At 42.8% G+C, this 70,783-nt stretch overlaps 5 protein-coding genes, 1 long non-coding RNA gene and 1 pseudogene across 10 annotated transcripts; 3 read left to right on the forward strand and 4 right to left on the reverse strand.

Moving 5' to 3' along the window:
• Positions 1–3,029: 3,029 nt before the first annotated feature.
• Positions 3,030–4,493, forward strand: LOC311143144 (ubiquinol-cytochrome-c reductase complex assembly factor 3-like; the record flags this gene model as incomplete). The annotated part of the gene is made up of 2 exons (XM_084178940.1): positions 3,030–3,133; positions 4,364–4,493. 2 exons carry the CDS (start codon positions 3,030–3,032, stop codon positions 4,491–4,493), a joined length of 234 nt encoding a protein of 77 aa, XP_084035066.1.
• Positions 4,494–14,921: 10,428 nt separating this feature from the next.
• On the forward strand, positions 14,922–17,059 carry mrpl49 (mitochondrial ribosomal protein L49). Its single transcript, XM_084177915.1, has 4 exons — positions 14,922–15,051; positions 15,309–15,459; positions 16,215–16,339; positions 16,550–17,059. The coding sequence occupies exons 1-4, from the start codon at positions 14,941–14,943 to the stop codon at positions 16,694–16,696; spliced, it is 534 nt and encodes a 177-aa protein (XP_084034041.1). The 5' UTR covers positions 14,922–14,940; the 3' UTR covers positions 16,697–17,059.
• A 2,446-nt stretch (positions 17,060–19,505) lies between these two features.
• On the forward strand, positions 19,506–20,378 carry LOC311143057 (zinc finger HIT domain-containing protein 2-like; annotated as a pseudogene). The gene has a single exon. The product of its transcript is annotated as a zinc finger HIT domain-containing protein 2-like (transcript).
• Positions 20,366–26,135, reverse strand: LOC311143056 (delta(14)-sterol reductase TM7SF2-like). 3 transcript variants are annotated; one of them, XM_084178862.1, is made up of 11 exons: positions 26,091–26,135; positions 25,639–25,706; positions 25,257–25,453; positions 25,095–25,149; positions 22,978–23,172; positions 22,762–22,865; positions 22,542–22,661; positions 22,150–22,318; positions 21,953–22,033; positions 21,498–21,620; positions 20,366–21,352 (listed from the first exon to the last, which is right to left on the reverse strand). In XM_084178862.1, exons 2-11 carry the CDS (start codon positions 25,694–25,696, stop codon positions 21,192–21,194), a joined length of 1,263 nt encoding a protein of 420 aa, XP_084034988.1. In that variant the 5' UTR covers positions 25,697–25,706; positions 26,091–26,135; the 3' UTR covers positions 20,366–21,191. The 3 variants fall into 3 exon arrangements, with proteins under 3 accessions (XP_084034988.1, XP_084034990.1, XP_084034989.1); XM_084178864.1 differs by having other exon boundaries at positions 25,882–26,115; XM_084178863.1 differs by lacking the exon at positions 26,091–26,135 and adding an exon at positions 25,849–25,891.
• A 360-nt stretch (positions 26,136–26,495) lies between these two features.
• Positions 26,496–33,228, reverse strand: LOC311143055 (vacuolar protein sorting-associated protein 51 homolog). Of its 2 annotated transcripts, none has more exons than XM_084178860.1 (11): positions 32,885–33,228; positions 32,519–32,648; positions 32,239–32,385; positions 31,882–32,101; positions 30,494–31,415; positions 30,133–30,348; positions 29,892–29,975; positions 28,741–28,875; positions 28,459–28,580; positions 28,211–28,298; positions 26,496–27,229 (listed from the first exon to the last, which is right to left on the reverse strand). In XM_084178860.1, exons 1-11 carry the CDS (start codon positions 33,080–33,082, stop codon positions 26,969–26,971), a joined length of 2,523 nt encoding a protein of 840 aa, XP_084034986.1. In that variant the 5' UTR covers positions 33,083–33,228; the 3' UTR covers positions 26,496–26,968. The 2 variants fall into 2 exon arrangements, with proteins under 2 accessions (XP_084034986.1, XP_084034987.1); XM_084178861.1 differs by having other exon boundaries at positions 33,004–33,200.
• Positions 33,229–33,290: 62 nt separating this feature from the next.
• On the reverse strand, positions 33,291–52,404 carry frmd8 (FERM domain containing 8). The gene is made up of 11 exons (XM_084179038.1): positions 52,282–52,404; positions 51,499–51,583; positions 51,112–51,279; positions 50,468–50,569; positions 50,119–50,177; positions 37,869–38,035; positions 37,516–37,731; positions 37,286–37,409; positions 36,929–37,078; positions 36,570–36,798; positions 33,291–36,284 (listed from the first exon to the last, which is right to left on the reverse strand). The coding sequence occupies exons 2-11, from the start codon at positions 51,581–51,583 to the stop codon at positions 36,172–36,174; spliced, it is 1,413 nt and encodes a 470-aa protein (XP_084035164.1). The 5' UTR covers positions 52,282–52,404; the 3' UTR covers positions 33,291–36,171.
• Positions 52,405–64,418: 12,014 nt separating this feature from the next.
• LOC311142838 lies at positions 64,419–64,895 on the reverse strand. The gene is made up of 3 exons (XR_014614389.1): positions 64,740–64,895; positions 64,584–64,660; positions 64,419–64,460 (listed from the first exon to the last, which is right to left on the reverse strand). It is a non-coding gene; the product is annotated as an uncharacterized lncRNA (long non-coding RNA).
• Between the last annotated feature and the right edge of the window lie 5,888 nt (positions 64,896–70,783).

Below are 70,783 nucleotides of genomic sequence, written 5' to 3' on the forward strand. Positions count from 1 at the left end.
ACTCTACCCACATGTACATATTACCTTAATTACCTGGACTAGCCGGTGCTACTATAGCCTCCCTACTGTTATTTTATTTTACTGCTGCTCTTTAGTTATTTGCTTTATTGTTTTACTTAACACTTTTTCTTATTTTTTCAAACTGCATTGTTGGTTAAGGGCATGTAAGTAAGCATTTCACTGTAATATCTACACCTGTTGTATTCGGCGCATGTGGCAAATAAAAATTGATTAGATTAGATTTGATTTTAGGGACAGTGAAACAGAGACTAGGCTTTTGGGGACTTCGACAGCTGACTTTTAAGGGTAAGGTTTTAATCATTAAGGCTGTGATTTTACCTGTGCTTTTATTAATCAGTTCTGTTTTTATCCCACCACGAGCTACGCTTTTAGCCCTGGACCGGATGGTGTTTTACTTCCTGTGGGGAAGCAAGAGGGAGAGACTGAGTAGGGAGGTGGTGAAGAGGCCCAGGTTCAAGGGGGGGAAGGCTTGCCTGACCTCTACTTCTTCCTGGGCAGCCATTACACAGCGTTACACCTCACTCTTGCCACCTCCCCGGTCAACAACAAGACCCAGGCCCTCACAAGGTTCTGGCTGGGGTCCTACCTCAGGACCCTGAAGCTGATCCGAGTCGACCTGCGAACCCCAGTCTCTTTCCAGCTCCCCACACACTATGCCCAGCTCATAAATTAAGATATTTTCAACTGGAAGAATGGTTTTAACTAAACACCGCTCTCTTCTCTCTCTTGTGCAGGAACGGGAACCAGTGTGTCCAGTGCACGGGCTTGCTATAGGTGAGCCCACAACGGTTTGGCGCAACGTGGCCCATCCTGCTCTGCTGAATCAGCACCGGGACCTGTCCTGGATGGTCGCCCATGAGATCCTCCCGGTCAGGGCTGTTATGCACTCCCGGGGCATGGTGAGGCCATCTGCGTGCCCCTGACCAGGCTATGGCCAGGACGAGTCGGTGAGGCACTTGCTTTGGGAGTGCAGAGCCGCCAGGGACCTGTGGAAGGAAGCAGGCCCCCTGATCTCCCAGTGTCTGCCAGCAGGGGAGGACCCAACACCTCAGCTCGTGCTGTATGGGGTGGGCCGAAGGCCTTCACCAAGCTCTGGCTCACGCTCACGTGTCTGAAGGATGCACTGTGGTCCTCCCGCAACCTGCTGGTAGGGAAATGAGTGGAGACGCCCCAGGCAGTGGCTTTAATAGCCACGGAAGCCCAGGGGTGGTATGGACAAAAGGGGACCTCGACCCCAAACGAAGGGTCACCCACAACATCTAAGGTCCCGGCGGCTACGGCCTGACAGAGGCTGTTGCGCCTAGGGCGATATGCCAAGGGGAGGGATCTCCTCTGGGCCCCGACGGATGGGAACAGAGTTGATTCAGAAGAGCAGGAGGAGGCGAGTTTGATAAGGACTCACCCCGTTCCTGCACAAAGGACCGAAGACAGCTTTTTTAACAAAGTTACTTTCTAACATGATTTCATGTCTTAAAAATGTTTACTCTTGTTTTAATCATATGTGCATATGGCTTTTACAGATTGGATATTTTCTAAATAAGTACTTTTGTCTTAGGTTGTTTTTATTGTTTTAATAAACAACACATACTTTTAAACTGGTAAAAGTAATATTCAATGCTGTTTTTAATGCATATTAAGTGTACAAATGCTGATGTAAGAAATATGAGCTGTTCAAATGAAATTGTGTCAATAAAATGTTACCAAAAAAAAAAAAAAGAAGTGGTTTCAGGGTGGGTGAAAATGGAGTTAGGGGCTGTGGAATAGGTGAAGGTAACCCGAAGTGGTCTTGTAATAATTGTTTGTGTTTCTGTTGGTCAGCGGGAGCAGGCGCTCTGCGTCAAACGACTGGGGACAAGAGATGTGAATTGTTTTGCTCTCAAGAAAAGAGAGCTATTGAAAGGAGTGATTACTGGGGTAGCGCTGGAAAATGTGAAAGTGGATCAACTGAAGGGGAAGATTCCCATTGTTTGTGATGCTCGTCGTTTGGTGTGACGCAGACAGGGTGGTGTGAGTGGAGAAACAGAGTTGCTGTCTGTTCTTTTGAGTTTTGATGTTGTCTTTGCCTGACAAAGTGATGTTAGGATATATCAGTTATCCCGTACAAGTTTTTGTACCGAATACATTCCATTGTTACAGGTGTCAAACTTATGGGCATGTGGCAGCATTGTGTAGGAGGGAAGTTCCTAGGTGTGAGAAGTGTGCATAAGGGCATGAGACAAAGGTATGTGTAGCATTGGGGAAAGAAACGCTATGTGTTAATTGTAAGGGTGCCCATGGGGCTGGGGATCAGAAATGTCCGGTGAGAGAGGCAGGTTGAGGTTACCAGGGTTAGAGTAGTGCAGAAGTTGTCATGCTGAGGCAGTGAAGAAAGTAGAGGAAGATGGTTCAAGGGGGGGGGGGGATCCTGAGGGGAGTGGTGTGAGTAGAAGATCTGTACCAGTACGGAGGGATAGGCTACAAGTGATATACAGTATGCTTCAGTAAGATTGGATTTTTAGCGTTTATAGCAATGGTTATCAACTGTACTGCAAGGATGGAAAGTAAGTCACAGAAAATTTAGGTTGTGGTGGCAGCTGCAGAGAAGTACTTGGGTGTACGAGATTTTACGTCAGAGGAGTTACAGGGTGTGTTGAGTGGTGGTGTCCCGTCCTTTCAGGCTGTTGGCCTGAGGTACGACTAGATACATTTAGTGGAGTAGGGTGGTGGGTTTTTAATGAGTGTAGGGTTAGATGATAGGGTATTTGTTGATTTCTTTATGTTATTATTTTTTTCAAGCAAAGTATAAGGGAGTTATATTCCAGACTAGTTAGTGGCGGTAATGCAACATTTATTGGATGCCAACTGCCGTTAAACCTCATTGAAGAAGACAGAATGCCCCATAAGCGGACATTGGGCAGCGCTGAATGAATTTACTAGCTTACAGTCACAACCAAAACAAAACAGTGGATTGATAATCGAGAAAATACTCTTAAATCAGTCTATAGGAGGACACCAACTAACTTAACGTAATGAGCGGTCTACGCACTATCCTGATCTCTACTGGGCTTGTCGGTGTGGTAGGTATTGGATATGGAATGTGGTCAGTGATTCAACCAGGAGAAGAAAGGAAGAGGTAAATGCTTAAGTTAAGCTGCGATCAAATACTTAACTTCCACACAATACTGACTTTTTAAACCGATCAAAGGACTACGTGTCCTTTTTAATCATATGTTTATGATTTGGGCATTATATTTGTTTGTGCAAAAACCTATTAGACATGGGTATGGTTGTCTCTTTGCCTCTTTGTCCAGGAGTAGGTAGGGTATCTTACTACTGTTGCTTAATTCACCAGGCGGGCATAGAATGGTATAGTATGTCACTCACCAGAGACATTATAGAAAGTGCAGATAGAAATGTATCATGTGGATTGGAACATGGAATCATGTCCAGTCTAAATTACATTGCTATCTGCAACAATCTGAATTTGCCTCCTGCTGAAAAGGCCTCCTTGGTCTGATTTACACTATGAGACTAGCCCAATAATGTACTGAAAGGAGCCTAACGTTACTCCTTATAGTCCAAGGACCTTACATGTTCTGTTTAGAGGCGAATTTGCTCTCGCTGCCAAAACAGCCAAATACTCCATCTAAACGTCAATCGATTCTCAATTGTGGTACGTTTCTAAAAACTTAAAGCCCTCTACTTAAATATCACACCAAAATTATTTCACAAAGGCAAAATATACACTTACTGTACACTGTTTTAACACAGTTGTAGCCGACAGTATTTTTCAGTGACAAAACATCTGTCTTCTGTTTACACACAGGTATTTAGAGATGCAGATAGCTAATTAGCATAGGTAGTCAACGGTCTTCCGTCTGTTCTCTGTAAACAAGCGCTGTAAAATGCAAATATGGCCGTGTGGGAACCCTAACCCTATAAAAGCTGTGCAGTAATGTAATCTTTTTTTATAAATTTTTTCACTGATATGAAAGATGCCTTCCTTATGTTTCCAAAACCACACCGCAAGCGCTGCGTGTTAACGTTTAGAGCAAGCGTCGGGGCTCTTAACAAAACTCCCTCAGGTCAGAAGATACTATCGTCAATAGGCGCTAAAGGTAGTTAGCGTCTATGATGGGGTAACTACGAGACATGATGTGATGTGTAAATCTGTCAGCCAACTGATCAAAAAGGGAAATAATAAAATCCAGCAGCAGCATAGTTGACAGTCTCCAAGAACCTTATACCCTGCTTTGTTTTGGTGTCCGCTTCCATGAAATAATATTTGTTGCATTATCTGTGACAACTAACCCATGCAGCTTTACATTCACCTGCAATTTTTCATTTATTTTTTGACCATCAGAATTTACACGAAGCTGAGAATGGAAGAGTCAAGGAAGAGGAACGGCCTCATGATGCAGGTGCTGAAGGAAGCTGCAGAGACCAACGACAACATTGCCAGAGGATTGGGCCCTAGATCCCAGAAATGGTAATGCTCATCATGCTGTCTTCAAATTGATTTGCAAGTCAAAGTGAAGGGAAAATGACAGATGACACACCGGGAGACTGGCACCAGTGACTAGGAAAATCCTCCCCATGCCAGATTATAGTCTTGAGCGTTAATCCTGTTAAGATTATGTTCGCTAAATGTTTGTACTTAAAGTATGAATGTTAAGGGGCGGAAGTGGTTTGTTTCACCGAATAAGACATTGTGGAGAGAATAAGAAACAATGGTCCCCAAACCTCACAATGACTTGAACACACGCTGTGTTAAAATGGAACATAGCATATTTATTATACGAATGTTGTGTATATAATTCAGCCAAAACTTTGAATATCTGAAGCGCATATGGTCACAACACTGTATGGTTAATAAAATGTAAAACACAATCCTGGCTAGTTTATATTATTTATCTTGCATCTTTTTATAGTAATTAGACTGCATGGATAGAGGAACGTTTTCAAATGATGATCAAGCTTACATGTTAAAGGCCCAGTGCAGTCAGAAATGTGTGAAATAGTGGTCCTCTGTAGCTCAATTGGTAGAGCATGGCGCTTGTAACGCCAAGGTAGTGGGTTCGATCCCCGGGACCACCCATACGTAAAAATGTATGCACACATGACTGTAAGTCGCTTTGGATAAAAGCGTCTGCTAAATGGCATATTATTATAAATGTGATTTTTCTGTGTTTTATATATATTTCCAGACTATTGAGGTTGGAATAATACTGTGAAATGTAGAAAATGATGATAATGCCCTTTTAGTGTAAGAGCTGTTTGAAAAGACTGCCTGAAATTTCAGCCTGTTTTGGTGGGATGGAGTTTTGGCCTTCCATGGTGACATCACCATGCGATACATTTGTTAATAGACCAATAAGAAAGAGTTTCAAACCTCTCTGCCAATAACAGCACATTTTCCATTTTCCCCTCCCCACTCAGACCACTCCAAGACAGTCCTAGCAACATTTTTGCTTGAGAAATGCCCTTTGCTAAGAATTAATTTTTGTAATTTTTACCATTTTAATTGAAAACAATCACAGTAAGTTACTTAATTGTTACCCAGAAACTATTTGATATTGAAAAAAACTACTGCATTGGAATTCCTAAATTCTGATCACTTGAAGTGGACAAGTGGTGAACATGGAGACCATTTGATGACACGATGGTGGAAGCGGATATGGAGCTTAAATCTGATGGCGGTGGAAATAAGGATGAATGGACTTTTGTCTAAAAGAAGCCTTGGAAAGCCCAATTAGGGTGAAAGTGATTGAGGTTGCCAAAATCATGGCAGCTCAGTCTGTATCCTATGTGGAGGCTGTCAAAAGGGTAAAAAGGTTTGAAGGTCCAATGGTAGTGCAAATATGGTAGAATTACTGCAACAAACACCGCAGCCTGCATATCAACAGGACCCAGAAATTCTTAATGTCGTTTTTATAGCAATGGTGGTAAACATCACTGCGCAAGTTGAAAAAAAGTCAAGAAAGACCCAGAGCCTGAGAAGGGAATTTGAGGTTTTTAATGACTGAAGGAGCAGGAATATATAAACTCAGCAAAAAAAAGAAACGTCCCCTTTTCAGGATAATTTGTAAAAATCCAAATAACTTCCCAGATCTTCATTGTAAAGGGTTTAAACACTGTTTCCCATGCTTGTTCAATGAATCATAAACAATTAATGAGCATGCACCTGTGGAACGGTCGTTAAGACACTAACAGCTTACAGACGGTAGGCAATTAAGGTCACAGTTATGAAAACTTAGGACACTAAAAGAGGCCTTTCTACTGACTCTGAAAAACACCAAAAGAAAGATGCCCAGGGTCCCTGCTCATCTGCGTGAATGTGCCTTAGGCATGCTGCAAGGAGGCATGAGGACTGCAGATGTGGCCAGGGCAATAAATTGCAATGTCCGTACTGTGAGACGCCTAAGACAGCGCTACAGGGAGACAGGATGGACAGCTGATCGTCCTCGCAGTGGCAGACCACGTGTAACAACACCTGCACAGGATCGGTACATCCGAACATCACACCTGCGGGACAGGTACAGGATGGCAACAACAACTGCCCGAGTTACACCAGGAACGCACAATCCCTCCATCAGTGCTCAGACTGTCCGCAATAGGCTGAGAGAGGCTGGACTGATGGCTTGTAGGCCTGTTGTAAGGCAGGTCCACACCAGACATCACCAGCAACAACGTCGCCTATGAGCACAAACCCACCGTCACTGGACCAGACAGGACTGGCAAAAAGTGCTCTTCACTGACGAGTCGCGGTTTTGTCTCACCAGGGGTGATGGTCGGATTCGCGTTTATCATCGAAGGAATGAGCGTTACACCGAGGTCTGTACTCTGGAGCGGGATCGATTTGGAGGTGGAGGGTCCGTCATGGTCTGGGGCGGTGTGTCACAGCATCAAAGACTGAGCTTGTTGTCATTGCAGGCAATCTCAACGCTGTGCGTTACAGGGAAGACATCCTCCTCCCTCATGTGGTACCCTTCCTGCAGGCTCATCCTGACATGACCCTCCAGCATGACAATGCCACCAACCATGCTGCTCGTTTTGTGCGTGATTTCCTGCAAGACAGGAATGTCAGTGTTCTGCCATGGCCAGCGAAGAGCCTGGATCTCAATCCCATTAAGCTCGTCTGGGACCTGTTGGATCGGTTGGTGAGAGCTAGGGCCATTCCCCCCAGAAATGTCCAGGAACTTGCAGGTGCCTTGGTGGAAGAGTGGGGTAACATATCACAGCAAGAACTGGCAAATCTATGCAGCTGGTGGCCACACCAGATACTGAATGTTACTTTTGATTTTGACCCATTATTCAATTTCTGTTAGTCACGTCTGTGGAACTTGTTCAGTTTATGTCTCAGTTGTTAAATCTTCTTATGTTCATACAAATATTTACACATGTTAAGTTTGCTGAAAATAAACACAGTTGACAGTGAGAGGACGTTTCTTTTTTTGCTGAGTTTATATTATTTATTTATAAATTATTTTGTAGTTTGTGTGGATTAATGTACATTTTATCTTCCCCCTAGTGGAATGTACTTTTCCTTTGTAAAATGTTTCACCCCCGTCCAGTTGGTGGCAACAATACACATTTTTGCATGTAGTTCGCCATAAAACCTGAAGAAGAATGGGGACCCTTTTATCGGTTGCACCAATTTCTGGTTTGAGAAAAGTATATTTGTGTCAAAGAGGTTGGGTCATCATAAACCCTGCCTATTAAAAAAATTAACATTATAACACATACGTTTTTATGATATAAACAATTTTGACTTTGTGGCTGTGCAATCTAGTGGAAACCAAGAGGTTGCTGTCAGAGCTACTTGAATTTTTAAGCACAACACATGCAGTGCCTTAGAATAATGGGATCTAAGTTATAACTGTCGCAGGTATAATGTACGTTTTAGGAAAGAGCAAATATAGTTATTTGTCAAGTTAGCTGCTTGGTAGTAATCATAAAGCTAGCTAGCATATCGTTACGTCCATAGACTTTGGCAATGTCAACACCAGAGCCAGTACCCACTCCCACACCACCGGGCCCAGTATCACCGGCTGCGGGTCACCCAGTATCACCGGCTGCGGGTCAAATGTTTTGGAGCTGCTGGAGTTGTCGGATACTCTAGGGTGGAGGTTTGCTGTTAGGAGCTGGATATGTGTTCCTAGCCGCCCGAAAGGTGATGCGCCAAGGTGGGACAACCTCTATGGGAAATGTCACACAAAAAGTGAGTACTGATATTTGTAACTGTCAGTATTTCTAAACGTATTCGTCTTTCCTGTCTTTTAGTAGTAATAACTGATCCACCACAACTGCACAGGTGAAGCATGGCTAACGTTACCTTTCAGAGCTCGAGACATGATGACAGAGTATTAAGCTTAAGAACATGGCCTTTGTGTTGGAGGTGCAGTCATAACTCAATATTTTTGTTTCAGGTTTGGCTGCTTGGGGAATTGTTGTCATAACTGATCCAGTGGGGAAATCACACAGGAAGACGTGATGATGCCCTACTGTCAGAATGTTTTTTGAAGCTGCTGAAGTATAAGCCATCCTCCCTGTCTGATATAGAACCATGGTCATATCCAAGATCACTTTGGCAGATAAGAGTGATCTTGGCATACTGGATGAGAACATGCCAAAGACTATTCTCATATCATCTGTCAGTGTGACTTGTAAACATTGTCCAATACATTAAATCAATTGAGAATATGCACTTTAACTACCTTGTGTTCATGCCAGAGTCCATTTAATCTCTGGTTATTAACCAAGATCAGAAGGACAGCCTGTCATACAACTACTCAAATCACCCAATATAATAGAACCATCAGCTCTGGGAGTGTGGTGCCAGGAAAATAACCTCTCATTCAATATCAACAAAACAAAGGAGATGATCGTGGACTTCAGGAAACAGCAGACGGTGCACCCCCCTATCCACATCGACGGGACCGCAGTGGAGAAGGTGTAAAGCTTCAAGTTCCTTGGCGTACACATCACCGACAAACTGAAATGGTCCACCCATGCAGACAGTGTGGTGAAGAAGCCGCAACAGAGCCTCTTCAACCTCAGGAGGCTTAGCACCTAAAACCCTCACAAACGTTTACAGATGCACAACTGAGAGCATCCTGTTGGGCTGTATCACAGCCTGGTACGGCAACTAGACTAGAATCACCACTCTCGACGGGTCTGACCTAGAGTATGTGGACAACTACAAATACCTAGGTGTCTGGTTAGACTGTAAACTCAACTTCCAGACTCACATAAAGAATCTCCAATCCAAAGTTAAATCTAGAATCGGCTTCCTATTTCGCAATAAAGCCTCCTTCACTCATGCTGCCAAACATGCCCTCGTAAAACTGACTATCCTACCGATCCTTGACTTCGGCGATGTAATTTACAAAATAGCCTCCAACACTCTACTCAGCAAATTGGATGTAGTCTATCACAGTGCCATCCGTTTTGTCTCCAAAGCCCCATACACTACCCACCACTGTGACCTGTACGCTCTTGTTGGCTGGTCCTCACTACATGTTCGTCGTCAAACCCACTGGCTCCAGGCCATCTATAAATCACTGCTAGGCAAATCCCCGCCTTATCTTAGCTCATTGGTCACCATAGCAGCACCCACCCGTAGTCTGCGCTCCAGCAGGTATATCTCACTGGTCATTCCCAAAGCCAACACCTCCTTTGGCCGCCATTCCTTCCAGTTCTCTGCTGCCAATGACTGGAACGAATTGCAAAAATCTCTGAAGCTGGAGACTCTTATCTCCCTCAATAACTTTAAGCATCAGTTGTCAGAGCACCTTACCGATCACTGCACCTGTACACAGCCCATCTGAAATTAGCCCACCCAACTACCTCATCCCTATATTGTTATTTATTTTGCTCTTTTGCACCCCAGTATCTCTATTTGCACATAATCTCTTGCACATCTAGCATTCCAGTGTTAATACTATTGTAATTATTCTGCACTATAGCCTATTTATTGCCTTACCTCCATAACTTGCTACATTTGCACACACTGTATATATATTTTCTGTTGTATTTCTGACTTTATGTTTTTGACCCCATATGTAACTCTGTGTTGTTTTTATTGCACTACTTTGCTTTATCTTGGCCAGGTCGCAGTTGTAAATGAGAACCTGTTCTCAACTGGCTTACCTGGTTAAATAAAGGTTAAATAAAAAAAATAAAAATAAAAAACTGCACCGCCCGCAACCGCAGGGCTCTCCACAGGGTGGTGCGGTCTGCCGAAAGCATTACCGGGGACAAACTATCCGCCCTCCAAGACACATACAGCACCTGATGTCACAGGAAGGACAAAAAGATCATCAAGGACATCAACCACCCGAGCCACTGCCTGTTCACCTCGCTATCATCCAGAAGGCGAGGTCAGTACAGGTGCATCAAAGCTGGGACCGAGAGAATGAAAAACAGCTTCTATCTCAAGGCCATCAGACTGTTAAATAGCCATCACTAGCACATTAGAGGCTGCTGCTGTCTATTGAAATCACTGGCCACTTTAAGAAATGGAACACTAGTCACTTTAATAATGTTTACATATCTTGCACTACTCATCTCATATACTGCATTATATTCTATAATATTCTACTGTATCTTAGACCATGCCGCTCTGTCATTGCTTGTCCATATATGTATATATTCTTGAATCCCATTCCTTACTAGTTTTGTGTGTATTGGGTATATGTTGTGAAATTGTTAGATATTACTTGTTAGATATTACTGCACTGTCAGAGCTAGAAATACAAGCATTTCGCTACACCCGCTATAACATCTGCTAAACACGTGTATGTGACAAATAAAATTTGATTTGATCAAATCGGTGCAGAGTACCATTTTCTTTCCTCACTGAGTTTTATTGTATTTAATCACAGCGAATATCAGCCCAATTCCAAATGTAATTCCAAATGACAGAACTTGGTTCAAGTCCATTGCTCACACAGTGTGAATGGTCATGTCAATGTTCGACTGTGATGAGACACAGCAGATAGGCTATGAGGGAAATAGTTTTATGAGTTGGCGTTGGGACCACATTCACAAAGCGCCTGTTATATATGGATCTTTGTTTTAGCCTACCAGTCTTAATTACATTTACAATTAAGTCATTTAGCAGACGCTCTTATCCAGAGTGACTTACAGTTAGTGAATACATATATATATTTTTTTGTATTTTTTTTTTTTTTTCAAACTGGTCCCCCGTGGGAATCGAACCCACAACCCTGGCGTTGCAAACGCCATGCTCTATCAACTGAGCTACATCCCTGCCGGCCATTCCCTCCCCTACCCTGGACAACGCTAGGCCAATTGTGCGCCGCCCATGAGTCTCCCGGTCGCGGCTGGCTGCGACAGAGCCTGGATTCGAACCAGGATCTCTAGTGGCACAGCTAGCACTGCGATGCAGTGTCTTAGACCACTGCGCCACTCAGGAGACTGAGTGTTCTTCTTCTCCTGCTTGTGCACCTGTGAGCATGGTTATAAACAAAGGGTCAGAAGTGTGGCGTCTTCAAAGCAAACTTGCCAGAAGTGCAAGTCATGTTGAATATGCAACATTCATTTTAGCAGTTAATTTAATTTCTATTAAACACAAAAGCCCACCTTGGGAGTCTGTCCCCTGACATTTCACGCTCTGGCCAAGGAGCCATGGATTGGGATAGGAAATGGAAAAGATGAATCAAAGTAAACCCCTCCAAACAATATCATGAAATAATGGTACACAAACAAATGGCTCAGACCTGAATCATTTCACATACTTACTTTAATGTTCAATAATGTTTGAAGCTAGATCATTAGTTGCTACATCAATGTTTTTACTTTTAAATTAATGATATATACCCATTGATTCTGGAAAAATATAACTTATAAAATGCCCTGCCTGGTCTCATAGAAGTAACATAGTAAATGTAAATCTGGGACACTCAAATTAATATGATATGTTACATTTGGTATGGTTACATAAGACAGATGGTTACTTAAGGCAAAAACGAAAGTAGGGTGGTTATTCTGGGTGGATCGGTGGCCGAACCCTTTAACCTAACTCCTAAACTTAACCCTAACCCCTAGCCTAGCTAACGTTAGCCAGCTAGCTAACATTAGCCACTTAGCTAGAATTCATAACATATCATATGTTTTGCAAATTCATAACATATTGTACGTTTTGCAAATTCGTAACATCTAATACGATTTGTAATTTGTAACATATCATACGAAAAGGGTGATGGACATCCACAAATTCATGCGAAACGTAACATTTCATACTAAATGTAATGTCTCGGATTTACATACAGAATAATACGAAATGCTCTGAGACCAGGTTGCAGCGCTTCATGAGCTTAGTTCAACTGGTACCCCATCAGAACCCAAAATGTAAGCTTGTTTTAATCCAATGTTTGTAAACAATGTAAATGTAAACAAACACTGTATATCCTCAAAACATGGTTAAAACTATAATTTGTATATCATACTGTAGATGGTCAGTCCTTGCATCCATAGCTCTGTATGAATTTGAGAGTGGTTACATTTCTCCAGGCCCATCCCTCAGCTTTGAACCAAAACAGAGGTGGGGTGTCCATTTGGTTATTGTTTCAATTAAGGACTAGCTTTAATTATTGATCACTTGCCTCCCAACAGTCTGGTGGAAACCTCAAGTGTGCTGAACTCCAGTGCAGACTGCCTGATCACAGCATCGTCATGCAGAGGTACACCACCTGGTCATCACAGGACAGTCCTTCCAATGCCTCAATATTAGGGGAGAAGGGAAGAGAACAAAGAGCTAAATACTTTTCAATAACCAGTTTTCAATAACCAGTTTTCAATAACCAGTTTTCCATCCAACCATTTCATGCGGATGATTTACCTGATGCATGAAAAAAGTTGCTACCGGGCTGATGGAAACATGAAATGCCGACAGACAATTTGTTCGTTCGACATGGTGGGATCTTTTTGTGTCGGTAAAATGTATTATGCTAGAAATGGCGGTGGAAACGCCTTTATGCGCAAATATTGATATAATAACCATCACATCGAAGTAATAAGTTAAACTACATGACCATAAGTATGTGGACACCTGCTCGTCGAACATATCATTCCAAAATCATGGGAATTAATATGGAGTTGGTCCCCCCTTTATTGCTATAACAGCCTCCACTCTTCTAGGAAGGCCTTCCACTAGATGTTGGAACATTGCTGCGGGGACTTGCTTCCATTCAGCCACAAGAGCATTAGTGAGGCTGGGCACTGATGTTGGGCGATTAGGCCTGGCTCACAGTCGGTGTTCCAATTCATCCCAAAGGTGTTCGATGGGGTTGAGGTCAGGGCTCTGTGCAGGCCAGTCAAGTTCTTCCACACCAATCTCGACAAACCATTTCTGTATGGACCTCGCTTTGTTCATGGGGGGCATTGTCATGCTGAAACAGGGAAGGGCCTTCCCCAAACTGTTGCCACAAAGTTAGAAGCACAGAATCGTCTAGAATGTCATTGTATGCTGTAGCGTTAAGATTTCCTTTCACTGGAACTAAGGGGCCTAGCCTGAACCATGAAAAACAGCCCCAGACCATTATTCCTCCTCCAAACTTTACAGTTGGCACTATGCATTCGGGCAGGTAGCGTTCTCCTGGCATCTGCCAAACCCAGATTTGTCCGTCGGACTGCCAGATGGTGAAGCGTGATATATCACTCCAGAGAACGTGTTTCCACTGCTCCAGAGTCCAATAGCGGCGAGCTTTACACCACTCCAGCCAACGCTTGGCATTGCGCATGGTGATTTTAAGTTTGTGTGCGGCTGCTCGGCCATGGAAACCCATTTCATGAAGCTCCTGACAAACACTAACAGTTCTTGTGCTGACCTTGATTCCAGAGGCAGTTTGGACCTCGGTAGTGAGGGTTGCAAACGAGGACAGACGATTTTTACACGCTACGCGCTTTAACACTCGGCGGTCCCAGCTGAGCCGTTGTTGCTCCTAGACGTTTCCACTTCATAATAACAGCACTTACAGTTGACCGGGGCAGCTCTAGCAGGGCAGAAATTTGAAAACTGACTTGTTGGAAAGGTGGCATCCTATGACAGTGCCACGTTGAATGTCACTGAGCTCTTCAGTAAGGCCATTCTACTGCCAATGTGTGTCTATGGAGATTGCATGGCTGTGTGATCGATTTTACACACCTGGTCAGCAACGGTTTGGCTGAAATAGCCGAATCCACTAATTTGAAGGGGTTTCCACATACTTTTGTATAGTGTACTAGTAACAATGGAACTCGAAAGTTTCATTACATTTTAAATATTGCCTATTTAAAAAGTTGTCTTTGTTGACATTGAAGTTGACAGGAAATATAAAATGTTATTCTCCTGAGACTCTGGCTAGTCAAATAAAATAAAAGTTTATTTGTCACGTGCACAAGATACAAGAAGAGTGGAGGTTGTTATCAGCAAAGGGGGGACCAACTCCATATTAATGCCCATGATTTTGGAATGAGATGTTCCACGAGCAGGTGTCCACATACTTTTGGTCATGTAGTTTATGTTACAACACAGAACTTACATTTATTTTATATCTCACCAATGTCTCGCAGTCGCAGTGCAACAAGCGTGCCACCTTTCGTCTGGACCAAAAGGCCATATTAGAATGGGCAGCGCATTGAGAATTTCTATAATTTTAACAGATTTTAATGTAGTCAACTGGTGGGACTTCGAAATTCATTGGCTGATCCCTCCTGGTAACCCTGTTGGAGTCCTGTCCAACTGGGTCATCAGGAGGGATCAGGAGTCCTGTCCAACTGGGTCATCAGGAGGGATCAGCCAATCGTGAAGAAGAAAATGAACTACTTTAAAATGGACCTTGCTGTCACAGGTCTTGACTAAGAATGAAAAGGAAGTGCGCATACCTATGACGTAGTATTCTCTGATCCCTCCCACGTGTGGTGGTCGAAAGAAACATGTCGCTCTCCTTCATACACAGATCCGCAATGTTATGCAGAGGATTTAGGGCAAGTTTCAATCTGTACGACCACACAGCAAGGATTCCAAATACTACGATACGGTTACGAGTGAGTTGGCTATTTGATACCCATATCTTCATTCAAAAAATTATTTACATGGCCGAAATGTTGGTAAAATCATGTTCAAATCGAAGTAACAAACATTAGCTAGCTAGCATGCAATCAAAGATGCTAACTAGCTCGTGTCAAAGTCGAGCAATACGTAATGTGTGGAACTGGGATGGTTTATGTGTTTTTTTCCAAGAATGAGTTATCATGAGCATGCTATAATACATTTATCCCTGTCTCTTCCCCTTCAAAAACAGACATTGTGTAGCTCAGCTGGAGAAACAAATACTGGCATATTACAATCTACAGAAGAATACAAATTTGTGGAACGACTGATCCCACCTTCACGAGTGCCCATTCCCCCTAAACATGACGGTCCTTCCCCATCTGGCTGGACTCCTCCATCAGGTGAAGCTTGACACCTTATGTTTTCTTTGGTTTTTAAAGGCAAATGGAGAGCAATGGTTTGGTTTCTCACACTGATTTAACTTCTTCAAATACCTTTATTGCGTTTCAATTTGTTGTTGAGTTGTTTCACGCTACTGTACTAATGAACATGATTTGTCTACCAACACTTACAGTAGTTTATAGTCTCATAGACACAGGCTCTCATAGTTTCAGCAAACACACCTATCAGTAGCCCAAGATGTACTCTTAAGGAGCCTAGTGTTACCATCACTCCTTAAGGTCCAAGGACCTTGTTATTTTCAGAGGTGGACTGACTGACAGCCAAAACAGCCAAATACTCCAAAACGAGAATCGATTCTCAATTGCGATATGGTTCTAGAAACGTAAAGCACTTTACTTTCATAAAAATAATTTCACAAATGCAAAATACACACTTGCTATACACTGTTTTAACCGGCTTTATCACAGTTGCAGCCGACAGTATATTTTTCGGTGATATGAAAGATAAGGTCCTTATGCTTCCAAAACCATACCGCAAGCAATGCATGTTAATGTTCAGACCGAGCGTCAGGGCTCTTAACAAAACGCCCTTGTACAGAAGACACCTTTGTCCAATGACTCTTAAGTGTAATGTAATGGAACTGAGTCATGATCAATGACTAACCTATCAGGTGCTATTTACTTTATGGTTAATTAACCTCAATTAAATGTTTTTTCCATCTTTTCCTCACCCCCTTTAACCCAAAATGTTATAGAGGTGCCTCCTGCTTTGCCATACATGATCCGTCGCTCCCGAATGCACAATGTTCCTGTCTACACTGACCTCACCCATGGCAGCCGCAAGACAACCCTTGTACGCAAGGTTGAAGGGGACATCTGGGTGAGTGAGACATAATTTCTATGGTTCTTCTGTCAAAACATTTTTGAAACTTCTGCGGAATTGTAGATCAGTAAGGATGACTGACTGGAAACCAGAGTTGAAGTATAAGAGCTTTTGGATTTATCTAGCAAACCCTGGGTAGAATGTTATGTTTTCCTGTCAATGTGCAATTGTTTCCTCCTGATTAATGGTGCTACTTTCTCCTGTCAGGCTCTTGAGAAGGATGTTAAGGAGTACCTGCAACAGCTTACTGGCAAAGACCTGCCAACACAGGTCAATGAGGTGACCATGACACTTCGGGTCAAAGGTCACTTTGATACAGAGCTGAAGGAGTGGCTGGTGAAGAAGGGATTCTAACTGGACCGCTGGCGAGGGGGTAAACTGTCGCAGAAGTTGTCAGAGAAAAAGAGTGCATACTTTTCTACATGAAACCCAACAATTTGAAATGCATCCTGTATTGAAATAGAATGGATAATTAAGAGACTGTTGTTTATTTATGTAGATGTGCTCCATGTCAATTATATTTGTTTGTATGTAACAACTTAAGCTCAGCTGATAAGCATACTTGAAAATTGAATTATTAAATGGCCATTTCATATGGGGGGGGGGGTTCTGCTTTATTTACTCTATTTTTATTTGATATCCACAGGAACAATATCAGTTGTAAGTTTGATATTTGATTCACGCGTTTTATTGCTATAAAATAATACCACAATATGACCTGTTTTAGTGGTGTAGTTAATACTGACAAATTAATTTACGATTTGGTGTATTACATATTTTTCATTGCTGTTGGTGGCTTTTTTTTATATAGGAAATTATACTTGAGGGAAGTATTCCAAACGATACTGTGATGTTTATGTAGGCAGGTTTCCATTGGCCAGGGTATATTCGACGAAAGCAATGTCGCAAAATGGTCGCGGCAGATATTGGATAAATTTTCTGAAGATCGATAATATTTGTATCCGTTCGACGGGTGGAATTTTCTTATGTCCAACTTTCTTTATTGCGACAAATGATGATTGAAGGTGTTTTTCGACTAGTGATGATTGCCGAATACGTTTGAAGGTACGTGGAGCACGTGATGTCAACACGTAGCCTCACTATAAGCTCCACTTGACATTTAATTCCAAATACCTACTACTTGCACGACCAATCTTGAACTATAACTTGTTTTTTCAACTATACAAATAATATATCCAGACTTTCAAGAATGCCTGAATTGCTTGGCCTTGCTTTCCTGGTTGGCTGAAAAGTTTCACCATCCAAGGAGTGTAAGTTCTACCACAGCATGGACCCGTGGCGATCTTTGCCACATGAAAACTATTAGAATATGGCAAATATTAGTCAATTATTGCATTCTATCCATGCTGGCTACCCGAGACATAAAACAGATAGGTGGACGGGCATACAGGCTGTCGCCAATTTGTTAATGTGAAATTTTCCTAAATGGGTGATGGAAACACTTCAACCACTACATTTTAATTAAAACTAGGTTTTTCCGAAAAGTTTTTTTAAAATATATATATAGGTGTAACATTACGTCCAGCTGTTTTTATCAACCCAAGATAGTTAAATGGAAACGCACCCTAGCAGGCAATTGCCTCGTCTATTTTCTATGCGAACTTTGTAAATGTCGACAAAAAATCAATGGCCAAGTGAATGAAAACATAGCTTGTGACTTTGAAATGCACCCCATTTCGTAATGCATCTTCAATATCCGCTAGTTATTGGTTTTTGCGATCGTTTAACGATGGATATACGTCATCCAATTGCGACAAACAAACAATTTACGGTAGGAGTTTCTCCAAAGTTTAGTCTCACACGTTTAATTCTTTGACAGTTTGAGGTTGATAAAACGTCGATCAAATTAGAATTACTGTACCATATCGACGTATATGTCTGATGATATACTGAGAAGACATCGAAGGTACGGCCCTAGTGAACCAAGTTATGTCTGACATTGAATGCTGTGAGTATACTCGGATTCAAAAATCTGTCTTTCCTTTCAGGCAAATTGGACATTAATCTTTTCATTAAACATTATTACATCCGCATGCAATGAGAAGTAGAAACTAATTTGCCCACACAAAATAATGAATCCAATACTTAGAGAATCCTTCCATCTGTGAGGAAATTACTGACTGACATTGGACCAAGGGAAGAGCACCACTGCACCGAATGGACTGACACAGAGTCTGAGACTCACTAGAGATGGAATTGAGCTTCCTGCCAGAGGAACCAACAGTGAATTTCTGACACCAGCTGCTGGGAAAGAGAATGGAGGTGCTTATCATACAGATACCACAAAGTGTGCAGGCTGTGCTTATCCAACCACTCTTGCTATACCTGTCCACGATGCAATGAACCTAACTGTGGCCTGGAATGCTACCGGACTACAAATCATTCCGTGTGCTCAGTTGAATATTATAAGGAATCTCTTTTATAGGAGCTGAAAGACATGGGAGATGCGGAGGAAGAAGATACAGGATATTCTGTTTAGGCTGAAACATGGGGCAGAGGGAGGGATGGAGAGGAGGAAATGGGAGGTAGTGAGGAGACAAAGGAAAGAGCACAGGTTTTAGAGCTCCTCTCCAGGTTAGCAGAGATTCAGCCATCTGGGGAAGTGAGTGTGCAGGAGATAAAATACATTTTAACCGAACTCAGAGTTAGGAGACGAGGATGAATTAGCGGCGCAGGTGGTGGCTGCAAATATTGGAGACATGGATGAGGGGGTTGAAGACGGTGAGGAGCTGGGTTTGGCTGACAGGCTCTCTGGGCTGAATATCAATGCTTTCTCTGAGGTAGCACTGTGGGACCTGTTGAGCAGCCAGGAGAAGGAGGTTTAGGAATCTGGTAAAGGGTGGGGCTGTAGGAGCTCTGGTCCCCCTGTGGAGACCCTGGTGGGAGCAGCACGAGGAGGGGGAAAAAGCCCTGATGGTGCTACTGGAGGAGATGCAGCAGGACAGGAAGGGAGCAGTACAAGACAAGCAGTGAAGACAGATGATAAAGGACAGAAGGGGCATGCTCTTCCAGTTGTGAAGAAAGAGTCAAAGTCTAATTGTGGTCATCGCGGATATCGAAGTCAAGGATTCTGGGAAGGACTTGTGTGGCTAAATCAGTGAAAGAGCAGGGACAGAGAAAGGGTAACTGCAGAAAGGAGGTGAGCAAGGCCAAGGGGACAAAATCAACCTCTAATGTGCCTCCATTCAATGACAAAATCAACCTCTAATGTGCCTCCATTCAATGACAAAATCAACCTCTAATGTGCCTCCATTCAATGACAAAATCAACCTCTAATGTGCCTCCAGTCAATGACAAAATCCCACCTCTGAGCTCCTGGTCTTCCCATCCATCCATCCCCTCATTCGCTATGGCTTGGTCAATGCTCTGTTTGGCTACACCTTCGCCCTACGCCTGATCAATGGTGACATCGAGTCAGACCTAACTCAGGAGTTCTGCCAGATGGTTCTGACTGTGTCCGAGGTCCTGAGCTCAGGCAGGGTGTTCAGCTCCCTTCGGGAGGCACTTCAGGGAGGGGAGGCAGCCATTTTGTCCGGGGGTTACTTTGACCGAGAGGACCCCAGCGCCCCGGCCAGGGCTGTGGAATCCGTGGCTCATATTCTGACTTGGAGAAGTAAGCAGGATGTTGTTGGATACTGCTAGGCAGCTTTGAGCCAATGCCGTACGGCGCTATCCCAGGCCAGGGCAGCTCTTCCCAAAGGGGGAGATGAAGGGGATGTGAGAAAGAAGTATTTCCTGGCTGGGAAGAAATGTGACTTCTTTCAAGCTTGGGTGTCTGACAATACCCAGGAGGTGAGAAGACTGGCCGCTGGGTTATGGAGAGAGCACAGGAAGAGGGAGGATGCGAGGAGTGCTTTGGAGAAGAAGAAGAACGGAAGAAGAAAAGCAAAGGGTGTGTTGATTGAAGAAATAGATTGAGAATGTTTTGGTATTCTATAACATTTAATAAAGAGACTCATTTACCTATCTTATTTTCAATTCAAATTCAGGGCCAGACTGGTATTATTTGTTTGTATACCATTTTGTAAACATTTATTCTGACTGCAATGACTATTGAGACATGTTTTTTTTGGTAAAAATTCACAACAAAGTTATGCAATAAAGTTAATGTAAACTAAAGAAATAGGCTAACACTCATTCACTCTCAATGAAGTCTAACATGACCTTAATTTCAATACATGTAAATTGTCATGATGATAATTTGAATATCTTTCAGATCAGTGCTACTAATACATCACACAGTTACTGAAATGTGACTAATCTGTTCAGCACTGTTTCCAGACCTGCCACTGACTAATCATTTTAAATAAAGTATAGGGTTGGTTTCCTGGACACAGATTAAGCCTACTCCTGGGCTAAAAAGCACTTTTAATGGAGATTCCCAATTGAGCATGCTTTTTAGCCCAGGACTAGGTTCAATCTGTGTCTGGGAAACCGGCCCATAGTGTCCAATCTTGAGGAAGAAAGGAAAGATTAGTACGAAAGCTAATGCTCAAGATTGATCGTGTTTGAGACTCACTAGAAAGACATCACTACTGTGAACAACTGGTAAAGCTGCTGGGCCAAAGTGTCAGCTTGTCAGACCAGTTTATCCAGTCAGAAGTGCCATTTTCTCCACAGTAATCCCTTATAAAGTACATATTCTTTATGACAGAGAAAAGACAGCATTTCAGTCGTTTTTGTTCAGTGTAGTCTGAGGTTCAGAAAGTGCACTTTATACAACACAGCTGGCTATCATATGCAGTGCACATCCCTTGCATGCTCCCGGGCCCCGGCTATGCCCCGACTGGGCCCCGGCTATGCCCCGACTGCTTCTGTAGAGCTTAGCTCAGTAGATATAGGGTAAGATCCTGTAGGGCACGCGTCTGCAGTAGGTGTCCCATGCCAGGCCATACTTGGCCCTGCAGTGCCTTTCGTCACGTGCCTCTCGGTGAATCAGCAGGACAGTGAAGTACACAACATAAAAGTAAGGAAGAAGATGGTTGAATCCTGGAAAAAGACATACAGTACATGGGAATCTGAATACTGTCAGTAGCACTGACAAAATTATGTTGACTATTCAGGTACAGCCACTGGTTATGGACATGTGCCGGCTGGATGCAGAGAGGATCTTATGTATTTGATCTCTACTTACCACATGGCAGGGACCATGCCAGGGCCATGAGAAGGTCTCCTAGGTAGTTAGGATGGCGGACGAGGCCCCACCAGCCAGACACCAAAAGGCGCTTCCCAGTTGCTGTGGCAATAGTCTCCAGGTCTACAGGCACAGGGGAAGATTATACTTTTTTTCTTTAGTTTTGGCCGTCATTTGAGAGAGATCAGATTGCAAATTATTCACACTCCATCTGCTCTTTCTGTTGGGGCCAGATTGTACTCTGGTGCCTCCTACCGTCCACTGTATTCATTATGCACTTTGATCCATTATGGAAAACAGCCAGTAATAAAGATTGCGCCAGAGAGAGTGCCCAATTCTATCTATCCTCTCAAAACTGTTAAACTGATTTAAGTATATTAATTCAAAACTAAAAACATGTGGAAGTTGCCATGCCAGGAGACATCAGAAATCGAATCAAGAAGTTGAATACTGACTTGCAACACTGGGATGCGTAGGGTCCCGTCTGAATTGGTTCTTCTGGGAGTTCGATTTTCTGAAGATATAATACCCAGCACCTAATGACAGGAAGAGATAAAATACATTCCATTAATAAGGGTACATACAATATAACAATAGATTAAATGAAGAAGAATGCACACTTCCCCACCCCACATCTAGAAACTTGATTTACCATTCAATGTGACTATAGCCGTGGCTCCCAGAGGACTAAGGGACTGTGGGTGCACCACCAGGAAGGCAGCCTGCAGGCCGTAGGTAAAGGGAACCCAGGCCAGGTCCCCAAAGACTAACATAAACCCAAAGCCATCATGCACTATGTCCATGGTGGTCAGCACAGCCTCCTGCAACATCACAGAGAGAGCATCAGTCAAGAAAACATATTCCACTGTCAAATGAAACATACAACACTTCAGAAATGAATTTTAGGTCTCAATGATACATTCCGCAGAGTAACACCACAATAAATTAAATTGGCATCCTCATTAGAGGTCACTCTGTTACCGATGGTATACCACTGTTCCACCACTGTTATTTCCTAGCTATTCCTGTGGACTGTCCACTCACCTCATTCCACAGAGCATCTGCCACGTAGAGCAGCTGGAAGCTGTTGACCAGTATCATGGCCAGGGAAGCGGAGTCCCGTAGCTCCACCTCTTTCATCAGCATCCCAAGGTTAATCACCACCTAATTGGAAGAGAGTATGTTGGATCAGATTTTTTTATATATCAACACAATTATATTTTACTTTATATAATCTAGTCACCCTTGCTCCATTTCCACTCACCCAGCCAATCAGACCTGGTCTCAGCTCACAAAAATATTTCAGATCAAAGCTTCCAATCCGTGGGTTCAGCTCTCGTCCGATAAAGAAATCATACAGGGGGTTTCCTGTGTGAGATATAGCAGGCGTGAGCCTATACAGGAAAACCTCTAATGCATTTTTATGTATGTTGGTTACTTGATATTTTACGTTACTTCCCTAATCCTGCACCACCCTTACCTGTGTTTCCCCCCTGGGCAAGGGCATGGTGAGGGGCCCAGAAGGAGCATATGTAGAGGTAGAGGGAGAGGAGGAATGACACCCCAATAGCACACACTGCCAGGGGCAACAACAGTTCAAATAGATACCCCAGAGGCATCCCCAGCCATAGTGACAATGTCAACAGCACAGCTGTGACGCAAAGGGCATGAAAACCTGTAGAGGGAGAGCAAAACAGAGAAACATACAGTGAGGGGGAAAAAAGTATTTGATCCCCTGCTGATTTTGTACGTTTGCCCACTGACAAATAAATGATCAGTCTATCATTTTAATGGTAGGTTTATTTGAACAGTGAGAGACAGAATAACAACAACAAAATCCAGAAAAACGCATGTCAAAAATGTTATAAATTGATTTGCATTTTAATGAGGGAAATAAGTATTTGACCCCCTCTCAATCAGAAAGATTTCTGGCTCCCAGGTATCTTTTATACAGGTAACGAGCTGAGATTAGGGTGCTCCTAATCTCAGCTTGTTACCTGTATAAAAGACACCTGTCCACGGAAGCAATCAATCAATCAGATTCCAAACTCTCCACCATGGCCAAGACCAAAGAGCTCTCCAAGGATGTCAGGGACAAGATTGTAGACCTACACAAGGCTGGAATGGGCTACAAGACCATCGTCAAGCAGCTTGATGAGAAGGTGACCACAGTTGGTGCGATTATTTGCAAATGGAAGAAACACAAAATAACTGTCAATCTCCCTCGGCCTGGGGCTCCATGCAAGATCTCACCTCGTGGAGTTGCAATGATCATGAGAACGGTGAGGAATCAGCCCAGAACTACACAGGAGGATCTTGTCAATGATCTCAAGGCAGCTGGGACCATAGTCACCAAGAAAACAATTGGTAACACACTACGCCATGAAGGACTGAAATCCTGCAGCGCCCGCAAGGTCCCCCTGCTCAAGAAAGCACATATACAGGCCCGTCTGAAGTTTGCCAATGAACATCTGAATGATTCAGAGGAGAACTGGATGAAAGTGTTGTGGTCAGATGAGACCAAAATGGAGCTCTTTGGCATCAACTCAACGTGTTTGGAGGAGGAGGAATGCTGCCTATGACCCCAAGAACACCATCCCCACCGTCAAACATGGAGGTGGAAACATTATGCTTTGGGGGTGTTTTTCTGCTAAGGGGACAGGACAACTTCACCGCATCAAAGGGACGATGGACGGGGCCATGTACCGTCAAATCTTGGGTGAGAACCTCCTTCCCTCAGCCAGGGCATTGAAAATGGGTCGTGGATGGGTATTCCAGCATGACAATGACCCAAAACACATGGCCAATGCAATAAAGGAGTGGCTCAAGAAGAAGCACATTAAGGTCCTGGAGTGGCCTAGCCAGTCTCCAGACCTTAATCCCATAGAAAATCTGTGGAGGGAGCTGAAGGTTCGAGTTGCCAAACGTCAGCCTCGAAACCTTAATGACTTGGAGAAAATCTGCAAAGAGGAGTGGAACAAAATCCCTCCTGAGATGTGTGCAAACCTGGTGGCCAACTACAAGAAACGTCTGACCTCTATGATTGCCAACAAGGGTTTTGCCACCAAGTACTAAGTCATGTTTTGCAGAGGGGTCAGATACTTATTTCCCTCATTAAAATGCAAATTAATTTATAACATTTTTGACATGCGTTTTTCTGGATTTTTGTTTGTTGTTATTCTGTCTCTCACTGTTCAAATAAACCTACCATTAAAATTATAGACTGATCATGTCTTTGTCAGTGGGCAAACGTACAAAATCAGCAGGGGATCAAATACTTTTTTCCCCTCACTGTAGAAACAGCTAGAAAGGGTGGGGGAGCAGGAGAGAGGGATAGATACAACAAGAGATAATTAGTTTGGAGAGGGAATCATAGTTGAGTTTGGACTGAGTAGCTTGCAACAAGATAAATCAGTGTGGACTAATGGCCTGCTTAGCTCAAGGTCAATGACACCTGCAGTAGATAAAAGGAAAACATAACCAGTTAACTCCTCCCACCCAGCTCAATCAAACCTGCCTAAAATTGAAACTATACACATTGACATTGCAACACACTACTTCAAAGCATTATTGCTTCACCCGCCAACCCTACAATACCGTTTATGGGGTACTTGAGTCTCGATCCATCTTTTAGCACCATCCCCTCAGACACCTGCAGGTAAGACAGATATGTGTATCAGCCAAACCTCACATGACAACATAGTCAATAGACAAGGACTCCAGAACTAAAAGGTATTCATAATTAACAACTTGTCTCACCTTCCCCATAGGCAGCAGGTAAAGGAAGCTCTGGAGGGCCATCCAGCCCAGTATGAGAACAGGGGCCAGGGGGTCCCATAGCTGGTCTGTGGGGGGCAGGACAGGGGGCCACTGGAGCACACTGGCCGCAGGGGAGCGACATACACACAGCAGGTAAAGCACCGTCAGGGGCAGGAAGACAGGGATGCAGGTGGCACCTTCAAGGGAGAAGAGGAAGGAAGTGAAGTTAGTAGAGAAGAGAGTGGGTGGGAGATGGGATTGCAATATGCCTATTTTAACTAAACATACAAAATGTGTTTTCTTTTTAATAAAGCAAACAATATTTGACTCACCCAAAGTCCCTCCAAATTCCTTTTAATAAAGCAAACAATATTTGACTCACCCAAAGTCCCTCCAAATTCCTTTTCTGCTTGTGGGGATTTTTGTTTGTTGAGCTTCATTATCTGTCTCCTGTGAAAATGTTAAAAGGAGGACACTGGTAGAGTGTATGCTAAAGAGAAATGTGTATAGGCAGCAATAAAGACCTTTATCTCAGATTCTCTGAATGCATCTGGACTAGTATAGACCAGTGACTACTACTATAATGTCATACTTTGTTGTTGATGTTGAAAAATAAAAACATAACTCAGCCAATATAGCTCTTCTCCAGCGTCATGATACGATTCGGTTGAATTACACAATATAGACAGGCAATACAACAGACAGGTTATATCACAGAAAAACAATTACATGCGCTTTAATAGATAACAGCTAAAGAGAACAGTTTTGCGTTGGACGTAAACCAACAATATTTAAGGTTTTTTCCATCATCGCATAATTTATAGCTTCACTCACCTGTATTCCTCATGTATCCATACTCCAAACTACAAGTACAGTGCGACGATAAGAACGCGTGCGTAGAACCGCCCCAAAGCTACCCCCCTGAACATGACCCATCTCTAAACCAATGAGATTAAGCCATGGTCATCAGAAGAGCATGGAGAGGGGAGCGTTAAACTAATCAAATTTACGCTGGGGCGGTGACCACCTTTATCATAGGGCGGAGAAAAGCGATGGTCAAATGTAATGTAAACGTTTTTTACTCTACAGCGCTCTTATTGGTTGCTAGAGACGGGACTCTTGCTTATGACATTTGAGAAAGTACACACACTACACCTCCGCAAACATTATTTCCATAAGTGATTAAAATATGATGATCAATCAATCATGATTCAAAATGAATTGAAACACAAAGTTATTACTTAGAATACTGACACTTTATATAACATACTTTACAGAGATGATTAATTGTAACACAATCATTATAATTTAAATTGCAGGATTGTGTGTGCAAAGGAAGAACAAGAGAAATACAAATAATTGAGATCACATGTCCTTGAAGGTAGGAGAGGCAAATCTGTTTATGAGTTAGATTTTTTAAATCAAATTCATATTACCATATGATAATTTTTGTAATTACTAAATCAAATGATTACAGATGTACCCCACCCAAACATCATCACATCATTCATAATAACATTCATAGTAATCTCAATCACCCTCCTGACCCACATTTACATCATGGGAATCGAGTGTTTCAGCTAAAAAACCCTCTTTGTCCAATCTTCCAGTTCACTTGACTTCAAGGCATTTTTTTGGTTTTAACCTGTTACACACTCTTCAATTTCACCATCACAATTCACCAGTTCCTCTACCAATGTGACCTCTGGCCTTTAACCTCTCTCACAGATGACCTCAATGACGCTCTGCTCCATGGGAGCGGGGTCCAGGCAGCGGTGGGCAGTGCTGCCCACTATCTCGTCGAGCAGGAAGTGGACCAGATTTTCATCAGAGACGAAGCGCCACAGGTACATCTGCAGGTAGTGGCAGTCTACCTGGATCTGCTGCAGGCCATAACGACCAAAGGTACGCAGACGGACACACTCCAGGAATGTCTTCAGACTGATCTTTATGATCCCTGTCAACACAGAGACCTGAGAGAGGAGATGAAGACGGTCAAATGGGGGGTGTAAGAGAGAGTCTCTACGCAAGGGGTCTCCAACCTTTTCTAGAATGAGAGCTACTTTTAAAAAATGAAATGTTGCCAGCTACTCATTTTTTTAATAGCTTTCAAATAGGCACATTCTTCTCTACCCTGCAACTCTTCCCCGGGTCCTTGTTGTACAAGGGATGTGTTTTCTGTCAATATACCTGGTAAAATAATGGTTAATAAACAACTCTAAGGGGCCCCATATAATTATCTATTGTATTCTCCGGAATTCCGTTTTCTCCGTTTTATTTTTCCTGGTTTTGGTACACTCAATATTACAATTTTTCATAGAGAAACAACGAAAATGAATGTTCTAAGTCCATATTAATGCTCCAATCACATCAGAAAACCAATTTTGAGGTCTGGGGGAAAAAACAACAATGTTTGATTTGAGTGTAATTCCCATTTCATTGCTCAGTGTTTCTGTTAGGCCTACTGCTGGAACATGTCATGGCCGAGTTTGCAAAACAATGGCCACCCAATTGATAAAAATAATAATGATATCTTTGTCAGGCAAGCCTACTTTGCAGTTAACATTTAATTGAGAAGGTCATTATCATTACTAGCATTGCTAACTGGCTACTTACGGAGTGAGCGTAGACAAATGTGCGCACCAAACAGACAGACAGGTAATATTGCTGGAAATTAATTGGCAGATATTGTGTTACGTTTGGATTTTTAAGCCAATAGTGGCTAAACAGGGGTGGGATAATGTCAATGTTGCTTTGATTGGATAGTAGCCGGGAGCTTTATGTTCATGACAGTTTGAGATGGAACACCTGAAAAAAAGTACCTGTACTTTTAGAATTGCTTCGCGAGCTACTCATGGAAGGGCTGCGAGCTACTTGTTGCTCGCAATCCACCTGTTGAAGACCTCTGCTCTAGGCTCTAAGCTACCAGAGCTCTGTGATCACTCCCTACCCACCTTGTTAAACTCCACAGGACTGAAGATGTCGATCCGCTCAGAGAAGAGCTTGTGTATATTACTCAGGAGACTGGTATCCATAGGAGCACTGCAGAGAGACAAAACCGTTCATAATCCATTAGGAAAGATAGCCATCATACTAACATTAGACTGATCCTGCCTCTGCTAAACATCCACACATTGTGATGCAGTTATGTGTTCATTTATTATGTTATTATGAAAAGGTTAGGCAACTGTAGTTCTGGTACCTGGGTGTGTAGCTGGGAGCGTAGCGGGTTTGCTGCCTTGAGCTGCTATAGACAGAGAAGGTCCTTTTGCTGGAGTCACTGCTGTGGGCTTTCCTCACTCCCTCCTCATAGAGAAGACCCACCTGTAGGGGCAAGGAGAGACAGATCAGGGGAGGGAGTAAAGCGGTTTAGATTCCTAGCACTGATGATGCTTTTGTCCACTCACAACTATACAGTAATTTCAGTTTTCCCACATTACAAAGCATGATAACTAAAGGGTTTTATATAGATAACGGACATTACCTGCACATCAATAGAGGTGGTGTCCTCCACCACTCTCTTCATCACAGCACGGACGTTCCGTGGCTCGATGGTGTTGACCCAGTCTCGTGTCTCCACACTCTTTCTCAGCATCTGGGATATGATCAGGCCCTGAACCTGTCCACAACAAGAAAGAAGGGGTCAGCAGAGAAATAGAAGGAATAGGCCTGAAATGTCCATTTGCAGCAATAGTAATTTGTTGGTAAGGTGGGAAAATGTGTACAGTGCCTTCAGAATGTATTCACATTTTGTTGTGTTACAGCCTGAATTTAAAAACAGATTCTCACTCATCTACACACAATACCCCATGACGACACATTTTTGCAAATTTATTGAAAATGAAATATAGAAATATCGAATTTACATAGGTATTCATACCCAAGTTATTACATGTTAGAATCACCTTTGGCAGCGATTACAGCTGTGAGTCTTTCTGGGTAACTCTTTAAGAGCTTTGCACACCTGGATTGTACACTATTTGCCCATTATTATTTTCAAAATTCTTTAAGCTTTGTCAAATTGGTTGTTGATCATTGCTAGACAGCCATTTTAAAGTCTTTGCATAGATTTTCAAGCAGATTTAAGTCAAAACTGTAACTCGGCCACTCAGGAACATTCACTGTCTTCTTGGTAAGCAACTCCAGTGTAGATTTGTCCTTGTGTTTTAGGTTATTGTCTTGCTGAAAGGTGAGTTAATCTCCCAGTGTCTGGTGGAAAGCAGACTGAACCAGGTGTTCCTCTAGGATTTTGTCTGTGCTTAGCTCCATTACATTTCTTTTTTATCCTGAAAACCACCCAGTCCTTAACGATTACAAGCATACCCATAACATGATGCAGCCACCACCACCATGCAGCTTATTATGTGACTTGTTAAGAAAATGTTTACTCCTGAACTTATTTAGGCTTGCCATAACAAAGGGGTTGAATACTTATTGACTCAAGACATTTCAGCTTTTCATTTTTTATTAATTAGTAAAAGTTTCAAACAACATAATTCCACGTTGACATTATAGGGTATTGTGTGTAAGCCAGTGACAAAAAAATATCAATTGAATCCATTTTAAATTCAGGCTGTAACAAAACAATATGTGGAAAAAGTCAAAGGGTGTGAATACTTTCTGAAGGCACTTTACCTTGACATAATGGTTCAGTAGCTTCTGTGCTGCCTCTCTGGCCTCTCCACATAAAGCTGCGACTGCAGTTACAGGAGAGTGATGCTGTGAACACCAGAGAAACCAGAGGATATAACAGCATGTATAGTAGCATGTGACATACATTTATCATGACTAAAGAGGACCTATTATTTGTACATATTTTCTTACATTCCCATCAACTGCATTCAAGGAGTATTCAGAGTCTCATTGGCATATTTACCTGCACGAGGAATTGCTCGTCTGTGAGGGTGAGGATGTAGGAGATGGTGGAGGTTTCATAGTCCAGGCAGAGGCGTGACAGCAGCAGTAGGAGGGCAGGGGGTGTAGAGCCACCCCTGTCTCCCGCAGTCTCACAGAACTGACGTGAGGACTGGCACACAAACTTAATGAAGTTAACCACAAGGCTCTCACGCACACCCTGGCTGCAAAACTCCCCCTGAAATAGAGAGAGGAGAAAGAGAGTTGTCAATTACATAAATAGCATACCAAATTCAGAAAATATGTACCAAAGGCATAATGTCAGAACACCTCACAAACTGAGGGACTCAACTAACTCACAATAGCATCAGTATTAATCTCACCTTGAAGTAAGGCTTATTGGAAAAGGTGATGTCCTTTGCTGTGAAGAGGTGCACTGATGCCAGCACTGACTTGATCTGATTGAGAATGGAGGCAGACAGAGAGGAGACGAGCTCTGGCAGGCTGGCGGGAGCATCTTTCCCAGTGGCTGGTCCCGCTAGGTGAGACCCACCTCCAGCTGAGCTTCCACCCAGCCGAGGAGCTGCTAGGGCCTGCCTCACGTCTGTCAGGCTGTCCAGGTAGAAGCTCTGCAGGGCTGCCAGGTACTGCTTGATCCTCTCCCTGGCCGCCCACACCACAATCTCAGTCCCCTGGCTGGGCACAGCAGACCCAGGTAGCAGTTTGGCCACGGCCTGGAGCCTGCGGTGGAAACGGTCCAGAGCCCGGACCAGAAGAGAGTTGTCTCCAACACTCTTCTCCTCCTGTATCCTCCTCTCCACCAGTGAGAAGTAGCGGGTGGCCAGGGCATCCACGAAAGCATGCAGCTTGCCAACAGCCATCTGGGGGATGTTTTTGGAGGCCAGATTACCCTCTTGTGGACGGTTGACAAACAACTCTTGGTACGAGGCAATGACCAAGCAAAGGCTGCTGACGAATTCATTGCAACCTCTGTCTATGAATTCCAGAATATCAGTCCTTGAGCTGGGAGAGAGGAAGGGATTGCCTGGAGAGGTGGGGTCAGTGGGAGATCCAGCAGTGGGTGCAGCTGACAGTCTGCGGGCAGGGCCAGTGGAAGGATATATCACTGATGTGGGTCCAGAGGACAATGGTGGTCTTAGCTCCGCCTCCAGTCGTCGGAGGTCTGCTTCCAGTCGTGACTGTGCGTGACTCAGGAACTTGTCACAGAGTTCCTCTGCTGGCTCATCCAGCTGCAGCAGAAGCTCCACACACTCTGAAAGGTCCATCGCACTCGAACCACCATCTCTGCAAACACATTCAACCCCAAGCAGAGGTAAGGCATCCATGCAGAGGCATAATGGATTATTACTATAGAATGTGAACTAGAAATGAAAATTAAAAGACCATTGTTTTGCAACCATACTAATCTCGGTTAACCCAGTCCCAAGTCTCAGGTAATTGGTCAGCTGCTCGATTAAGTTCTGGGTCCATACATGTTAAGAGAAGAGATCAAGAAATGCTAGAAGAAGGAGCGGAACCGGAACGATGAGCTCCACCCTCTCTCTTTGCAAGTTACGGGCCGAATGTCCCCTCCCATTCTGAAATCCAAAAGATGCTAACACCTGTGAAATCGTGATTTGTCCAAATAGCCAGTGAGGAAAAACCAAACACCGGATATACTGCTGCTGGTTATCCTACACATCCCATTCAGTCCCGACAGATTCTCTCAGTTTGCACGCAGAATCTTTCCACAAGTGACCACCTATCTTACCTGAACTTCTGCCTAAGCTCTTGTGCCAGCTTGTTCATGATGGCATGACAGTCATCCTGGATACCCCTGAAGGAGGGCATGTGGCTGTACTGCTGCAGCACGCAGCGGGCACGACGATGGGAGCTCACTGCCTGGGCATAGGCCTGCAGCTCCAGACACTTATTCAGCCTGGCAGGCAGCTCAAACAGGAACTGCAGCTTTCTAAGAAGAGTGTGGACTCCTGGGTGGGGGGAGGGAGAGAGGAAAAGTTAGAACGAGTAATCTGACAATGATAGGTATATGACCAACAAATACGATTTGTTATCTAGTTTTCATTTCAGGCGGTGGAGGCGTGTCACCACAGGTTTCATTACCAACCTGACAGTTTGGTTATCTGTGCATGCTGGTCCTGAAGAGTCCCACTGATGTGTGCACTGAACTCTGTGATAGCAGCCATGTTGGTAGAGAGACAGTCCATTTCGTCCTCCATCTTCTTAAAATCGTTCTTCATTTTTCTGATTGTGTCTAGTGGGAGGAGATGAGAGCATTCATTCATTCACTACATGGTATGTGCACTAAATAGTGAGTGATGCAAACATGATCCAATGTAATAACATGATATCCAATGCATTGCATACACTGTCACCTATTTGTTTACCTGTGGCAGAGATGAACTTGTTGTAGTTCTCATACACCAATGTCTGCATGTCACTGTCCAAGGAGCGGATCTGCTTCACCATGCAGCTCTCCTGGTCCATCAGCTCTCCAAGGGAACATTCTCTCCTAAGCTGCAGCCACCAATATGACATAAAGGTCAGTTTTGAAGACAAGACAACTAACAGACATCACTGAGCGACTGTACTACCCGGGTGACTGACACCAATGCCAGATAAGCAGTTAGCATTGGCTCTTGTACAGAAAATAATAATTTGCCTCTGTAAAAGCTATTTTGGGGATTTAATTTATTGTCTAATGTTCAGTGAATAGCTATGTGTCGCATCCAGACACAGAAATGGGAGTTTACCTTATTGAGATAAACCTCAGGATCGAAATGCGTCCCGTTTATATCGCACGGATTCAGGGACTCTGCTTGATCCACGGTGTTTCCTTCCTCGTTCAATCCATAATAGAGCTTCAACATACCGTGCACTCGGCGCTTCCGCGCTGGGTCGGAGTCAGGTGGTGTGGTGGCCATAGCCGTAGCACTGATATCCCCGTCCATTTAGACCGAATACCGGCAGAATTGTTCAGAATTGCAGGACAGACCAAATAATAGCTAAATATAACTGACAGCCAGCTAATCACACAACCAGCTATTCGCCCCGTCACTACCGCAAACAGAGAAGTTACCGTACATGTTCCGATGACAAGCTCGAGCCAGTAGGTGGCAGCAATGACTCAAAGAACACAAAATCAAGGAACTGAGGATCTGATATTCAAACCATTTTTATTAATCAAATATGGACAACAAAAAAACGTAATAGTAATGTTTAAAATAAAAACAATCATAACAATCTTGTAGTTTTTGAGCACTGTTATGTCAAAACATTAGTACAAAGCTGAATAAAAAACGCTTTATTATGGGTTTAACTAAACCTACAGTCAGTCACTGGTTAAGTTTGGTAGTGCACATTATATAAGTTACAAAGGAAAGAAAACAGTGAAGTTACAGGGTTTGATATATTTTTGTCTCTATGGCTGCGTTTACACAGGCAACCCAATTCTGATATATTGTCCAATTATTGGCAAAAGAGCTTATCTGATTGGTCAAAAAAATCAATTAGGGTACAAAGATCCTAATTGGGCTGCATCTGTAAACACAGCCAACGTACAAGGGGCAAACAGAGCAGATCATGTTTAACAGACAAACAAGCCTACACGTTTACCAGGTCAGTCTCTCAATGGCCAACTTAATACTGAAACAAAAAGGCACTTGGTCTTTTTATCCAGACTGTGTTGAAAAACAAGGTTTCACATGACCTATTGCTTCATTTGAGTGTGAGAAAGACAGAAACAGAGACAGTGTATGAGAGTCACAATATATTAGTCCAAGTTAAGTTATTACTTAAATAATACTAAGAATACAAATAATGACAAAATTTAAAAACTTTACAGTATTTCAGATATATCAATAGTGCATGTCTAACATATTGAATGATGTGCACATACAGCAAGTGAGTACACTACAATTTAAAAAAAAAAGGAATACAAAATCCATAGATGGCGTGCCTTAGGAATTATGAATCGGAGCATTTTGTTGTTGTCTTTGCATCTATGTTTGCATAATTGACAATATCAGTTATAACAGTGGAAACCACATCCTTCAGTTTTTTATAAAACACTTAATTGCATCAGAGATAAACAGTAGAATCGCTCCTCTCATACTGAACAGAGGCCAGCAGAAGAACCGTCATCAGCAAACACATCCACTTGTTGAATGGTCAGCTAAGTGGGTGAGACTAAATTGACTTTTCTGACGTGCAAACCGACTAGCCAAATCTAAAACTGACCCTTACCTTAACCTACATTTAACCAATTCTGAAATTAAAATATCGGTTTACACATCAGAAAAGTCCCTTTAGTCTGTCCCCTCCCAAGTCCCTTGTATGGTGTACAACATGGTGTCATTCTGTGAGGAGGACGCAGATAAAGTCCATGACAACCATGAGACTCTGAATCTGAGTGTTTAGCACGGAGCGGCATAGACTACCACAAGATAAGTTTGTTTTGGTACAAAGACTGGAGGTTTGAACAAGGTAGTTGCAGAGCCTCCAATATCGCCCTCCTTTCAGACAAAACAATGCCTCGTGTTATTCGTTTCCAAGAGCGTTGCATACATTTCAATGGATGATACCCTAAATGACACAAAGTATGTGGACACCTGCTCGTCAATCATCTCATTCCAATATCATGGGCATTAATATGGAGTTGGTCCCCCCTTTGCTGCTATAACAGCCTCCACTCTTCTGGGAAGGCTTTCCACTAGATGTTGGAACATTGCTGCGGGGACTTGCTTCCATTCAGCCACAAGAGCATTAGTGAGGTTGGGCACTAATGTTGGGCGATTAGGCCTGGCTCGCAGTCGGTGTTCGATGGGGTTAAGGTCAGGGCTCTGTGCAGGCCAGTCAAGTTCTTCCACACCGATCTCGAAAAAAAACATTTCTGTATGGACCTCACTTTGTGCATAGGGGCATTGTCATGCTGAAACAGGAAAGGGCCTTCCCCAAACTGTTGCCACAAAGTTGGAAGCACAGAATCGTCTAGAATGTCATTGTATGCTGCAGCGTTAAGATTTCCCTTCACTGGAACTAAGGGGCCTAGCCCGAACCATGAAAAACAGCCCAAGACCATTATTCCTCCTCCACCAAACTTTACAGTTGGCACTATGCATTGGGGCAGGTAGCGTTCTCCTGGCATCCGCCAAACCCAGATTCGTCCATCGGACTGCAAGGTGGTGAAGCATGATTCATCACTCCAGAGAATGCATTTCCACTGCTCCAGAGTCCAATGGCGGCGAGCTTTACACCACTCCAGCCGACGCTTAGGCCATGGAAACCCATTTCATGAAGCTCCCGACAAACAGTTATTGTGCTGACGTTGCTTCCAGAGGCAGTTTAAAACTTGGGAGTGAGTGTTGCAACCGAGGACAGACAATCTTTACACGCTTCAGAAATTTGACAAACTGACTTGTTGGAAGGGTGTCATCCTTTAACGGTGCCACGTTGAAAGTCACTGAGCTCTTCTGTAAGGCCATTCTACTGACAATGTTTGTCTATGGAGATTGCATGGCGGTGTGCTCGATTTTATACACCTGTCAGCAACGGGTGTGGCTGAAATAGCCCAATCCACTAATTTGAAGAACTGTCCACATGCTTTTGTATATATAGCGTATGTAGTCATTGCACATAAACGCCATCTGAAGGAGAACTGTAATAAAGGTCCCCAATCACAAGGGTAAAAGCTAAAAGGTGGCGCTACTGTGAACGTTACCACTACTCATCAACAGTTTCATATTAAACTCCAACTTCTACCAATAGGTAGCTGGTTTAACTTGACCAGTGAAGTAATGACACTCAACGTCACTTTGCAGCACCTAAAGAATGCCAATATTCTCATGTAACTTCATATACACAACATTTAACCATAAATATTTATTCACACTTAAATCCTACTCTTGGTCCTATGTATTTCCTCAATCAAGAAGATAAACCTCTCCAACTCCCTGCTTATCTTTTTCTCTCAATCTCAACTTGCATGTTCAGTTTTGGTCTCCAGTTAGCATAGAGCAGTGCCTATACCGGAGATGGAGGCTCACCCTTGCTCCAAACTCTCTGCCACCTGTACTGATGAGTATGTGGGCGGCTGTGCCTGCCTGGTGAAAAAGGAAGCAGCTCTCTTTGGCTTCAAGCGTTTGATTTCTTTACCTGCCCGGAGGACAACAAATACATTTAACAGTTAGTTTTATAACCTAACCTGATATTTTACATTGACATTTTAGTCATTTAGCAGACGCTCTTATCCAGAGCGACTTACAGTTAAGTGAGTGCATACATTTTCATACTGGCCCCATGTGGGAAACGAACCCACAACCCTGGCGTTGCAAGCGCCATGCTCTACCAACTGAGCTACAGGGGAGCAAATGAAGCTTATATGGATGGTCAATACTGACTAAATGAATGACATGGATAATGGCCTCTCCCCAGACTCACCGTTGTCCACGTAGCTGATGGTGTTCAGTGTATGGACCCGACTGCACACCACACTGCTCTGCCTGCGCAGTTTGCCGCGGCGACCGCCCCTTCCTCTGTCACTATCCCCCGCCTGTCCAGCAGGCTGATGGGATGGACTGACATCACTGTCCGTTTCCGTCGCCGCCCCTCCTTCGGCTGCAGACCGTAGCTCCACACAGAACTCAATAAGGCCGCTCATAAGCTCTGCCTAGAGGTACAAGGAGGGAATAAAGAACAGTAGCAACTCTGGTCACTTCAATGACATCTATGACGCCCTACTAATGAAAAACACAAGTGACCTTTGGAAAAAAAAAAAAGTTAAGTTTAGGTTTCATTACTTGTTTTGAATAGATCTTCAGTAACTTGTTGACAGGGGTGCCGGCCTCCTCCCCATCAAATTCGAGCCACAGGATGTGTGAGTCACCTTCCCCCTCAGGGTAGCTGTGGTCCCAAGACAACTCACTGAAACGCAGGCCCAGGAGCACGTGCTGTCATGGAGTAGGAATGCACCAGAGAGAATGAGGCAGAAAAGTGGAGGATTGGGTCATTCAGTGAAGTCTTTTTGCATTGATAAAGGATACCTCTGGTTCATACAAATCCACAGCTTACTCAATCACACACAGTAAAATAGGTCATATTCTGCTGGTCATGTAGAGGAGTTATCATTCATTTTAACTTGACATTCCAGGTCTCACCTTCTCTTTGATGTCCATTACATACACCCCCTCCAGACTGATCCCCACATTGACAGCTTTCCGTCCTGCTCTATGAAGAATCCCCTGGGCTGGCTTGTCAATCTCCCCCGAGAAGAAAGCACACCTGGCCAGACAAGAAACAAACATGATGTAAGTGACACATGAAGATCCAAACTGTGAATGTGTTCCATGCAGTTAAGTTGAGGCCATTAGTTTTGCTTGTTCCTTACCCGTAGTAAGGCAGAGAGTGGCATGTGCTGAGGTACTGGCGCAGATGCTGAGTGGGCTCCGGGGGGGTGCTGCCTAAGGTGCTGATCTTGCGATACTCCTCCAACAGGTTGTGCTCCAGCCCTGCCTGACGGCCCCCTCTCCCCCTCAGGGTAGAGAACAGCCCCCCACCTCCCCCTGATACATGTGCAGGCAGGAAGGATATCAGCTTCTTCTCTCTGAGGGAGTTGGGAGAGGAGGAGCAATAATCAGGGTATGCAGCTAGGTATTGGAAACAATTATTTGGAGTTATACTCTTAAAAATAATACACAACTTCACCAAGAGGCAGACGTTCAGATACCTGGCATAGTTTACCTTAAAGCAGCAGTGGCTTTCTGGTCATCCAGACCTACTCCTAGTTCCAGAGCAAAAGACAGTGCTCCCAAACCCGTCCAGGTTTCAGGGTCACAGGGGAAGCGGCCCGCGAGGATGTTAACCCGTGCCTCGTCGTAAAGGAGTCTCAACACCACCTCGTCTTCAATCTGGAGGGAAATACCATGCAATGAAATGTGGAATATAGGAGGATCCTGTTGGGTATTTTTTCAGTAGACCATACAGAGCTATGGTACCGAGTGGTACCCAAGGTCAGACCATAGGTTAAAAATAGTAAATCTTTCTAGACTATAAAGATTAAAATATAGCTAATTATAAAAGACAAGCAGTGGTACAGAGGATGAGGCAATAAGACTAAGTGATGTGGAGTGTGGTACACAAGGAGGGAGTCTGAGCCAGAGTCAGGAGATGGCTCTTGATTGATTATACTGTTATGTATGAGGCAATGCATTAGGAAAGTCTTAAATGTATATGGTTGAGAATGGGTTATGGATCTGCTATGTTTAAACCATATTCAAGTATCGATTGATGGGTTTTGGAATAAACAGAGAAGAGCTGGGAGATGGCTCTGTTATTTTTTACATGAGAAAGTTTGGTTTAGCCACCATTGTATCCGAACTAAATAAATATAGGAGGAGAAGTCAGATTTTGCCACTATCATAAATTAAGAGAGTGGGCGGAGCGGTCAAAAGATGAAGGTTTGGAAACAATGGTGGAGGAACTCAGCTGGGAGGGTTTAAGCTAAGAAGTATGTAAAATGAGCAGGAATGGACATTGTATAAAAACTGAGGGCCGAGTGTTGTGAGTTAGTTGCTCTGCAGACCAGCTCGGCTTTTGTTGCTCTATGTAATAAAGTATATCTTGATTCTACAACAACTCTGGAAGAACTTTGATTTTTAATAAGTATAATGATCATTTTCCACGACATAATTGGCAACCACGAAGGGACTGGAAACAGAGACCATAGGGGTACTGCGCCATCGGAGAGAGTTTGGACGAATCACACACAAAAATACAGTGGCCACTGTTAAGAGGTAAGCGACGTTCTTACTTTTAACATAGAAATTGTGTGATTCGATCAAGCTGAATCTGAGGGACAGGTACAGGAGGGGTCTCTCCAGTATTAAGGGCTCAATTTAGGAAATGTACAGAGTTTTTGTTGGAATGAGAAATAAGCATGCATGCAATGTTATTCATTGTTGAATATTGTTGATAATTGTAAAATAAGATTAAATCCTGTGGATACCGCTGTGGAGAGCTAAGGTTAGCACTCCAGAGGGCTGAACGGGCAGGTGGCTAGCCAAGAGTGCCTATGGTTACCGCTCTAACAAGGAATTAATTGTTAAAGGCTGCTCGGTTAGGCTGTACATAAGATTGAGAGAGTGCCTATGGTTACCGCTCTAGTAGGTGATGCATCATCCTGTGGTGGTGATGCAATAATTAGGGCCAATCGGGTAAAAAAGTAGGTCATCCTTAGTAGGTGACACCATAAATTGGAAGTAGCGCTGGTCATCCAGAGTAGGTGAACGGTTGTGAAATAGCCACCAGGGCTTCAAAATATAGAGAAAGTGTTAAATAGAGTAGGTCTGCTCATCTCGTGTGGATGAATGGTTTGCTTGAGCGGCTGTGATTCATTCGATTGTGATTAAGTTGTATGTTTCATCTGTCTCATTCAGGTTGCTCATTTGGTCAGCTTGATCAATTTGTTTGGTTCGATCGTTTTGTCTGCCTCATTTTGTACAAGACTTGTTTGATGGACTTGCTTGGGTTTGCGAAAGCAGCTCTTTCATCTTTGTCCACTGGTCTGACTCAATTGGTAGAGCATGGCGCTTGTAACGCCAGGGTAGTGGGTTTGATCCCCGGGACCACCCATACGTAAAAGTGTATGCACACATGACTGTAAGTCGCTTTGGATAAAAGCGTCTGCTAAATGGCATATTATATTATTATTATAATTTGTGCATTCAATCTGTCGAATTCACTCAGTTGTTCATCTGATGTATTTGTTCAATTCATCTGATTCATTTGTTTGTCCTGCTGGGCATTCTGTCTGATTCATTTAAGCACGTGTAGTGGTTAAGCGTGTTTGAGAACAACATTTTGTGAATGTGATGTGAGAATGGTATAAATGTGGAAAATGAGTCGCACTCTGAAGTTTGAATGATAAGATATAGAGGTGTGTATGATAATTCTATATAAGTTTGGATAATAAGCTTTTGATATAATGATATCTTGGGGTTTGTACAACACTGCCTGTCATATAATATTTTGAGATGTTAGTTCAGTAAATAGTGACCAGTCTATAAGATTCTGGGAGGATTTTATGAATGAGGGGCAGGGTCTAGGTAGTTAAAGTTGTTGTTCTGCTGGGACTAGATTATGGTAAACTAACTTGTGGCAATAAAGAATCATTAGAAATACGAATGGTATGGTTGATATTAATATATGATGAATTGTATGTGCGTGTAATTGATTACTAGAGATTGGATAAAGTAATAAGTGGAATAATGTATAGGTACTGACTTGCACACCCAAAATGTAGACGTACGTGAGGGGTGGGAGACAGTACATAGATCATTTGATAGAAATAAGATTAAGCATTATAATAACCATCTATAATTTCAGAGCAGAGGTGATATAGTAAAGGAGGTTTAGTATATTGTAGGGGGAAAACAATCCATTTGATTAAACTCGTTAGATCTGTTTCCAAATCAATGAATGTAGATTTGACTCGTTGACTGCTAATTCATTCCCTTCGAGCTTGTGAGATCTTTGTCCTGTAAAGCTATTTTCTGATAATTGTGTTATGTGCCAGATGTTAGGACTACAGACCATTATAACTGGAATAAAGGGGGATTTACTTGTCATTTTAATAAAGCATAGGTTCTGCATTACTGACTAAAATCTAGGTTTTTAGTTATTGGTGGTTTGTGAATAGACTTTACTGATGCCATGTTTTAGTTCGCAGGTGAAAGAGAGTCGTATTTGCTGTATCGGATTGTAAGGGACATTTGAAGCAGAGGTCTGAATAGTTGAATGGGAAACATTCTTTGACAAATTCGAATTGTTATTACTCAATTCTATAGTTTGCGTAACACCAGTGACGTATGCAAATAGTTAATGAATTCTAAAACAATAAATTTGTTTTCGTTACGTGGAACAGTGGATTGCAGGTAGTTTTGACTATTACGCTGATGGGATAGCACCAACTTTTTGTAGGTTCTAGATTTGTTAAACAACAAATGTATATTTGGACTAAATTAATGCAATAGGCTACAATTATAACATTATCGGAAAAAGGCACAATCTAATGCCAAACAGTCATTGATCAAGTAATGATACCAGGATAATAATAATAATAATATAAATCTGGGTAGGAAAATTTAGGATAGGGACTAGCTGTCCAGATATAAAGAAGTAGAAGAGAAAGCTAAAAATAACTAAATAAAAAGAATATAGCGCATAAGGACAGGAGAGTAATTGTGTTATCTGGATGGGAGATGAGACAAGGGAACAAAGGATAAGAAGAATATTAAAAGAAACGCAAGGGATAAAATCTCATTTTGGGAAAGAAGCAGAGTATGAAGATATATTAGGAAGAAGAATACCATTAACTGAGGAATATAAAAAATTTCAGCTGAGAGCAATAACAGAAATAACAAATTTAGTGGAAGTAAGAGAAGAGTGGCCATATACAGTTGAAATCGGAAGTTTACATACACCTTAGCCAAATACATTTAAACTCAGTTTTTCACAATTCCTGACATTTAATCCAAGTAAATATTCCCTGTCTTAGGTTAGGATCACCACTTTATTTTAAGAATGTGAAATGTCAGAATAATAGTAGAGAGAATGATTTATTTCAGCTTTTATTTCTTTCATCACATTCTCAGTGGGTCAGAAGTTTACATACACTCAATTAGTATTTGGTAGCATTGCCTTTAAATTGTTTAACTCGGGTCAAATGTTTCAGGTAGCCTTCCACAAGCTTCCCACAATAAGTTGGGTGAATTTTGGCCCATTCCTCCTGACAGAGCTGGTGTAACTGAGTCAGGTTTGTAGGCCTCCTTGCTCGCACACGCTTTTTCAGTTCTGCCCACACATTTTCTATAGGATTGAGGTCAGGGCTTTGTGATGGCCACTTCAATACCTTGACTTTGTTGTCCTTAAGCCATTTTGCCACAACTTGTGAAGTATGCTTGGGGTCATTGTCCATTTGGAAGAACCATTTGCAACCAAGCTCCTGACTGATGTCTTGAGATGTTGCTTCAATATATCCACATAATTTTCTTTCCTCTCCTCATGATGCCATCTATTTTGTGAAGTGCACCAGTCCCTCCTGCAGCAAAGCACCCCCACAGCATGACACTGCCACCCCCATGCTTCACGGTTGGGATGGTGTTCTTCGGCTTGCATGCCACCCCCTTTTTCATCCAAACATAACAATGGTCATTATGGCCAAACAGTTCTATTTTTGTTTCATCAGACCAGAGGACATTTCTCCAAAAAGTACGATCTTTGTCCCATGTGCAGTTGCAAACCGTAGTCTGGCTTTTTTATGGCGGTTTTGGAGCAGTGGCTTCTTCCTTGCTGAGCGGCCTTTCAGGCTATGTCGTTATAGGACTCGTTTTACTGTGGATATATACTTTTGTACCTGTTTCCTCCAGCATCTTCACAAGGTCCTTTGCTGTTGTTCTGGGATTCATTTGCACTTTTCGCACCAAAGTACGTTCATCTCTAGGATACAGAACGTGTCTCCTTCCTGAGCGGTATGATGGCTGTGTGGTCCCATGGTGTTTATACTTGCGTACTATTGTTTGTACAGATGAACGTGGTAGCTTCAGGCATTTGTAAATTGCTCCCAAGGATGAACCAGACTTGTGGAGGTCTACAATTCTTTTTCTGAGGTCTTGGCTGATTTCTTTTGATTTTCCCATGATGTCAAGCAAAGAGGCACTGAGTTTGAAGGTAGGCCTTGAAATACATCCACAGGTACACCTCCAATTGACTCAAATGATGTCAATTAGCCTATCAGAAGCTTCTAAAGCCATGACATCATTTTCTGGAATTTTCCAAGCTGTTTAAAAGGCACAGTCAACTTAGTGTATGTAAACTCCTGACCCATTGGAATTGTGATACAGTGAATTATAAGTGAAATAATCTGTCTGTAAACAATTGTTGGAAAAATGACTTGTGTCATTCACAAAGTAGATGTCCTAACCGACTTGCCAAAACTATAGTTTGTTAACAAGACATTTGTGGATTGGTGGAAAAACGAGTTTTAATGACTCCAACCTAAGTGTATGTAAACTTCAGACTTCAACTGTATAGATTGGACTGGAATAATATGAAGAAATAGGACAGTACAGAATATTGGAGAAACTCTTGAAGAATTAGCAGATCAAAAGAGGTTTATTTTATAATAATCCCAATAGATAAACAGGTTGAACCTTGGCTGGCAGGGGAGGAGCAAGGTTTTGAAAGAGGGAATGGGCAGACAGGTAAGACAATAAGGGAACCACAAATAGAAGTATCTACAGTATTGAGAGAAGTTCAGTGGGTTATTCCAAAACGAGCAACAATAATAAGGGAACAATTAGGCACGAGAAAAACAGTAAGGAAAATATTGACTTTACACCCTAATATAGACACTGAACCAAACATAAGGCTAACATCAGGGAGACCAAGAATAGAGGGAATAGAGATGGCAGGAACACCAGTAGAAATCATGAAGAAAAGGTTCCCAGAGAATAAAGAAGAGATTGGAAAAATATCTGATAAATGGGAAATAAGAACTAGAAAACTAGCAACAAAATGGCCAAAGGAAGGAACGTCTGATGTGACAGTGTGTGAGGAAATGGATACCATAATAAAGAAGTATAAAAAAGAGAACGAGAGAGAGATTTTAAAAAGGTTCTGGGATAAAGGAAATAGCTGGAGAGAGAGCATTGCCAAAGCTAGAAGGATAATAATGGAGAAGGAGAAAGAACCCAAAAAGGATGGCTCAACTGCACCACCACCATACACACAAGGGGGGGCAGTATCCTCACCTCACAGGACTAGTCTCAATAACAGGGAATGTGGCGATAGAAGAAGAAAAAGGTAAGCAGCAGGCTTCCACCCCAAAAAGGGGAACGAGGATCACACTTAGATATAGACTGTTATGAGGGACTGAAGGGTATGTTAAACAAACTGGAAAATGATGGGACAAATGAACAAGATGTTGATGGACAGAGCGAGTGGGATGATGCAAGTAATGAGGAGGATGAGGAACTAAAACAGTGTACTGACTCTGAGCAAGAACAGAGTGAGACAGAGGGACAATTATCACAGCAAGGAGCCACAGGAGGCAAATCTATAGTAACAAAACTAGGTGAAGCACTGCAAGCCCACCTGGAAAAATCTAAGAGAGAATTAAGAAACAGAAGAACAATTTTAAAAAAGCCAGACAAGTATGGAGCCCAGTATCCCATTTTGGTAAAGGGGACACAGGTTCACTATGTGCCTTGGGGATCACAGGACTTGGAAGGCCTGGTGACTAGACTGCCAAACATACATGAAGGAGCAGGAAAATGGATTAGAACATTTGAAGAACAAACAATGGGGAAGCTACTGGCGGTGAGAGATTTGAAGGCATTGCTGACCAGGGTGGTGGGAGTGGCCAAAATGGAGGACCTGTTGCAGGCGGGTGGCCTCATACAGGCGGTGTGCAGGACGGTACTGGATGGAATGGCCTTTGACAATTATAGGCCAGGACTATGGAACACTGAGAATGGAATATCAAGCCAAAATAGACCCTAAAGCACTGAGAGGGGAACTATTGAGGGATAAAGAAAACCCTGCAAGCTACCTAGAGGATCAGCTCAAGAGGTGGCGACAAGAAACAGAAAAATACCTAGAGGGGGATCCACTGGTGACAACACTATTCAGGACATCACTGATGGAGGCAATGCCAACGCCTGTCAGAAGCAGACTGGAAGATGTGGTGGGACTAACGTCAAAATCACACAAGGAGTTCTGCGACCATGTTATCCACACAGTAGAAAAATACAGGAAGGACGAACAGAAACTGACAGATCAAGGGAGAGACATTCAAAGAAAACTGACACAGATGCAGCTGGAAGAGCTGACAAGAAAGGACAAAAAGAAAACACAAGCTCCAGTGATTACTCCGACACCGCCAGAAGAGGGTGCCATGGCACCTGTTCTCCAAGGAGGTCCACAACTACAGCCTCATCCACAAGGCCAAAGAGCTCCTTCCTTACCAGTAGTGAATGTGTACACACAACAATCCCCTGGACAGTGGCAAAACAAAGGAAATGGAAACAGACCAAAGAATCCAGGGTACCGATCACAACAGCAGACATACCAAAATGGTGGACCAGGATGACCATTAGGTGTCTGCTGGGGGTGTCATCAATCAGGACATCTAAGAAGGAATTGTCCTACCAACCCATGGTTGCCTAAGCAACCACAGCAGGGTAGTTGGTAAAGAAATGACACCAGCTCAGATGCACAGGGCCCAGTGAACCCATTGGGAGGACCAAATCAGGGATACTAGGGATGCCCAGAGAATCCTAGAGGGGATGGTCAGCTAGTGGCAGTAACTATGCAGGCTGATGAAGAACCTATGCTGCAGGTTCAGGGGAATAATAGAGGCACACCCATGATGATGGATACTGGAGCAACTTACTCATGTGTAAGTCCAAATTATGCCTCTCACCTCCCCATGTCAGGCACATATGCAAAGACAGTAGGATTTTCAGGACAAACACAGCTAATACCTATGACAGTTCCAGTAAAACTAGAAGCAGGAGGAAAAGCTACCTGTATACCTATATTAGTATCAGAACAAACTCCAGTTAATATATTAGGGAGAGATGCACTGTGTAGAATGGGCATCCAAATGAAATGCACATCAGAGGGACTAATAATAGATCAGGAAGGTGTACGTCCACAGATGATGGCTACAGAAAAAACAACAAATGTATACTGGATAGGGAATATAGAATCACCAATACAAGAGGTATTAAAGAAGTAGGGAAAATGTATCAGGGCTCAAGTTCAAGAAATGAGAGTACCAAAATTAGGCTATCATTGTACACTGCAATATGATCCATATCAAAATCATTTGCTAGAACAACTATGGTTAAGCAAGGCATGGGGTAAACTGGTTTCCATGAGATCGCAATATTTTGTAATAGGGAAACAAGGGTCAGCAATGGAAGCACAAGATGCTCCAGGATCTGATATCATACAGACCTGGTTTGATATACGAGGAACAGAACCTCATAACACTTTTAGTGGCCGAGGGATATCAGGCAAAAGATCTAGAACCAATGATGAAAAAGGCTAAAAATACACAGTGGGTAGAAACAGAGAATCCATTCATTTTCCAGTCTGTTGACGAAAACCTAATTGAAGTCCTATGCTTTGCAGAACTGATGGGGGAACCACAGGAAGTGGAAATAACTGAGGAAAGACAGATGCCAGTAGTTAAAGAAGAAACAAAACAGGAAAAGCTAAGGAAACAAATGGAAAGTATGATCACAGAAGACTTATGGGCAAAATATGATACAGATGTGGGTTTAGTAAATTCAGCTAATCCAATTTGCATTAAAGTAAAGGCAGACACAAGACCCCCATGGAAACAGCAATACCCAATGACACCGAAAGCAGAGGCAGGAATTCAAGCTACAATAGAGGGACTGATAAAAGCAGGAGTACTGGTTAAAACCCAGAGTGACTGTAACATGCCACTGCTACCAGTACTAAAGGCAGACAAACAGAAGTGGAGACTGGTTCATGACCTGAGAGCAGTGAATGAGGTAGTTCAAGACTATAAAGCAGAGGTACCCAATCCCCACACACTGTTAACAAACATTCCACCAGATGCAAAATGGTTCTCAGTAATAGACTTATGTGGAGCATATTTTAGTGTACCTCTAGCATAGAAAAGTAGACACTTGTTTGCGTTTACTTACAAAGGACAGCAATTTATATACACATGGAATTATATTGAAACAAACAATTCATAATTTGATGTAGTACGGTGGAATTATCTTCATATTTTGGTTGTAGTTAAAACGTTTGGATGGCTTATTAACATGTACTATAGTGAATGTTAACGAAATGTACACTTTCTTTTCCAGGAAAATGGGAGTTTCATTATCTCTTTGGAATGTTTCCTGAGTCTGTGAGCTGAGGAGAGCAGTTAGTAAAACTCAGCAATCTTATAAGTAGGCCGTAAGAGGGAGCTACCGAATTAAATAAGGCCTGGCCATTTGTTTGTTTTTGCTCTACGTTTTACCACACACACCAGCACACACAACCCACCTATTATGAATATTTGGTAGTTGTGTAGGGTTTTTATTTTTGGTTTAGTGGATTTTTCACAGGTTAGAAATAATACACCTTAAAGTGCACATAAATTCAATGTTTTGAAGTTTCTATTGCCAGAGTTTTAATTACACACATCTAAATTCTCCTAATAAGAAATGTACTGAAAAAACCCAATGTAAACCTGGTACACAAAATGTTTGAAATATCATTAAATACTATCTGAGGTAAAGGGGAAGTAAAGGGAAAGAGACACTCACTTAAATGGTGTTGAATGACCTCTGACCTCTGTTCTGACTTTCTGGTGAGGCCTGATCACCCTCACTCGAAAGCTAGAGACATTGTGTGAGATTTATATGTAGTATGTAAACACTAATAAATAGGAAGACGTTTATAATTTAGCAATGGGCCTATGTATGATTCATACCATGACAAGGACAGAGAAAGAGAACTAGCCCTGAATGAGGGACACCTGTCGCTAGTCAATTTTACTATTCCTTGAATTAACTTATGGGATACAATTAAGTTAAGGTGTTATCAAGGGTTATCATTCTAATTAGATTTGTTATTTTGATTTAACAGACAGTGTTGTTTTGTTTTTGGGGGGACTTACCTCTGGCACTAATGACTTATCGCATGCAAGCTAACAGAATAACGCATCTAACACCGCATGAAATGCTAACGGGGTCGACCCATACCAGTGCCGGTGCTTAGGGGACCATTTGAGGGTCTGCCTCTAGAGCAAATGGAAAGGGAATTAGAAGGGTATATCAGGCAACTAACTGTCATATGAAGTTATATACCAACAGGAGAGAAGCAGAGTTCTAAAACCAGAGGCGACTCCACCACGACCAGTGGTCCCGGGGGAGAAGGTCTACGTCAGGGTCTTCAGAAGGAAGTAGAACGAACAGAGACATGTGGTACCCTACCCCTTCATCCAGGTTACACCAACTGCTGTAAGGGTTGAGGGGAGCTCGACCTGGTATTATCTAAACCACTGCACCAGAGTACCGCATGGAAACCGATGACCGAGAGATGAGGAAGCTGAGGATGCCGAGACCCTAGTGACGGAAGAAGGTCCCAAGCCAAAGGGACCCAACGCCGGCCCGGAGTAGTGGCCCAGAAGTAGATGGTCATCGTAGAGGGAGTCCTGAGCGAAAGGGACCAACGCCGGCCCGGAGTAGAGGCCCAGAAGCAGATGGTAATTATCGTAAGAGAGCATGTCTGTCTGGGGTAGTGGCAGGAGGAGGATGGGCCAAGCAACAGCTGAAGCACACTGGACTTGGAGATATTAATCTCCCAGACTTATATCCTGTTCCATATTACTTTAGTGGTGATAAAGAGCCTAAGCATTAATGAAGGGAAGTAGGTGAGGTAACATTTAAATAGATTTTGGTATTGGAACTAGGGGTCCCATATAGGGGTAAACCTAAAATCCTCAAAAGATAGAATAGGCCTCTCTCATGTTTTCTCTATGTAGTATAGGCACGTAACATAGGGTTTCCGGTTACAAATGTCCAAGAACATGTCTCTTAATCCCCTACACAGGTTCTGCTTAGATTCAGAAAATGGTTGTTAGGGAGGTGTCCGAAAGGGAGAGCAAGCATTACTAGGCCATGTAAAACATAAGGGATGATATTATGAAGAATAATATTAAAAGGGATTTAGTATTTCATGTATTGCTTATACAAACCGCAAGATAACTGCCTTAAATAGATATTATGGTTAAAACAAAGCTGCATTATTGTAGATGTTACGATACTAAAACTTACGTTGTTTATTTCAGAGTAGAAACATTTATATTGTTATTGTTTGAATAAGTAATGTTTTAAAAATATATTTTCATGAATTAGTATTTTTATGTTAGTTCCTATATATCTAAGTATTCATATCTTAGTCACTATATACATTTCAAGTGTTAGTATAAATCTATTTGAAGTGTGGGACCTAGTTAGTCCCAAAGGGGGGATGTGTTGGGTATTTTTTCAGTAGACCATTCAGAGCTATGGTAGCGAGTGGTACCCAAGGTCAGACCATAGGTTAAAAATAGTAAATCTTTCTAGACTATAAAGATTAAAATATAGCTAATTATAAAGACAAGCAGTGGTACAGAGTGGTACAGAAGGAGGGAGTCTGAGCCAGAGTCAGGAGATGATTATACTGTTATGTATGAGGCAATGCATTAGGAAAGTCTTAAATGTATATGGTTGAGAATGGGTTATGGATCTGCTATGTTTAAACCATATTCAAGTATCGATTGATGGGTTTTGGAATAAACAGAGCAGAGCTGGGAGATGGCTCTGTTATTTTTTACATGAGAAAGTTTGGTTTAGCCACCATTGTATCCAAACTAAATAAATATAGGAGGAGAAGACAGATTTTGCCACTATCATAAATTAAGAGAGTGGGCGGAGCGGTCAAAAGATGAATGTTTGGAAACAATGGTGGAGGAACTCAGCTGGGAGGGTTTAAGCTAAGAAGTATGTAAAATGAGCAGGAATGGACATTGTATATAAACTGAGGGCCGAGTGTTGTGAGTTAGTTGCTCTGCAGACCAGCTCGGCTTTTGTTGCTCTATGTAATAAAGTCTATCTTGATTCTACAAAAACTCTGGAAGAACTTTGATTTTTTATATGTATAGTGATCATTTTCCACGACAATCCAAACACAGACAGGGGCGTTCATCATCAATTCTTGTAACTCTTGAGGGACAAACATAACCTTTTGTCTGAGGACTGGTGCTAGAGTGCTCTGGTGTATGTGTCTACAACCAGGAAAGTATGATCTATCCATTTGACACTACAATACAACCTTACTGATATTTTTAAGGAAAATGTTTTCCAACAGCTTCATGGTCATGTTAAGTTTAAGGAGAAAACAGAACAAGCAGTACCTGCAGCTCTTTAGACTTGGGATAAAACACATTCCTTCTGTACTGCAAGCACGGCTCATCTGGAGAAAAAAAAAGGAAAGTACAGCATTGGGAGGGTATTACAGAGCATTTTCACATGATGGCAGATGTACAGTTTAGGATTAGTGATGTTGGGTCAGAGGTAACATGAGGTCAGGTTGACAAAGCAATATGAATTCAGCAGTGGGGATGAAAAAAATCTAACATTTGAAAAAAAGAGAACTGAGATGTGAGACAAAAATTTTCATCTGCCAAAAATACCGAAACAAATACAAAAGATTACTGAAACACACAAGCTCATCCCTACACACAGAGACACAGGCAGTCTCACCTTGAGATATGTCCTCCTCTGAGGCCTTAGTGAAGCGATACAGCAGGTCCTGCCACTGGCGGCACAGTTTGTAAGGCTGATGCTTCGGCTTTAACTGCAGATCTGAGAGAGGATGAAAAGGCAGGGAGTAGACAACGATGTGATTATTAACGAAAAGGATGATGAAACACATTGTCATGGTATGAAAATGTATGCAGTCACTAACTGTAAGTCGCTCTGGATAAGAGCGTCTGCTAAAATGTAAAATGTATAACAAAGATAAAGGAATTTGGCAAGACAAGCTGTAGACTTGCCCTACACTCATTTTGCTGTAGTAATCCCTTGCCTATTTTACAAACAATGCCAGTCTTTCAGCAAGACAGTAGTTCAAAAGAGAAGCATTCAAAATGGTCAAATGTCCCTCTTATGGCCCAAGGGCTCGCTTCAATCTCCACCAATACATGATACAATGAACCAGACCAGCCTCAGACAACACTATTCCTTTGTAATACATATCTGCCCTCCTCCCCCTTATCAAATCATGAAACTGTCAAATGAATGGCCAAGTTGCTTATATTAAAATAACAGCATGTGCAGCACAGTTGTTTGAGGGCTAGGGGAGGAGGAAGAGGAAGGGAAGTGCATACAAAGGGAGTCGTCATTACCAAGCAGAGGAGAACAGAGCCAAAATGCAAAGACATCCATTGCAGAATCAGGAATGTGGAGAGCCTCTCGGACACTGCGGCCTAGCTCCTGGACACTCACACTGCCAACCCCCTCCACACACAGGTGTACCGCACTGTCACCCACCAGGTACACAAGCACATCTTGAGCTGTAGGAGAAAAAACACAGGGAGGGAAGTTGACATAATAATCTAATGTAAAACATGAAACACCTAGCCTTGCAAGCCACGATGATCTCATTAGCTTACATGAATCAGTTTGGTATATACACAAGGCTATTAAACAGCATCTTCCAAATAGTAAACACACAGAGGGACGAAATAATATTCTATTGTAAACACCAGACTGAAAGAAAAAAGGGAACTGACCGCGGGTGACAGAGGCCACACTTCCCCTCTGTGAGTTACCCTCCGATGGTTCTGGAGGAAACCCCCCACACTCATCTCCTTCCATCTGTGTGAGACACACAAATCAATTTATGTTATCCACTAGCAAATTCACTGTGACATAGCTAGCTAGCCACCTCCGTATTAGCTGTAGTGATGGGGGGGGGATCGATACAGTCACCATATTTCTGGATATTATTTTTTTTTGTTACAATATATTGCAGTATTATTTTTGCACTAATCAGCTGTACCAAAACTCCAGTATATTTACGTCATAGCTTGTTCTCCATCTTCTTTTTAAATAGTGAGCCAATTTGTTTTCAGCAGTTTTATTCACTGACTGATCAAAAGTCGTTTTCTCATGGCTCTCTCGTCCCTCTGCAGCAGACATATGGTGAGCAATATTTGGAACATCGATTCGCAATAAAATCGCAGCATCTAATTGCAATAAATATCTAACTATAGAATCGTAATACATATCGTATCGGCACCTAAGTATCGTGATAATATCTTATCGTGAGGTCCCTTACAATTCCCTGCCCTAGTTATCTTTAATTATGTTCAATACCAAGGCTTTGATTTGCTCGTTGTTGTTGTTAAGTCGTAAGAGTTGACTGAAACGACATTTCACAGCTAAGTTAGCTAGTATCCTGCCAACAAACTGTAGACAGCTCAACTACGAATATTATGCTAACGTTAGCTACTAGCTAGTTACCAAGCAAGAAGCCAGCGGTGGGCTAAACGAATGAGATGACATTCAATTACCTTCTTTTACTGAAAATGTAGAATTGACAGTCCACAAGATAGTATAAAAACTCCGTATGAGAATATATTTAGTCAAAACCACAACTTTAACAGTTTACCAGCAAACTGACTACTGCGCCCACTCCGCTGCTGCTTCTTCTTCTTATTTTTCTGTGGGTTTTATGGCAGACTACAACACAAACATGTGTATTACCGCCACCAACTGGACGGGGTTGAAAAAAACATGGTCAAAATAAAACCCATACGTGATAGGGAAAACGAACTTAATCCACCCAAATAAAACAATAAAAAAACACATTGACAAAACCAAAACCACAAAACTCCCACTTCTTCCTTCCTTCAAATTTCCATATTTCCCTTCTCAGGCTCTATGACCTAAGAGGGTGTTACGGCTTGTGACAATACTCCATGCAACTCCTCAGCATGGACTCTTCAGGACCACCAATCGAACCCTCAACCCTTTTAACAGCCGCTCTGGAGAGCCCTGACTTTGGCCACCTCATTCTCTTTCACCCTTGTTGGGCATTCCAAAGACTTGGCATCATGGTTCCGACCACAATTGCAACATATCACATTTTCATCACTTTTAAAACACATTATATAATATTTTCCACAACTTGGACATTACATTTACATTTACGTCATTTAGCAGACGCTCTTATCCAGAGCGACTTACAGTTAGTGCATCTCGGCTTCTCCCTTCTGCAAACACTTGAAACATGTCCAAAAGCTTTACAGTGATCAAACTGCATTGGTCTTGGAACAAATGCTCTGACTCCGTAAACCGATGTAAAGCAGGCAAGAATAACTAAGTACTTTCGGGTCCCGGATTTTTGGAATCCTTCAGAATAAAAGTCTGTCCTGTATACTTTGTAAATGAATAATTCGCCACAATTTAATAATTGTGCTCAATTATCGATATATTTTATACCAGTTATCATATAAATAATAATTACAAGTATTTATATGAGATATGTGTTTTTGTTTTTGTTTTTTCAAGCCTAAATGGTCAACAGTTTTTTGTGTGCGTACTCCTACCATTTATTGCACCATACACAATTTTCTGTACATTGTGTCACAGTAAAATCTCCATTCCACTCATGAGCACTTTTAGCTTCCAAATCCACAGAGTTTACACCCAGAGGAGTGTTGCTGCTCATTTTGCGGCCCTTAAAGAGTGACCAATCAGTTTAAAATTATACTTAGGGATTTTGGCAATGTACTTCCCCAGAGTCAGATGAACTCGAGAATACAATTGTTATGTCTCTGTGTCCAGTATAAAGGAAGTTAGAGGTAGTTTCGTGAGCCAATGCTAACTAGTGTTTGCGCAATGACTGGAAGTCTATGGTTATCTGCTTAAATCCAATAGTTTTTTAAATATTTGTTACAAAATCCCTGCCTGTGACTGTTATCAGCACCTCACAACCCTGAGCTGCACACTCCAGATCCCCCACAACCGGAGCCTGAGAGTCTAGGGGGTACCATAAACCTGCCTCTGAAACTCTCCCTGACCTGTGTGACCTGTGCCCTGATAGGTTGCTAGGGATGTTACTAGGGGGCCGGACATCTGCCCATCCTCTTGACTATACAGGTCACACAATACTTGCAGTCTCCCTCAAGCAGTGGCAGAGAGCAATATGTCTGTCTCTCCAGTGGAGTATGGCTCCGGGGTATCCAGTGAACTACTACTATGTGGATTATACCCCCTCTCTGGAGCCTATGGGAGCCCCACGCCTGCTGACGGTGCAGCATGGACCCTATGGACCCTCTCCTCCACCTGTGGGATACTACTCAACACCAGGTGTGGCCGCATCCCCAACAACCCAGCGTGTGGATTATTCTTCTACATTGGAGTACCAGGGAGTTGCAGCGCCGTGGACATCGCTGCATACGCCATATGGAGTACAGGGGGGAACCCTCTCCCCAGCTTGGGCGACCTATGCGATTCCAGGAACATTGCCACACGGTAGTGAGCCTTGTTGCTGACTGGACCATATTCCTCACCAGCCAAAGCTACCCAGCGAGCTGTTGCCAGAGGCAGAGGCCCTGTCTCTGTCCCTTCACTAAGGAACCCTCCAGCAGCACCGGACCTGTCTGCTGCTACCTCTGATGACCGGTCCAGCCCTGACCTGGGCCCATGGAGGGACCCAGCCACCCCACTGTCACCAGCTACTGACACCGCCACTTCACCTGACCCAGCCACAGCCCTTGATCCCGTTTGGGGTGTCCAGGATGCCCCTGCCCAGCGTGCACCACCTGACCCAGCTCCAATCCTGGTCCTGCTGCCGCTGGACTCAAACTCTGACGTGACTGTGGAGGACACACCAGACCTCACCGGGGCCGACCACCCAGACTTCGCCCCCCAGTGTCCAGCCCCAGGGGCACTACCTATTCCTGCTCCTGGGGTCTGAGCTGATCCAACAAGGGGCCCAGGACTCACCACCACTGCCTCCTGATCTGGCCCTGACCCTGGGTCTACTGTTGGGGCCTGCTCCGGGGCTTGCCCTGGGCCGTCCTCTGTTTCCTGCTTCTGTGGGGGAACTACCGCCACACCTGCTTTCCGCTGCTGGGGCCTGTTGGAGCTAGGAACACAAGCATTTTGCTACACCCGCAATAACATCTGATAAATATGTGTATGCGACCAATAACATTTCCTTTGATTCGGGGAGCCGCCACCTCCACTGGGCCTGCTCTCCTCCCCGGCCCTGGACATGGAGGCCCTCCCAGCATGCCTGAGGTTGCTAGGGATGTTACTAGGGGCCCGGACATCTGCCCATCCACTTGACTATACAGGTCACACAATACTTGCAGTGTCCCTCAAGCAGTGGCAGAGAGCACTCATATCTCTGGACTTGTGGGATGGTGTGCGTGTCCAGAAAACACTACCATTCCACTACCTTTCCCACTTTTCATGTACATCCCTATGTTCATCTTCTCATGTGTGTGAATAAAGTTCCCTGTGTGTGTTAACTCTTGGGCTGTTTTATTCCTCTCTAACCAGGAGCGGTGTCAGTGAGTCACAAACAAGTCAAATATGTAGAGCCGGGTCACTCCCTTTCAATATTGGACATACATATTTACAGGTATGCCAGTCAGTTAACACTCCATCTACTGATCACATTGTGGCAACACTACACCCCTTCCCCCGGGCTACCCATACATCTACTGAACCTGTATATCCAATATACTTTATCTACTGAACCTGTAATGTCATCACTGTGGCCCAGCCAAGACCCTCGCCTAACTCCCAACCTTACTGGACACGAAGCCTAAGCTGGCTGTTGCCTTGGAGTTGTCACATGCTTCTCAAATGGATCTTCAGCGACGCTGTTGCCGTGGTATCTCCCTCTGCTCCCGCCTTGAAGCCACACCATGCTGTTCCGCAAGGAGTGTCCACCTTTCCTGACCCCCTGGGCCTTGGCTAATCCATGTCACAGGTTTTCAACATGACCACGCGCCCATCTGAGGGGTCAACCCGTGCCAATCCAAGGGGCCAATCCACGCCCATCCAAGGGGCCAACCCGCGCCGGTTTCTTTCCAGTTGTGTGCTTCCAAGTTAAGAGTAAGTTTGTGTCCTATTTTCAATGTATATTATTGTTAAGTCATAACCCTAAGATGTCATGTCCTTATTTTATATATTGGATTAATAGAGTAATTATTATCACCTTTTATGTTATGCAACCTGCTTACAATGAATCTCCTTTGTTGCAGAACCACACACAAATCCAACTTTACCATGTCCAACCACCATGTCCAACAACAAATATGTGAACTTTGGCATGGTCTCTGTCTTCTGCTTGCTCTCTGACCAGAGCAGAGTACCCCTGGTGACATCTATCCAACCAATTACCTATCTAGGTTCCTTAGCCTATTTTTCAGGGATTGCGTGACCTGTATGAACAATAAACCATTCATGCAGTTTGCCTAGGCCTTTTCCAAGGTTATCTTGTTGCCCAACCCTGCCTTTATGTCTAAGGTCAGTGGCAATTACAATTGTCTTGCAATGGAGCTTGTGGCTTTCTACCCACCGCCTTTCCTTTCTACGCATTGCGCATATACTTGGATAAAAAGAGAGCTTTGCATGAGAGCGACCAACTCTTTGTGTCAAATCAAATCAAATCAAATCAAATTGTATTTGCCATATGCGCCGATTACAACAGGTGTAGACATTACCGTGAAATGCTTACTTACAGCCCTTAACCAACAATGCATGTATTTTTTAATAAAAAAGTAAAATAAAACAACAACAACAAAAAAAGTGTTGAGAAAAAAAGAGCAGAAGTAAAATAAAATAACAGTAGGGAGGCTATATACAAGGGGGTACCGGTGCAGAGTCAATGTGCGGGGGCACCGGCTAGTTGAGGTAGTTGAGGTAATATGTACATGTGGGTAGAGTTAAAGTGACTATGCATAAATAATTAACAGAGTAGCAGCAGCGTAAAAAGATGGGGTGGGGGTGCAAATAGTCCGGCTAGCCATGATTAGCTGTTCAGGAGTCTTATGGCTTGGGGGTAGAAGCTGTTGAGAAGCCTTTTGGACCTAGACTTGGCGCTCCGGTACCGCTTGCCGTGCAGTAGCAGAGAGAACAGTCTATGACTAGGGTGGCTGGAGTCTTTGACAATTTTGAGGGCCTTCCTCTGACACTGCCTAGTATAGAGGTCCTGGATGGTAGGAAGCTTGGCCCCAGTGATGTACTGGGCCATACGCACTACCCTCTGTAGTGCCTTGCGGTCGGAGGCCGAGCAGTTGCCATACCAGGCGGTGATGCAACCAGTCAGGATGCTCTCGATGGTGCAGCTGTATAACTTTTTGAGGATCTGAGGACCCATGCCTCAAAAGGTTCTACAGCTGCACCATTGAGAGCATCCTGACTGGTTGCATCACCGCCTAGGCTTCTCGTCAACAGTTGTTACATTTAATTGAGGAAGCTATTATATTGGCCTATAATAGCAAAGGGTTACAGCCTCCGGAAGGCCCGAGGGCTCACTCCACCAGAGGTATGGCTACTTCGTGGGCACTGTTCAAGGGAATCTCCTTGCAGGAGATGGCCGTTGTGGCTTGTTGAACATCCCCTCATACTTTTGAGGTTCTACCGGCTAGACGTCACTGCACCTTTTATTAGCGTATACTGTCCTCCGTGTCGGTGCCTCTGAGGGTTGATACATTGAGACTACCTGGCTTTGGTGAGCATGTTGCGATATGGGAGTTGGCCATATCCCTCATGTGAGATATTGAAACAAATGATTGAAAGAGAACTTGAGATTACTTGCATAACCCCGGTTCTCTAATATTGAGTGAGATACTGTATCTCACCGCATTTCCCTGCTTGCAAGAGTGTGAGGAAGTTTGGCATGCTCGAGAATGACCAGAGGGTGGGCGAGTGGCTCTTTAGTATGAGGGGAGGGGCTCACCTAATTCGTGATTGTTTCTTCAAGCTTCTGAGATTCTGGTGAATCCCTCTTGAGATCTCACTATAAATCATAGAACCAGGGTTACGCAAGTAACCTTACATTTTGGTGTGTATTCTGCGATGAGGTGACTCTTAAATCAGGTAAACCTTTCTATAATCTAGGTCACCGACATAACTTTCTAGTCAAACCCTCCTCAAAAGTTTTACTTTCCTTTTAAGTGCAAAAAGCAACGGTAATGTTCGCCCCTATTGATTTTCTATATTCCGAACTGGTTCACTGTTGTGCTCCAGACTAATGGCTGTGTTTATTAGCCTACCTCTCCACACATGTTAAATAGCAGCACATCCTATCACTTATAACCACCAAAGTAGCTGCACTGTTTCATAATTGATTATTTGAATCTGCCAAAAGGTTTCAAGATGCTATACACTTTGGGTAAAGGTTGCCCCTCTGTAATTTCAGCTATTGCACTAGACCTCTGTGTAAATTGTTGGATTTCTGTTATTCTATGTGGCTCAACTGCTTCCTGCCACAATTGCATCCTGCATATCTTATCACTTATAGCCGTTAGCCATATACAAGAATATGCTTTAGCTACCTATATTTTCTATCACTGATTTAGAATGGGACTCCAATAAACATCTTGGCACGCACAAGACAGCCATGATTGCACTCTCAGGTTCAAAGACTGGTAGGTAACCTAGCGGTTAGATCATTGTGCCAGTAACCAAAAGGTTGTTTGTTTGAATCCCAGAACCAACAAGGTGAGATCTGTATCTGCCCTTGAGCAAGGCACTTAACCCTAATTGTACATGCGGTTAAACAGGACAAATATAAGCACCCCCTATATGTACTTTGAAATCTGTAATAAAATCTATTCTAATGTCATCAGGGGAAATTATTAATCATTTTATAGTTTCCCTTACTCCTAAACTAATTGCTATTCAGGGATAATTTTTTTAAATGGTGACTCCTGACTAGACGGTTAGAGGCTGTAAACCCAACTAACTTGGTTAACCTTAGCTGAGTAAACTCAACACTGTACATACATCTCTAGGGCGTTGAGTGTCAGCGGAGTGCACCGCCATCTACACTACTAGTCAAAAGTTTGGACACACCTACTCATTCAGGTGTGCCTTTCCAAATCATGTCCAATCAATTGAATTTACCACAGGTGGACTCAATCAAGTTGTAAAAACATCTCAAGGATGATCAATGGAAACAGGATGCGCCTGAGCCCAATTTTCAGTCTCATAGCAAAGGGTCTGAATACTTATGTAAATAAGGTTTTTCTGTTTTTTCGTTTTAATAAATTGCAACATTTTCTAAACCTGTTTTCGCTTCGTCATTATGGGGTATTGTGTGTAGATTTAGGGAGGAAAATGCATTTAATCAATTTTAGAATAAGGCTGTAATGTAACAATGTGGAAAAAGGGAAGGGGTCTGAATACTTTCCGAATGCACTGTATATGGAAAAAGTTTACTAGGACTGATAGTTGCAATGCAATTGATTTGTTTTAGTGTGAGCAAGCAACTGAGCAAGCCTACCAAGTGGTTTGTGGAATTCGTAGCAGGATGCATCTCATGCAGTGGAGGCTCCTCAGAGGAAGGGGAGGACCATCCTCCTCAGTGAATTTCATGAAAATTGTAAAACATTTAAAGTTATCCTTTTTAGATAAAACTATGCTAAATATATTCAAATTTCACCAAATAATTGATTAACCCACTTTTGCAATGAAGGTCTACAGTAGCGTCAACAGCACTCTGTAGGGTAGCACCATGGTGTAGCCGGAGGACAGCTAGCTTCCTTCCTGCTCTGGGTACATTGACTTCAATACAAAACCTAAGAGGCTTATGGTTCTCACCCCCTTCCATAGACTTACACAGTAATTATGACAACTTCCGGAGGACGTCCTCCAACCTATAAGAGCTCTTACAGCATGAACTGACATCTTGTCCACCCAATCATAGGATCAGAGAATTAATATATTACTGAAAGCATGAGCTACAGCTAGCTAGCACTGCAGTGCATCAAATGTGGTGAGTAGTTGTCTCAGAGAGAAAGACAATAGTTGAACAGTTTGAAACAAATCAATTTCTTAAAAAATGGAGAAGCAAGTGTTTTTTTTCTCAGTTCCACTTACTTAGCTAGCAAATGTAGCTAGCTAGTTTAGCCCACCCTGCTCAAACAAAGGGATGCTATGTTAGCTAGCTAGCTATGACTATTCAACACAACACTGGAACTCTTCCAAGTCAAGGTAAGCTTTTGGTTTTACTAATTTATTGCCACCGGGGCCCGCCGGTGTAACTGCTTACTTGACTATATACTGTAACGTTACTGCATGATTGTAATGTGTTTACTAACTTGTTAGCTAATAGAACTATGTTGACTATGACGTTACTTTAGCTAATATAGTGACAACGATGTAAGCTGTGTGTAGCGGTTATGATATGGTTTGGCTTGTAACTTTTTTTTTTGCCTGGTCACATACAGCTGTTGTGTTGTGCATTGAAGTCCACAAACGAAGGGAAAAGGTGAGAGGGGGAGAGCGCAAAGATGCGAGAAGGAATACAACGTGGCTGCTATGAAAGTTAACTGTGTTTACACATGATCGGGGGTGAATTCATTCTGCCGATTCTGTTTAAGCGTTTCTGAAACGGAACGAAACTGGGATAAACATACTTGAATTTGTCCAATAGAAACTCTCCTTTGCAACTGTTGGACTAATGACTACACCCTAGATCAGCTAGATACAGGCAAGAGTGTGCAAGGTGGAATTGAATGTGTCACTGTCTGTCACCTCAAATTTCTCTCTACCTGTGTGCACCTACGTTGTAAACTTTAATTCATGGCTAGGTTGTAGAAACCTCATGATGGGTATAGGGAAAATGTGTAGTAGCCTAAACCTATAGATGTTACATTGAACTGGGTGAATGGAATATGAATGACAGTCATCCAATACGCTATAATAGAAATAAGGCCATGCTCATGAAAAAAAATTAAAAATCATCCTCATCTTAAACGGCACCAACCGCCACTGATCTCAGGTAATGTACGGCATGGTATAGCTTAGGACAGGGGTATTCAAATACAATTTGAGAAGGTCCAGTCACACAAATTTGGGAAAGGTCCTGATAGAATAGATATTGTCAATTATCGGTGCTCTAGTACAGCATTGTAAAACACTTACCATTGTCCATATTATGATTTGGGATACATGGTTTTGTATCAAAAGTTTTCAGGACTACTATTAAATTCATTACATGAGACCAATCAGATAAATTTTAATGATTTACAAACAACTTCTTTATTTTGACTGTGAACATGTGCATTGTACAGGCTGAGCTATAGTAGTAAGTAGCCTATTACTATTTGTCATGCTGCTTCAAAGACATTTAAGAAATTAGTACAACAAAGTATTTAAAAAATGAATAGTTTCTATTTTTACAAAAATAGAATAGTGTACATTTGTGACAACATTGCTGAAGAACAAGTGTTTGCATAGTAATCTGTACGCAAAAAAAGTCACTAAGCCAATGTATATGGGCATTGCATTTATCTTAATTGAATAAATAATAATAAACTAAAGTGCACATTTTACGGAGAACAAAGCAGAGTCCAATAGAAAATAAATTATGAGTGCACAGACTGTGTTCCATGCATGCACAAGTCACTCTGGGCCTTGCATCACAGACTGTGTTCCATGCATGCACAAGTCACTCTGGGCCTTGCATCACAGACTGTGTTCCATGCATGCACAAGTCACTCTGAGCCTTGCATCACAGACTGTGTTCCATGCATGCACAAGTCACTCTGGGCCTTGCATCACAGACTGTGTTCCATGCATGCACAAGTCACTCTGGGCCTTGCATCACAGACTGTGTTCTATGCATGCACAAGTCACTTTGGGCCTTGCATCACAGACTGTGTTCCATGCATGCACAAGTCACTCTGAGCCTTGCATCACAGACTCTGTTCCATGCATGCACAAGTCACTCTGGGCCTTGCATCACAGACTGTGTTCCATGCATGCACAAGTCACTCTGAGCCTTGCATCACAGACTGTGTTCCATGCATGCACAAGTCACTCTGGGCCTTGCATCACAGACTGTGTTCCATGCATGCACAAGTCACTCTGGGCCTTGCATCACATACTGTGTTCCATGCATGCACAAGTCACTCTGGGCCTTGCATCACAGACTGTGTTCCATGCATGCACAAGTCACTCTGGGCCTTGCATCAATGACTAATGAGAGAAATGACACTTTTTTTCTCCTGCCAATACTTTGAACTTTGGCAAACATTGTGTAAGTGCAATTCTAAGACACTGGTGAAGGTGTTCATTGGTGAGCCTGGTGCGGTATTTGGTTTTAATAATGTCCATTGTGGAGAAGGCTGACTCACAGCAGTATGTGGAACCAAACATGGTCAGGATGTGTAGTGCCATTTTGTTTAGAACAGGGAAACCAGCTGCAGGCACCATCTTTCCCCAGAAACTGACAGGGTCACAATCACCATCCTGCTCTTTCAAAGCCACATTTTCTTGCAGTTCAATCAACTCCATTTGTAGTGATGCAACATTTACCCATCTTAAGGTCTGTTTTGCTTCCTCCTGAAAACTCTGTGACATTTGTGACCAAGAAGGGGTTCTGTATGAACAGCAGCAGTTGTCTTCCAAGATCAATGTCATCAAAGCGAGCCTTGAAGTTATCCATCAGCTTCTGTATGAAATCACCATGGTGGGGCACATCTTTCTCTCCCTGGGTTTGCTCCAAAAGTTTGGGGAAGTGGACAAGTTCTCCCTGGAGATCAGTCTTGAAAATCTCAAATTTCCTCTGGGAAGCCCAGACTGCTGTTATCAAATCACACACTGTGTTGTTCTGTCCCTTCATCTTAACATTGAGCTCATTAAGATGTGATGTAATGTCTGTCAAAAATGCAGCTGTCTGATAGGAAAGATTTGATCTCCTCCCGAATGGCCCAAAAGCACTCCAAAACCCTGCCTTTGCTGAGCCATCTGACATTGTGCAGTAGTAAGTCATCACAGCTGGCATTAACCTCTGTCAGAAAGCCTCTTAGCAGATGATGCTGTAGGGATGATGATGATGCTCTCAAAAAGTTAATCCGTTTCATAATTGTTGTCATGACCTTACCATACACGTCTCCCAGACTGGCACACAGGACAGATTAGTGGATGATGCAGTGGTAAGATGTCAGGTCAGGGTGGTCCTCTTTCGTGCAACCAGTCCCCTCCCTCTTCCTATCATGGCTGGAGCTCCATCTGTGGTGATGGAGACCACTGACTTCAGATCTATCCCCCTTTTTGTCAGCATCCTTTTGATGGCCTCATGAATGTCCTCTCCTCGTGTGTGTGTGCTTCAAGAGTTGTTAAACCCACCAGGTCCTCACATAATTCCTTTTTTGTTTTGTCATAAAATCTCACAAATACCAGAAGCTGGGCATTATCGGTGGTATCTGTTGATTCATCCACAGCTAAAGAAATGCATGGTGCATTCTGAATGGCCTCATCAAGTTGTGAAATCACATCTTCAGCTAATATTTCAGTTGTTATTGCTGTGGAATCTGACAGTGGCATCTGTTTGATATTTCCCTTCAGCTCATCTTTTTGTTTACCATCAAGCAAGGTCTCAGCAACTTCACTCATGCATTCTTTAACCATCTCTGCGTCAGTAAATGGCTTTTTGCGTTTTCCCTAAACCCAAGCTATTCTCAGTGAGCACTCCATTGAACGTTCTTGGACTGTCAGGGAATGCACAAGAACTTTGGTCGACCTCGCATATTGGGCTTTGAGCTGATTTATTTTTCTCGTTCTCACCTTTGTGTTTTGGGGATACGTTTGCTCGAAATGACTGTGTTTTGTGTCAGTGACGCTTCACATTGGCACTTTTCACGAGCGCTATGGACTCTGAGCATATCAGGCACATTGGTTTTCAACTTGTTGCTGGGAGAATTAATGCCTACTTGTCTGTCCACTCGTCTTTGAAAATGCGACTTTCGCTATCAACTTTTATTTTCTTTGAACAAGCCATCCTCACATTCACAATGTCTATCGATGGACGTATTTGTGTGTCGGCTTGCTCCCAGTCCCAACACCGTCTTTCACTGTTGAAGATATTTGCATATATTTATTCGATGAGACGCGGCTCTCCATAAGTCTAATTTGCATAAATGCACGCCATTGGATAGGACGCGGCCCCAGGCTGGTGTTTCTTTTCTATAGGCGATATGCACAGGCGAGCATGACGTATTTCCGGTTAAATCTCAGGATGGATGTAAACTTCCGGGTATCGTAGAATGCTGTGCTACCGTATGCTAGCATTGAATGCTTGTCGTCAAAAACATCCGAAACTGTTAATTTTCGTCGTTGTTGTTGTTTATGTTAATGTTTATGTTAATGTTTTTACTTGTAATACTTCGTCTTGACTTTTAACACGATGCCGTGTAAACGTACGAAAGTGTCCTTTCAAAAACGGGATGACAGTTCTTCCAGCCATCACTGCTGTGTGCCAGATGCAATTCTTCTGTTAGTTTTTTTACTTTTCCCAAAGACAGTGAATTACATAAACGGTGGGTGATTAACATTCGACGAGTCAACTTTCTTACAACAAACACACGAGTCTGCAGCCGACACTTTCTAAGTGAAGATGTGATAGAGCCTCCGACTCCAGCTGGGCGCAGACGTCTGAAGAAGGGAGCTGTTGATTGGGTCTGGTAGCTCACCGCTGTAGCCCTTGTAAAGTGTAGATCTGGAATAACAATATCAGGAAAAGTAAAGGGTTCACTAGGAAATACACCAGAATCTAACAGCGATTAATAACATTTATTTCGCAACACATTGTAGTCTGCCTATTTAATTGAACTCGGTATACCTAATTCCGCTTGCCGGAGTAGCATCTGGTTTGGGCTTCACTACAACCATGGCATCCACAGGTCCTGGCTTCACTCCCTATTTATTTATGAGATGGTATTAGGAGAGATGCTAGTATGCATGTGATACAACTGTCTGGTACTGAAATGATACAAACCATTGTTCGTGGTTTATGCCACTTCTGCTCTGTTTCAGTGCACGAAAGTACAGGAGGGACGACAGACATGCCACATTCAGAGTAATGGGCAGTCTGATATAGTAATGCAACCAAATGATTGCATATCCCACACCCAGCCACACAGGAACAGTAGCTTTTAACAAGCACAACTGGATGTGAATCACGCAATGTCATCTGAAATACACAGAAGCATAATTTAATGGGTTTTGAAAGACGAGGGTCTACAGCAGCAGGAGTAGGAGCAAAACTTGTTATTTCTACTTTTTACTGGTGTAAGCAACTTATCTACTGTCTCGTGTCACTTTTGTGCTTTCTGCATCACTTTCCTACTGTCTTGCACCACTTGGTTATTGTCTTGTGCCATTTACCTACCTTCAAACAGTATTGGCAGAGCAGTAGGTGAGTGGTGCAACATTGTAGCCTAGTACCAATAACAACAGTATAGTGAAGGTTTTGCTCCTAATTCCTCTTGAAAAGTAGAAACATCAAGTACAAAAGCAAGGAAGTTGGGCCATATGTTTATAAAGAAATAAGTAAAGATGACAGGACAGTTTTGAGTAGAACATCAGCAGTTTGAAGAATAGCTGAGTGGAATATTATTATTATTATTATTATTATTATTATTATTATTATTTTTCACCTTTATTCAACCAGGTAAGCCAGTTGAGAACAAGTTCTCATTTACAACTGCGACCTGGCTAAGATAAAGCAAAGCAGTGCGATAAAAACAACAACACAGAGTTACATATGGGGTAAAACAAAACATAAAGTCAAAAATACAACAGAAAATATATATACAGTGTGTGCAAATGTAGCAAGTTATGGAGGTAAGGCAATAAATAGGCTAAATAATTTTTCAAATAATTACAATTAGTATTAACACTGGAATGATAGATGTGCAAGAGATGATGTGCAAATAGAGATACCGGGGTGCAAATGAGCAAAATAAATAACAATATGGGGATGAGGTAGTTGGGTGGGCTAATTTCAGATGGGCTGTGTACAGGTGCAGTGATCGGTAAGGTGCTCTGACAACTGATGCTTAAAGTTAGTGAGGGAGATAAGAGTCTCCAGCTTCAGAGATTTTTGCAATTCGTTCCAGTCAATATGTTACTGTCATTGCAGTCATCAAGTCAGGAAAAAGTAGTAATTTCATTATTGTTTACATTTCAAACCAAACTCAAATTTGTTTACAACAGACCCAACAACAAAGCATGGCAATTCCCACTCAGCTACCCTGGTCTGTATTAGGCTACCACTGTTCAGCTATCGTGAAAACCACTAAGTGTTCTCTTAACAATGGCAATCAAAGCTGTGGTAACATTAAACGAGTAAAACATGTGTTGAACGGAACCTTGAACAAGTTCAACAGAACTTTGAACGTGTCACTTAATCTAGTCCTACTCTCAGCTGGTGTGGTGGCTTTAGTTTCTTCATTGAGCGGTAGCAGTGGGCTCTCACAGAGATCTCATTTGTAGCCCTGTTTTTACCTGATACTTTCATAAAAGTACAAACACATGAAGTTAGATGTATATACACATGATTAAACTTTATTTAAAGCATGATTAACCTGAAGCAGGACGGAGTCATGACTTAAAACACCAAGCAAGGCTTCTAGCTCAGGCAAGCTAGCGTTAGCATATTACCTTCAAAGTTGCAAAGAAAAGAAGAAACGTAAAATGTGAAGCCTTTATCCAGTTTGCTACGTGGTGTCGTACTGGATGTCCGGACGACCCTCCGTATATCATTAACAGATACTTTAGGCAACTCCAGCAAACACCTTGTAAACTTCATCTCTGCCATCATAACGGTCTACTGTCACTGTCTAATGTTTTTTTCCGGTAACCGGAAATGCCCAAGCATCCTTACGCCAATGCGGAAGTGATGCGTGCATAGAGCCTATTGCTAGACAGAGAGAGGCTGCGCTGCGCTTGGGAAACGGCGCCCGGTCGATCATGTTTGAAAGCTGTCTGAAATTAATTTACTGACTTCGATATCGTTTGGTGCAGTTCGGTCCATATTGACCCTTTGCTGTGTCCGTACACGACTAGGGGTATATGCATATGTTCTAGGGCAGGGTTCCCCAACCTGGCGGCCCATGGTTTTATTTGCCCCCCCAAGTTCTCTGAGAAAAATAATACAAATAAAAATATTTTTTTGGGGGAAGGGGGGGATTTTTATTGTTGTACATAAAACTGTAAAAACACCAGAAAAATCAGCTCCAAGAGATTTTAATTTTGGAAATCTGTTCCCAAATATTCTCACGCATAAGAGACATATTTGATCGTATACTAATAATTGATTGGATTTATATAGCGCTGTTCTACCAACTAAGGTAGGGGGAAACTCACCTCATCCACTGCCAATGTGTAGCACCCACCTCAGTGATGCACGGTGACCATTTTGTGCCATAACGCTCACCCCACATCAGCTATCAGGTGGAGAGCTGAGGAGTGATATATGCCAATTAGGAATGAGGGGGATGATTAGGTGGCCATGATGGAATGTGATCAGGTTGGGAATTTAGCCATGACACCGGGGTGAACACCCCTACTCTTACAATAAGTGCCATTGGATTTTGAATGACCACAGAGTCAGGACACCTGTTTTAATGTCCCATCCAAAAGACGGCACCCTGCGCAGGGCAATGTCCCCATATGTAATCAAGGTTTGAAATGATTATGTTTTAGTCAAATATTGTATAGACAATCCCACAGGTCAAGAAGCCGGATGTGGAGGTCCTGGGCTGGCGTGGTTACATGTGGTCTGCGGTTGTGAGGCCGGTCGTATGTACTGCCAAATTCTCTAAAATAATGTCGGAGGCGGCTTATGGTAAAGAACTGAACATCCAATTCTCTGGCAACAGCTCTGTTGGAACATTCCTGCAGTCAGCATGCCAATTGCACGCTCCCTCAAAACTTGAGACATCTGTGGCATTGTGTTGTGTGACAAAACCGCACATTTTAGAGTGATCAAAAGCTGTGACCATACTTATGGAGGAAAACTGTTATATGGTATCACCTCTCAAAGAGCTATGATACTGTCAGTATTTTGTCATGACATAGACAACAAAACGTTGAAAATGAAAATGCCTTGAAACCAAAAAAAATGTTTATGCTAAGACATGGTGTATTTATGAACTTTATAGCCTACATTTATAATAACTTTGTAATAAACAAACTGAAGTCAATGGGAATGTAGTTGGTTTATTGCTGACAATCAACCCTCAATTAAAATAACTTTTTTTGTTAAATCAACCCCCTCCTCCAACAAAACTTGCATGTAAGAAAATCAAATATAAAGCCATTTTGAAGAATTTGTTCAATCATTGGTTTCTCAAACCAACATCCTTAGCTACTGACATTAGAATTTTCAATGATGCTAGCTGTGATAACAAAAGTTGCCAGACTGCATCTACATGTAAGTGCATATCTAATGAAGCTTTTATGTTCCCTGGTCTTTGAAACCAGCCTGAGATCAAGTGAGGATCTATTTCATAATGCCCAAAAGGTAATCTCTTCTCAGTGCATACATGTCTATTCACATTGCTGGCCCATGTAAAAACACTACAATTGGATAATCATTATCTTCATCAGTTAATTGTTAAACCCTGAAACAATTAAGATTAGTATCTAAAATCCAGCCTTTTTTGATAGAGGTGCAGAATTTTTCTCATCCAACAAGATTCGTGGTCCTGAGTTTCATACTCTTCTAAAAGCCCTGATCCATTTCTCCTCTGTTTCCTTTGTCAGGGTTGGTTCAGGGGACTGCTCCAGATCCACACTTTTGAATCTGAGTGCTTTTTTTTTGTCGTATGATTACTTGTTTGGCCAAAAGTCTATGTGTGACATTTTGCATTTGACTCCTGACTTCAATATGAGTGTCCTGTGTTACTGCACCTGTAATGTCCAGTTGACCCCTGTGTTCAAGCCTGGCTTACGAAGAGTTAAGACCGCCGTGTCCGGGTCAAACTCAAACTCCACAGAAGACTCCCCACCATCTGTGGAGGATGGTTGAAGAACATCAGGCACATTGTTAACAAAATCTAATGTACCACCTTCACAACCCTTACCACTTTTTGCACTAGTCTGCCAACAGAACAATAACTTCACTGCAACAAGTATTCTTTTGTATTATCTTTCCAGATTACACCAGACAATTAAGGGGAAACTCCTGGCTCTACATATGACATTACATTATGTTTCCTGGTTATTGACGGTGCATGACTAACCTGTCATTGTGAGGGTGACAGCATCGGGCTTCTGAGCTCCCAGGATGATCACTTTCTCTACCCAGGAGGCCGTGGAAAACCGGGAGTTCGGAGACAGGTCACTGTAGCAACAGACAGGTTGCACTTGATACAGAAACACAGGGAGAACAGGGCCTGGTTGGAAGGATGATAGTTAGGGGAGGGACAGACCTGGCTGAGAGGGTGTTTGCAGTTAAACTCAGGCGTCTGTGGATGAACTGCTTGTCTGTCTCATGTTTAAAGGTGTGACCATCATCTATGTAGAGCTCGCCTTCTGCATTGCCCTGGAACAAAGAGAAACATTTAAATGATGACAAAGCCTCTGCAGGTGCAACAATGGTAGTAATATTGTTGTGGTGTAAAGTAAGCTTAGCCGGTAAAAGGAGGAAAACAGGTTTTACTTCTGGGTCAAGGGCCACATAGAGGGTGTAGGGATAATTTTCCATGCAGGATGAGGACCTGCGAACACGGTTCTTCCAGCAGATAATGGAACCTCCTCGCTGGAACACTGGAATCTATGAGGGGAAAAGGAGGTATAACAGAGAAGATGAGAGGGAGAGATAACTGATGGTTATTTGTGGGCAAAGTGCTGAGGGCTCCCGAGTGGCGCAGCGGTATAAGGCACTACATCTCAGTGCTTGAGGCATCACTACAGACCCCCTGGTTCGATTCCAGGCTGTATCACAACCGGCTGTGATTGGGAGTCCCATAGGGCGGCGTACAATTGGCCCAGCGTCGTCCGGGTTAGGCTGGTGTAGGCCGTCATTGTAAATAAGAATTTGTTCTTAACTGACTTGCCTAGTTAAATAAAGATCAAATAAAAAATTGGTTTTGGCTACGGAGCATAGGTAGAAACACATCCAGAACACAGTCAGTGGATCCATGTTAACACTGACAACATAGGATTTACTGAGCTCATGGTGACAGGGATATAGAGGTTCTGAGCGCCGCCATGTCTCTGGAACGTGTGGACGTCATACCAGACCTGTGACGGGAAGAGAAGCATGAGGGCTAGAAGGAACCAGGTTGATTGAACATGTAGTACAGTTGAAGTCGGAAGTTTACATACACCTTAGCCAAATACATTTAAACTCAGTTTTTCACAATTCCTGACATTTAATCCTAGTAAAAATTCCCTGTTTTAGGTCAATTAGGATCACCACTTTATTTTAAGAATGTGAAATGTCAGAATAATAGTAGAGAGTGATTTATTTCAGCTTTTATTCCCAGTGGGTCAGAAGTTTACATACACTGAATTAGTATTTGGTAGCATTGCCTTTAAATTGTTTAACTCGGGTCAAACGTTTCGGGTAGCCTTCCACAAGCTTCCCACAATAAGTTGGGTGAATTTTGCCCCATTCTTCCTGACAGAACTGGTGTAACTGAGTCAGGTTTGTAGGCCTCCTTGCTCGCACACGCTTTTTCAGTTCTGCCCACACATTTTCTATAGGATTGAGGTCAGGACTTTGTGATGGCAATTTTTATTCTGAGGTCTTGGCTGATTTCTTTTGATTTACCCATGATGTCAAGCAAAGAGGCAGTGAGTTTGAAGGTAGGCCTTGAAATACATCCACAGGTACACCTCCAATTGACTCAAATGTCAATTAGCCTATCAGAAGGAGTCATTTCTAAAGCAAAGGTACCACTTCTGGGATAGTGAGCAGTGGAGCTATAAAACGAAGATGTATCGAGCATGAACATGTGCTTGACGTAAATGTGCACAATATACTGTGAGTGACGCATACCTGTGCTCCTCCTAGTGAGTGTGTAAGTA

The sequence above is a fragment of the Coregonus lavaretus genome (genome assembly GCF_964263955.1).
Source record: "Coregonus lavaretus genome assembly, chromosome: 15".
NCBI classification, from domain to species: Eukaryota; Metazoa; Chordata; class Actinopteri; order Salmoniformes; family Salmonidae; genus Coregonus; species Coregonus lavaretus.

Excerpts from the sequence above, each read along its gene's own strand:
- mrpl49 (XM_084177915.1), top strand. The coding sequence starts at position 14,941 with ATGTCGCTCTCCTTCATACACAGATCCGCAATGTTATGCAGAGGATTT. Across the intron at positions 15,052-15,308 it reads ATACTACGATACGGTTACGA|ACATTGTGTAGCTCAGCTGG; the intron begins GTGAGTTGGCTA and ends CTTCAAAAACAG. Across the intron at positions 16,340-16,549 it reads AGGTTGAAGGGGACATCTGG|GCTCTTGAGAAGGATGTTAA; the intron begins GTGAGTGAGACA and ends TTCTCCTGTCAG.
- LOC311143056 (XM_084178862.1), bottom strand. The coding sequence starts at position 25,696 with ATGAAGCTCAACAAACAAAAATCCCCACAAGCAGAAAAGGAATTTGGA. Across the intron at positions 25,454-25,638 it reads GGAATTTGGAGGGACTTTGG|GTGCCACCTGCATCCCTGTC; the intron begins GTGAGTCAAATA and ends TCTCCCTTGAAG. Across the intron at positions 22,034-22,149 it reads GGCTATAGTCACATTGAATG|GTGCTGGGTATTATATCTTC; the intron begins GTAAATCAAGTT and ends TCCTGTCATTAG.
- LOC311143055 (XM_084178860.1), bottom strand. The coding sequence starts at position 33,082 with ATGGACGGGGATATCAGTGCTACGGCTATGGCCACCACACCACCTGAC. Across the intron at positions 32,386-32,518 it reads CAAGTTCATCTCTGCCACAG|ACACAATCAGAAAAATGAAG; the intron begins GTAAACAAATAG and ends TCCTCCCACTAG. Across the intron at positions 27,230-28,210 it reads GTCCTGTGGAGTTTAACAAG|GTCTCTGTGTTGACAGGGAT; the intron begins GTGGGTAGGGAG and ends CTCCTCTCTCAG.
- frmd8 (XM_084179038.1), bottom strand. The coding sequence starts at position 51,583 with ATGGAAGGAGATGAGTGTGGGGGGTTTCCTCCAGAACCATCGGAGGGT. Across the intron at positions 50,178-50,467 it reads AGAGGAGGACATATCTCAAG|ATGAGCCGTGCTTGCAGTAC; the intron begins GTGAGACTGCCT and ends TTTTTTCTCCAG. Across the intron at positions 36,285-36,569 it reads CATCAGCTACGTGGACAACG|GTAAAGAAATCAAACGCTTG; the intron begins GTGAGTCTGGGG and ends TCCTCCGGGCAG.